Source organism: Acanthopagrus latus, chromosome 2 (assembly GCF_904848185.1).
Source record: "Acanthopagrus latus isolate v.2019 chromosome 2, fAcaLat1.1, whole genome shotgun sequence".
In the NCBI taxonomy this organism is placed as follows: Eukaryota; Metazoa; Chordata; class Actinopteri; order Spariformes; family Sparidae; genus Acanthopagrus; species Acanthopagrus latus.
In genome coordinates, this window is record NC_051040.1 from 27,821,159 (window position 1) to 27,893,247 (window position 72,089).

Here is a 72,089-nt window from a genome sequence, read left to right on the forward strand (position 1 = left end):
AATCATTTTCTCTCCTGTGTTCATGACATGCAAGCTGGTGGAAAAAAATGGTGTTGAAGTTGTCACCATTCTAAAAGTGTATGTACCTTTTGCATGTGTGTAGTGAGCAAGGCATTGTGTGTATACTACAGCCTTAAAGCTGGCCTGTTAATCTTAAATGAAACCATTTAATTTGCTGTTGTTTCAGCCTTTTTTGAGACTCGACATGAGGAAACAATCTGATATCCACGTAACATCTCGTCTGTTACTCTCGACCACCTCACCATAAATATTCAGCCGATCTGTGCAGCCCTGTTTCTGCCCTGAACATATTCGGGCGCTGTGCTTCTGCCTCAGCCACACAGGCACTGATGATGCCGTCTGTGTTTACAGAGACACCGACTGTGGTTTTTATTATAACTGAAAGAAAAACACAGTAGTTGGCTGTGGCGGCAGATGTCATCAAATCAGACAAAGAAAGAACTCAAATTACATCAACAAAAATGCAGGGGAAGAAGAAACAGATGAACGGCTCGGAGGCTGCTCGCCGCGACGGCACATGATGAGCGCTGAAAATATGTGGTGCTGTCTGAGCCTTTGTTTGTCTGAAGAGACAACAGTGCCATTTAACACAGTGCCATCGCTGGGAGCTGTGGACTGCCGAGATTTTCATGCCTTATTGTGCAAAGTTCTGAAGTATGAGCTACTTTTAGGTTTCAAAGGTAATGAGGTGATATCAACTGACAGGAGCCATGAAAAAAAACAGCAGCTGCATCTCTGAAACGGAGCCGTGCTGAAAAGTGTCCACCGTTGGAGAGCGCGCGAATGTGGAAAAATGACAAACTCCTGACTCCTAACCATTACCAGATACAGACGTAGCCGTCGGCACACTAGAAGATTGACCGGGGCCAAATGAAAGCACGACGTGACAACAACTGTGTGTGGAAACTCGTTCTTGACCTTTTTGCATCGGCAGGCAAACTAATGTGAGCTCGAGCCTTCAGTCAGAGAGTGGATGGAAGCTCACACAGAGGACTGAGAGGACAAATCACAATCATGTCGCCTCAGTGGGCTGCTGAGTGCGCTAAAGAGAAGGCTTGCCTCGTTTCAGGTCAGCTGCTGTGCCGCTGTCATGCTAATCATGCCCACCTGAGAGCTGCTGCCTGTCTCTGTCATTTAGCTCAGTGTAATGACTGGGTGTGGCTGTTTCAACTAGGATCGTCTCGCTTTGTTTTGACTTCTTCCTTTCCAGACACCACACACAAGAACATTCAAATGCAAACTGGAACTTTACTTGTTTTTTCAAGTCAGACTGTCCTGATTTCTGGATTAATTGTGATTGGACAGGTCACTGCAGTGGTGGCACCTGTCAGAAAGGTATCCGTCATGTCACCCGGTGCGAGTTATTCTGCTCATACGTATAGCTAGTGTCTTACATTAGGAGGTATCAGTGTTGACCTGAGCTTTTCACCACAACGCTGCATCCAGCCCAGCATTAGTGCAGTTCAGGCCGCTCATCATGTGTCGAGGGCTTAATAGAAAGGGCCCTCTGAGCCAAAACTAGAGTGAACGCAGTGTTGGCCCTTCAAGATAACAAACACTCCAAGATGAGGCATTATGAGGAGGAGCAATGCAGATGTGACTCTTTCCTAAACTGTGTGCACTCTGAGTGACTTTATTTCTCTGCACGCATCGCAGAACTTAAAACACTGAAGATGTTTTGACCACTTGTGGTTGCAGGAGATAGAACACATCCTCAGAACATCTGTGAGAATACTGCTGGATCAACGCCTCCGCAGAAAGTGGTCAAGTTTAAGGACTGTTGTGGTGGCCGAGGCGTTTAAGACAGAAACCATGTCACAATGTTGCTAGTTTATATCCAGCTAGGATCTTTGTCCTCAGACATAACCTCCCTCTCCCCTCGAATCACATCTCACAGTGTCCTCTATCTGATGAAGGCAGAAACAGCCCCACAACTCGTTTTGAGTTTAGTTGCAACTAGGATTACCATCGAATCCTTTATAAATCCTTAAGATTTAATGTTGCATTCAATGTCTGATGTCAACAAGAAAAATCTGCATATCACCACTGAAACTAATGTAGCCAGGACCCCAATTAATTGATAGATAGATATACAAAATATTTTTTTTTGAAAAGCACACATTTTAAATGAAAAACATATATGAACAGAAAAACATGTAATATACCCAAATGCACAAAAAATGGATAAATTATCTTTACAAAAAAACATGGGTCAAATATAGAAAAGTCATCATGTTCACCATCTTGTCAGCTGAAGCTGTTCACTTTACAGGGAACGGTTGTAACACCTTGAATTCCTCCAATCAGAAACAACCTAGAGTGATGACACTCACTGTGCTCATGCTCAGTTAGTTTCCCTCCATTCTTGCTAAAAAGGGAGCCACATTTGAAACTTCCTTGTCAGCATTATCTACAAAAGGTTGTTTTTGAGGTTAAAAAAAAAAACCAAAAAAAACCTTTTCTTTCTGATGTACTTTTTGGATACTGGTATAAGATCAAATGTATATGAACTCAAACAAGTATTATTAGAATCACTGTTCTCTGAGCTAAAAAGCTAGAAATGACTAACAAGTGTGAAACTAGCAGTCAAGCTAGCTCACATGAGATGAAAACATGGTTGGTGATACTGGGATGGTTACAACCATCCCAGTATCACCAACAAAGTTTCATTTATATTTTAAGAACTAGCTAAGGTTAGGGAGTTGCAGATTAATTAAAGGGAAACTCTGCAGTTTTGGCAATTTCCTTGCTGTTTTCTCGCTGGCCCAAAGTTGCATGGCTGGTTTTCCCACTCACAGACACTAGAAGGAAGAATGACGGCCACCATTCACCCCAGAAAAAGTCATATAACCATTCGAATGACTCGGAAGCTGTTAAGTTACGGTAAAATAAGCTAAAAAACTGCATAGTTTCCCTTTAATGTGCAAATTAAAAGTAAAATGTGCACTGTGCATTGCAAATTAAATGTAAAATGTCATCAAATCACATTTTTTGGTAATTATCATTTTTTATATGAAGATAGTCAGTGGAAACATGGACAAACAATTTCCCCCTGGGGATTAATTAAGTATTCTGAATCTGAATTCTGAATCTGAATCTGAATTGCTTACAGCATGCCAAATATCAGAGAGAGGAAGATGGACGGGGGAGTTCCATTTCCTGCGCTGGAAAGGGCTTCTGATGAAATCAGACAGGGAAAGACGGTGAGGCAGGAGCTCCTCTTAAGAGACTACCTCATGCAGGCAGCTGATTTTATTATGGGTTGAGCCCAAAGGAGGTAGATGTGTTTTAAGCTAGAGTAGGCTATACTGTGTACATTTCTTGTGTATTAAGCTAATTAACAGTTAAGACCTACAGTTGCAGGTACCTTCAAACCTGGGCAGAGAACAGGATGGCACCCCACTCTCTCCATAAGAGACAGTGGGGTGCCTTGTAGCCATAGAGGTTAGAGGCTTGTGGCCCTCAGCCTCCTGTGAAAAAACAACTGGAGGCTGAGAAAAGCAGGTCTGCAGCTAAAAGAAAAATGAATTTCAGCAACAACGGCAAAAAAAAAAAAAAATCCAGAAAATTAAGGACTCATCTGATGATGAAAATGAATTCTGCACTGTGGCCAAGGGAGGTCAGACTCCACTGCTGGTCCTGTAAAGGCTGGGCACACAAGGACTGTACAGATGGAAGGGATTTTTACACTTGCCACAACTGTGACTCGGACTAGGCCTACTGAGCCCCCCACTCTGTTGTTGAGAATGTTTAAGTTCATGTTTAAACTTTTTTGAGGTGTTTCTATTCATTAAATCATTTTTTTTCTTGCATTATAATTTGACTGTTTAACCATTTTTTGTCATGTAGTATGACAAAAAAGGTAATCATTACTTAAAAACATGAAATTAATAGTCATAATAACATGATTGATAAATAATATTTTCCATTTTGACTATATGATGGATTCGTTATGTATATTTTTAGACATGTCACAACCGTCCCTGTACACTGGGACAGTTGTAACAGTGAAGAGACTGTATTAAAATCTATTTTGCAACCTGTACGTATTTCATAAACCACTTAAATGTGTTATTTCAGCATTTGACAGACTGAAGTTTCTAATATAAAAAAATGTTTTTTCCAGTATAAATGGTTTTTGATGTGTTGCTAAAAATTGCAAAAAAGTGTTACAACTGTCCCTGGTCTCCCCTAGATTGTCGGGGCACAGTTTACTTTTCTTTTTCTGTCTTGCTCCAAACCATTAGTCAACCCCAAATGTTTAAATACAATTATTTTCTCCGTTGTCTTGTCAGGTCGGGCTGTTCTGATCATGCCGTGACATTTTCTCGTTGTTCAGCTGGCTCTAGAAGCAGTATTTTCTAACCATGTCAGTTATTCTTATGTGTTTTAGAAGAAAGTCTCTTGCCAGGTCATGCAAGGGGTAGACCACAGAATGTATTATACTTATCAAACGAAAATAGGAACTCCAGTATGTCTTTCTTCGCATTTATTTTGTCCCGTTGTTGGCTTCAGCTAAGAAATAGTTCGCCCCACACGTCCTAAATTCTTTGAACACATCAGATAACCTTCTGCAACGATTGAAGGCTCTTTGGTGGAGCTCTACTTTGAATCAAGTTCCATTGTTACAAATGAATGGATTACTTGCGGAGTGACATGAAGACATGCACAAAAAACATTGACGGTGGTGAGCGGTCATTATTGTTACCAATCCGCCCCCCCCAAAAAGCCTCAAAGCCTCATTTCCGGATTCATCTGGAAGAATCACACCCCTGGTATTTAAGCACACTGTCACTTTGTGGGTGGTGTGTCTTGAGAAGGTCTGTTGTGACTGAACCCTCAACATTTTTTAAATAAATCAATCAATGCAGAGGCGACTGTGATTGCAGGTGTTGGGGAGTAGTACTGCACATGTGAACAAAAACGTAAGAAGCTTTTTGTGGCTCCAGAGGAAGCTGAGTGAACTCAATAAACAACCTCGAGTGATGTCATTGGAGTCGGTGTCGGTTGAGTCTGAAGTCTACAAAATCTGAAAATGAGACAAATCTGGGGCTGAGGAGTTCGACACACGTGAGCTTACCAGATCTCTGCCGCCCGCTCCTCATCTCAGCTTCAGGCTAGAAGCTCGAGGCTGCGTTAGCGTAACAAACTCCAAGTTTCTGGACAAACTTTGAGCAGTCAGGTTGTATTATGATGTGATGTGGGGCACCAGGTTTTGACAAAGAATTTGTGGAATTACAAATATTCATATCTCTGATTCAGCTGCATCAATTTTGATCCTTTTAAACTGTCCATCATGATTCCTTATAGAAGTGCAATGATAAGTCAATGAAGTACTTTTTTAACTGTTAAGATCACAGCCTTTGCTTTGTGATCTGGTATATTAGAGAGGTCATATATTACCAAGAAGAATTTGTGTTCCATGACCTTCAGGTCAACTCAGATATATTACAGTGATAAAAACAACTTCAGACATGTTTTAGTCTTAGTCTGACTTAGATTTTTTCTTTTTTTATTTACATTTCATACTTTTACAAAAACAACTCTTTTTTTAATAACAGGACTGCAAAGCCAGAACACTAGCAAAGATTCAGAACAACCATGAACTCTAAAATACAGAGTGGTCTTGTCAGTTTTTAACAGCCAACTGTGGAATATGATCCAGTTAAAACACTCAACACCACAAACGTCAGTTCTCCCTATACAATGTGCAGGTTGCATTACTATCTGGGATGTTTTTGTACAGTTTCTCCAAACTACAGTTTAAATACAGTATCAAAGACACAAAAAACAACATCTGTCTCAAAGCAGGTTGTAATCAAGTAGCCTACAGTATAAAGAATATGCAACATAGTATGAGTGTATATACTGTATATTTATATATATATACATACACACACACACACACTGCAGAGAGTCACAAAGTGAAGACTACCAAGGCCCCCCACACTCCCAAACTAAGCTGTTCTATTCACATTTAACAAGAATATCCAAAGATGCCATGAAACAGCAACCATAATACAAAAGTCACCAAAAATATATATGCCACTATGAAGAGCTACCAGGTTTTTTTCTTCGATTTTCCTAATTTTAAATAAAGGACTGGAAAACATATACAACATCAAGTGTACATTGAAAAGGCATGTCCTGTGTATAATCAAGATACTTTAAAACATTGCACAGAAAAGGGAAAATGTACAGAAAAGTAGAGGGCATGCTGAACAACAGATCAAAGCTATGTTGGATGAAGAGTCATCGACAAATAAGGCCTTGACAGAACGCATCGGCAACTGAAGACATGCTCTCCACTTCACAGAACGATATGAACATGCAACTTCAGAAACAAACAGAAAGGAGCTGAATAGAACCGGTCGTCTGAAATCAAAGCTTTGTTCTTTGTTTCACAGATCAAATGGGGTCCTTGCCTATTTGATTCACCTTCAGTCACATTTGAATAAAACAAAATTATACATTCTTCTTTTTTTTTTTTCAACAGAATTCACCATTCCAAAGACAAAATCCAAACTTTCAAAAACAACACCTGTCCATTTATTGCACACCATTGGTTCACAAAAATATTTTGGGCACTTTGCGTTTCAACAAACAGCAGCATTTCATTATAAAAAAGTCGTTTGAGTACAGACACTGAAGAAAAACAGATGAAAAGCGTGACATACAAATGGAAATAGAAAACTTTTAAAATTTTGATATTGTGCAACTAGAGTTAATAGGTCCATTTACTAAGGCTAGCCTCTTAAATGCACAACATCATACAGTGTTTTAAGGGGCAAAACAGCAGGACCCCTTTGCTAAATACCATGGACCACTTTGAATGATTATCTCTTTCTTTTATTATGTGCAATTACTGATTGCCATGGCAAATCCCAAATAAGATAGAGAACATTTGGTCCTGTAGGAAAAAGCATGATTTGTACCCAGATAAAAGGGCAAATGGCACAACTTTGAAAAAGTGACTGATAGGATGGCACGCGCTGACATTTTAAGACAGCTCTCAGTGAATTTCATAGATCAGGACAGGGTGATATTGATGCCCTCATCACAGCAATAGTCATCTTTACATTTACAATCAACTCTGCGTGTGAGGTCTTCCATCCTGCTGCGATCATCCTAAATGTCGGCTGTTTGTACTACTTTCAGGGGGCAACAGAAAATACATACAAAGATTTCACTGAACAAGTCACAGTCAGTAGCATTCAACTCATGGATCATCACCATGGGTATCATTATCTTCTCAAAATACAGGCACAACAATGTCCAAGGACACAATTACAACCATGTTGGCACAACACAGGTAACAGGAGCTGAAGGTTAGACCCAAAATCAGCATTCAAAAAGAAACAAGTAACATCAACTGCCAAACTGTGTTATCAGTTTAAGATGAAGGGTAAGCTCTCGCCTATATTTTGAAGTTATCATTTATAATGATTTCACTCACAGTATTTGCATTCACACATTAGCATGTTCATACTGCTTCTGAAGCAATACTACCATAACACCCAACAACAGCCTGGTTCTGACAGAGAACTGGCCATCACAGATAGCATCAGAATCTTTGCATTAACTACTTCCTGCGTTCCTGGTTGCAGACGTACAATATTTTCTTACATTTCAGTCAGGGAAGTCTTCACAATGTAGTTTTTCCCTTTATGACATTAGATAAAGAAAAATCAAACAAAGCTGGTGGTTAGTCCACGCTTTTGGGATAACATAATTCTCGGTTTGTCAACCATAAAGTCACACAAAGATTATAAAAGACAATCGTGTTGTACCGAAATGAAACATCACTTCAACAGTCATGCAACATCGTAGAACATCAGCAGTGTACCTGTTGGTAATTCAGGATGATTGAAACTTGAATCCCATGTCAGATATCAATATTTATGACACGGGTTAATGCTACATTACCATGTCGTAGAGTCTGTTTGGGAATATAACACTGCAGTCATGATAAAAATTTGAAGCCCAAATTTTTAATTTTTTTTTTTCTTTCTTTCTTTTTTTTTTTTTTTTTTAGTTTCCTTGTTTGTCTCACATAAATGTCAGTCTTATTTAGTCATTTATTTGGTTAGGTTTTTAAAACAAAAGATGCATCAGTGCTGATCCAAGTCTCCCTAAACTCTTAGAGTTTAGGTTTTTGGAGATGTGATGTTTGATTTAACAACAGTGTTCATAAAAAATAAAAAAATAAGTTCTAATAGGTCAGAAATCGTATATACTGCACAAACATCTTATGGGAATACTCTGTCAATATAATTTCAAGTTTTAAACATTTAAAAATGAAATGTTCTGAGTTTATAGAGTTAAAAACAAAAGCACATACACACCTGACATATCATACACAGCATTCAAATAGTAAAACTACAGTACAAGCTATTGCAATATAGATAATATTGACATTTAACAGTTTGCCTATAGCGACGGCACTGAAGGAATAACACAGTCTCAGCCCATACAAACTAGCATTATCACTACAAATGAAATACAATATGTTTTTATTTAGCTCAGTTTGCAAACACTTGATTTGTCACTGTTGGCAAAGTCAAGACCTCTTTTTCCTCTACACGCTGCTTTGTTAAAATGGGAACTCTCAGGCACTTTCCAAAAGTAGGGCAAGGCTTGTACGAAACAAACCTCAAATAGGCTAAGACAGAAATGACTTTAGCTTGTGCTGCATTCACGTCATATGGGAAAAAAACAACCTTCTTAAAGATTGCTGCCCTTTAATACTGTTCACTTGATATTACTTTGAAATTCAGGTGTGGTGGTAGGCCGAACACAGATTGTATGACCTACTGACATCTTATGTCAACAACAAGTGGGGCTTTTCCATTAGCAAGTGCTGGCTCAGCCTGACTCGCTTTGACTGGGCACATCAGCCCGGTGCGACAGGGTTTGCATTTCCATTACGACGAGGCTACCTGCATTCAGATGCGTCTTTAACTGATGATGAAAGTGGATTGAGTGGAAGTCAAAGAAGTGCCCGAAAACTCTCATCCCAGTTTAACAATTCTTCGCACTTTAAGTTCCCCATTAGTTAGTCCCTCCACCAGTTAATAAAATACTTTCATCATAAAGCAGCCAAACCAGGAAATGTTGTTTTTTCTCTAGCAGTAACTCAACTAAACTTGTCTACAGATGAAAACAAACATGATGAAACAGTGAAATACATCTGATATCTGAAAGTAAGGTCAGGGACACTGTAGAGAAACTGAAGAAACTCAGTTAAAAACATCTCTCTCTCAGGTTTCCTACGTAAACATGAGATGAGTCACAGGTTGGCCACAGTAACAAGCTGTCACTGCAGCTCGCTTTAGCCCCAACCTGAAGAAGGTTCATCTTGAACAAGGCTCAGCGGCACAACTCAGTGCAGTTAAACTGGCAATGGAAAAGCAAATCAGCGCAGCATGGATTGACTTGGCGCTGCAAAGCACCAGTGGAAAAGCCCCAACTGTAACTGCTCTGAGCTAACTGCTACTGAAGCAAGTTCAGGAAAATTGTACCACCACTGCTGAGAACACAAATAAAATTTACTTTGCTGGATTTGTTTGGTGTAAAACATGAACTCACATAAGTGCATCCGTGTTGCTTGTGGAAAAACATCATCAAGGCAACTGAAGTCTTCAGAAAACTTCAATCCCTGCGTCTTGATGGCTTCACATGATGAGGTTTCAACATGTGCCCATGTCCAAGTTGTCCCTTTTAGCCGCCAAGGCATTCCAACACATATTCCCATATGACATGACTGCAAAATAAGACATGATGAGCAAGTAGAAGGCTTGAATCACTCTATGGTAATAGAAGCCAGCTCCTTGCCCTGGGTATGCTGCTGCTGCTGCTGCTGCTGCTCTTCTTCGAGCACCTCTGGGGAACTGCCTCCTACACTGTTGTCCATCTTGGTCTCCTCTGTCACGGCCGCTGTCTCATCAGCATCCATCTTGAGGGAGGCTGAGGCTTCCAGGGGATCCAGGGGCTCGGGTGAAAGGAAGCCGGAGGAATTCTCGCAATTCTGGGTGGAGGAGGAGACCTGGGAGATGACGGGCATCTGGACTGAGGAGGTGGATGAGGCCGCAGTTGTGGTGGAGGTGGAGGTACTGCCCGGGTAGACAGGGTGATGTTGGGACTCCTCTAGCTCATACTGGACTCCCAGCGCCTCCTCCTCCTCCTGCACCTGGCTCAGGTAGTCGGGCACGAGGAAATCACTGCAAAGACCAAGAGAATGTCAAGAGTTCAACGATCCTTTATTTGCTACATGTCACAAACTTTTAAACTGTACATCCTGACAATTTAAAAAGATGTAAAATCAGCCATGTCACAAACATCCATGCTTCAGGTTAAGAACAATGTGTTGTATCCTGAGGTTTGAGAAGTAAGCTTTCATACATTAGAAGCACTGATTAACCTAATGAGCAGACAATACAAGAAATACTGAAAAGATACCGTCAAACTGTGATGTTCAGTGTTTTCAAGGAATAATTTCCTCAAAACCTGACATGAAGGCCATGACATTTTATAGACGGACAGGAACAAGTTGATTTAGCACTAGGTTTCTAAACATTCCTCATTTCTACCCAAACCTGTTCAAACTGAACTGAGACTTAATTCCAGATAAAATATGCTATATGTAGAGATAAATTTAATAACAATGTCAATAGTATTGATTGATTGATTGAAACATCAAACTGGACAACTGGAATTGATTATTTTATTCATTGCTAAATCAACCAACAGAAAACATACTGCAACCACTTTCATATTAACTGTTTTTGACATTTTGTAGCTTAAATGCCAAATGCTCTTCCAGCTTCTCAATTGTGACAATTCACTGCTCATCTTTGTCTTAAATAAGCAGCCCATTACTGAATATCTGTGTTTTGGACTGTTGGTCAGACGTAACAAGAACTTTAAAGGTTTTATTTTGGATATTTTATAGACCAAATGATAAATTGTGAACATAATCAGCGGCACTCCTAATAAGCAGTAAGCACTTGGAGTTTTGTGAATTACTGTTTAAACTTTTCATCCATAGCCTAATTTACTCAAAGGTAGGCATCGGGGGAAGCAAACAGCTTTCAAAGTCTGGTTCTTCAGAAGGGGATAATATATCTCACTGATCAAAACTGAAAAACAAAATGTGTCTTGTGGCAGCATTGTTTTCTGCTGTATAGAGGTCCTCCTGAATTTGTGTCTATGCATTGTCCTTGACAGATGTTTAGTTTGGTCACTGATCAATTTTGGTGGAAAAAAATGCTGCCATTCTCTCCTTATCTTCCTTCAGAAATCCATCAACTTTTTGATATGGCTCAAGTGTCATTAGTGTGTTGGGGTGGATATTTCCATTGTTAGTGACAGGCTGTGTCAATATAAAGGCTCCAAATAATGCCTAATTAGAAATATGTACACCAACATACAAAAACTACAACACCAAGATGAGAGTTTCCTAATACTATTTTATGAAATTTGATCGTACACCCTCATATTTCCAGTCTGGCTATTCCCACTTGGTCTTTATGTGAGAATATCCCACACAATAACATTTAGATTCCTATGACAGAGGCCCTGTAAAATGTGTGAGTGCACAGTGTAACCTTGATTGAGAACTAGATTAAGAGTACCCAATCCTGCAGCTTAACACATACACACTATCAAACAGTGGGAATTTAGAGCTCAGTATCCAGAATAAATAGTTAAGGTGGAATGTAGCAGACCTCTGTGGCACAGACGACAGTTGAATCTGACAAACCTGTCTGCAAAATCAGTAACTTAGAAAAAAAATATAGGGTAGTTAACATATCTTTTTATATGAAGACTGAGGATGAGAGTTAAGAGTCTGACTGAATTGCCAAAGAATTTTCCACACTGTTATGATCTCAGACGTAGACCTTCTACTATAAAATCTTCAAGGAGTCAATGGCCCGTTTGAGTCCTGCCGACCTGTGAGGGCTTGAGTTGATTAAGAAGTGGAAAAGTCTAGGAAATAAAAACACTCCTCGACTTTACAAAGACACTGTGTTCTGACTTTCATGAGGCTTTGTGGGCTGAGCTGCTGATAAAAACAAACAACCCATTCTGTTTGGTTAAGGACAATCCATTCAAATAGAAACAAACAGATGACACAATGATTTAAATTGAGATTTGCAGCTATTATATGAGCATATTTACTGAAGTTTCCAAGGTGCGATTGTTTCTCTCATGTGCAATGTGAAGAGTATAAACAGAGTGACTGAAAGAAAATTAAAGTTATCAAAGGGGTTTATAACACTGTACAGCTGGGCTCTAATGTTGTCAGGAAACTTGACTCATTTTGTGATAACCCATCTCATCCTCACCTCTCATGGAACTGTGTCAGTCATTTATTCATTTATTTATTTTGGGAAATACGCTCTCTTCCCAAGAGTGCGATGAGAAGATTGCTACAACTCAGTCAAAAAGCTGTATTTGAGCACACCAAAGACTGCAGCTGACTAGCTCTTCCATGACTGCATCTGCAAGAGAGGAAATATGTCTCCATACCACTAGGTGGCAGAATTCTGCATTCCTCATTAAAAAACAAAACAGGAAGACTCAAGACTGTAAATATGTAAACCGTTGTGATGATAAAGTGCATCATATTCACTCCACTCCACTGCTAATATAGCCACCTCCAATCAAGAACACGTCCGATATAAAGCTGCAAATGGCACTAATAAAGAGACAGAGGTGGAAAGTAAAGGCGAAACAGCACTAAATGGGTGAAATCATGGATACTACGCGACAGGCACAAGATTCTTACCAATTTTTGTTTTTTGCTGTGCACTGATTCCCCTAGCTGAATAGCCAATCAGAGTAATTTTTCCCTTGCCCAAGGGCTCTACCACTGATTGTGCTCAGTCAGCCGAAACGCCGCTGACAAGGGCTGACTAATGCCAACAGTGTGGGACAAACTGAAAGAACTGGGGCCAAGGACATTCAACAATAGCCTGACATAGCCTGCCAACCGATAGTCAGACTAGTGTGTCAGGATCCTAAGGGAAATATGAAGCTACAGTAGTTCATCAGTCAGTTAGCTTAGCTTATCTTGAGCTCAGCTCAAATATAGTCCAAGCCCCCATAAAAAAGCAAATTAATGTTTTTACACTGCCATTCTGTACATATTCAACTAAACCAACATAACTTCAGAGGTGCAGGTAGGAAGATTTTGTGCCCTTTGGACAAAGCCTGGCTAGCTTTTTCTCTATTACCAGTCTTAATGCTAGAATGAACTAACCAGCAGCAGACTCCATCTACATATTCACAAGATAGACTTAATGGTCTTAATCTTCTCATTTAACTCCTGGGAAGAAAGTAAATGAGCATGTTTCCCAAAATTGTCAAACTATTCTTTAAGTAAGTGAAATTGAAACTCCCCAATAAATACAGTCAAATACTTCAGGTACACTTGATCTGGGGATTAAAATAAATTGCAATCATCTTAAAAACAATTCTACACAACTAAAGTCACAAAAGGTAAAAACGATCAAATGAACCTCAGGTATTAGAATCTAAACTGAAGTTATTTTCTGATCCAGGTGAGATCTGAGTAAATGATGGGGTCAGTGCCCCCGAACTCCTCACCTGCTCTGGAAGTAGTTTGCTAGTTCGGATGCCTCATGGTTCAGACTCCTCAGGTGTACAATTAAATTGCCAGAGTTGGTGAACATGGCCCCGCACGTTTTGCACTCGTAAATCCGCGGCTTGCGGATTATGTGTCGGGAGACCCTCATGTGGTGCTTATATTCACCGAAGGACGTGAATGTGGCGCTACAAATCTGGCACCGGAAACAGCGTTTACCTTCGTGCTTCAGCCGATGCATCTTTAGGGAGTAGGCCCGTGTGAACTTTTTCCCACAGCGGTCACACTGGAAAGGCTTAATGCCTGGGGGAGAAGAAAAGGACAGTTCAGCTTAGCATCACATTAGGATAACACAAGTGAGGTGAGGTGAGGTGAGGTGACGTGAGATGAGATGAGATGAGATGAGGTGAGGTGAGAAGGAGGGTAAGTGACTACATCTTACCACAACATCACCCTTCCCTGCCTTCCAAATCAGTTTCCCAGAATCCCCAGGAACAATAAACAACTCCTTATGTACAGTTCTGTTGGATTCTAGTTCATCTTTGAATCCAGTACCAAAGTATAAACTTAAAGTCAAATGAGTAGACCAGTATGACCAGTAACAAGACACGTATTGTAGGTGGTCATTTAGCTAAATATGAGTAAGTCTAAATCTGCCTGGTAATATTTTAGTTTTTTTTAATATACCTACCTGCAAACACAAATTTAATGAGGGATTCACCCAAGCTTTTACATTAAAATAGTTTATTTAGACAGACATAACACATGTTATGTATGCTCTCAATTAGTGGTGTAATGGTGCATGTATTCACCCTGAACAGGTTCAGGTCATTTGTTCTGGTTTGTGACTCCCTTTGTTCGGTACACCGTGTGAACCAAACAGCCAAAAAAAGTTTGAGCGGTGCAGATACACAACATATTTCATATTTCATAACATATTTACATATTTCAAAATAACTGACTGCAGTTATTTTTTCTACATACTACTCTAAACTGAGGCACATACCAAAAATGTTAATTTTGTGTTCAGTTTCTGTTATATCCCTAACTATAATGATGCATTAGTTAATCACAGTCATGTTAAGTCAATCACACTGACTCATGCTTTACTTTGTTGATACATCTAAACCTGCAAAGTTTCTCTCAAGTTCAACAGTCTGAACTCATCAAATCATCAAACACAGGAGAGATAAAATGTTCTATTCTCTTTGTTTATAGAACATTTTCACACACATTTAAAGGGAATATGCATATTACAAAAGGTGTAGGCTCAGTTAATGTATCTAGACCGTTCTTGTGTAGTTACTGAGTCTACTAGGCAAACAGCCAAATCTAAGAAAAATAGTGGTTGCAGATTCTATACCAGGTTACAGGTTGTTTGATTTATTTAATCAATTTGTAGAAAAGCTAAATTAAGTTCACTCAGTCAATGATTTGAAAATGTCAAAAGGGTGAAAAAAATCTTGACAGGAGTGAAAACCATTTAGAGGCTGTGTATATTATACATTAGGAAATTCAGAGGAAAGTTTGAAAGCGAGCCTGTTATAAGATGTTTCGGATGTTCCATTCTCGCTTATTTTTAGATCATGTGGAAATTGTGCCATTACCATGTTGGCATTCTTCATGCATATTACAACATTGTTGGATTTAGTCTTGCATTTTAATGTTTAGTGACATCAGAAGTTAAGTGAGGCTGTAAAACAATCCCATAAGTAGTTCTGAAGCCTGGCAAACAACCTGGGTTAGAAAGAATATAAATTTAAAGCCTTTTACACATTACTTCTAAACTCTGTACCTTGCCCAAATGTTCCATTTTATTCATTGTCGGTATATTGTTGTTCTTGTGTTCTGAAATGTCTTTTAACACGTGAAAATACTTGGAATTCAGTAACGATTCAGTTTTACAGAAGAAATATTTTGTCTTAAACATCAACTTAAACATCTTGAATTTCCTCCGGGATCAATAAAGTATCTATCTATCTATCTATCTATCTATCTATCTATCTATCTATCTATCTATCTATCTATCTATCTATCTATCTATCTATCTATCTATCAGTTTGTTGTCACTTCTAAGTCTTTCTTCACTCAGTACTTCATAGTGCCTAGTGGCATCTATTGTAGAAGTGTCAGATATTTCTCTATGTAGTAGTATTAACTGACCATGATACATGTTGGCCTTCAGTCATCAAGCTTTGAGTCCAGAATTTACAGAGAAAATTATGAAGACACATTAGAACAAAACACAGAGTGTTGTTAAAGCAGAAGCAGCTCTGTGTGTGGAATCAGATGGGATCCATCCTTTAGATGTAAAGGAAAGTTCATTTCTCTGTAACTTCTTTTCTAGACTTTAAAGGAAAAAGAGCGTGTGGAATCAATTCAGACTCTTTGTTCCAAACAAGTCTGAAAATGCTAAAGTAGTGCTCTTTTGAGCATCCGTTTCTTAGCCAGTTGCTTTCAGAGCTTGTGTTATACCTGTCTGACACACCAATCCAATTGGATACATTTCTATTAATGAAAAATAAGCTTTATTACAATGACTATCATAAAATGTTATATGTAATATAATAAAATATGATAAAGTCCTAGTGGGAGTTGAATAAATACTTTTTTCTGTTTGAAGTTATGAAAGATTACATTAATTTCCAGATCACAGATCAATAATGCTCAGTTTCATTTAGAAGTTTTCATTTACCCATTTTACGTACCTGAGTGTATGAGCATATGCTGCTTCAGGTTTTGAATGCGCGTGAATCTGACTCCACAGGTCGGACATTGGAAGGGTCTGTCGGGGCCATTGGTGCCAGGCCTGGCTGAGGGGCTGATATAAAGGTGGTAAGGATACTGAATACCTTCTAACCTGAAACATAAAAAAGAAAACATCAACGTCAAAATCAAGCCTGAATGTGCTACTACTTACATTGAAAAATTAAGGTGTCACACATATATATATATATATATATATATATATATATATATATATATATATATATATATATATATATATATATATATATATATATATATATATATATATATATATATATATATATATATATATATATGTATTCAAACAACGCTGAAGGATGTTTCAGAACATGACTAGTCAGTGAAGATAGTGATATGCGTCAGATTGATTGGCGCTTGACGTTCATAGATTTCCAGTAAGATGCTATGTTAGTCTGCACGTAAAATGTGTCACACATTTGTGCCTCGAGGCTTCTACAACCCTTGATATAACAGCACATCTTGTATTTGACATTTCAACACAGCATCTACATTTATTATCTTTACAGGTGTGGCTCAGATACCAAGTTGTGAGTTTTATGTCTATATATTCTTTACTGCTCATGACTTGCCTCGCTGCGAGTTGTAACAAATCATACCTTTCATCATCTTCAGCATGTCCTCCAGTGTTGGAGGTGCTCTGCATTGATGGCAAACCCTCAGACACTCCCTCATCCATCGACCCTGGAAAAGAAGAATACGAAGAATTACTCATTAGGTAACTGTCTCCTGAACTTCTGACTCCATAATAAAGTCCAGAAAATGCCATCTTTGATGGGTTAAACTAATGCAATGTAGGTCTTTCCAGGCTAATCCCATGTTTATGTACTGATGCTGCTGGATTCCAATTCACTGTTTAATTCCAACGTTTTGGAAAAAATGACGAGTCTTTCCATTTTCTTTTTGTTTATGGCAGGGCAGAAAATCCTTTCAAACAGCATTCAGGCCATCAGACAATAAAACTTTCCACTGAGACCGATACAAACAAAAATTTTGTAGGTGGGGCAGCAGCTCTGAAGGTTGAATGAGGCAGGTTTGATTGCACATTTTACAGAAAACAGTATTAACTGGGTCAGGACATAGACTCTAGCATAACAATACAACACTAACACATTGACGTGATTTAACTGTGTCTTTAAAACAATGTATCCAAATCCTTCAATACCTAATGGTCAAGTATATAAACTTTGACACAACAAATAACACAAGTAGAACAAATTGACCGGGACACTTTATGGCTCGCACAACATATTCAGTTTCCAATAACAGAGGGAGATATAACATTACCATAAAACCTTACAAAAAGTCTGCATCCTTCTGATTTAAAAAAGATGTTTGCAGTTTATTTATTTTTAAGTAAGCTATAGGGTCTCAAATATTGCTTGATGGCTACATAAAGGTCTTACATATTACGTATCATTGTAATGAATGATCGTTGGGACAGGATCTGGGACCTCCCAGATTGGGACCAGCACCTATTTGATAGGGACATCTCCTTTGTCACTTTCAAATACATTTTGTACTAAATCTGATTTTACAAAGAGATAGAGGGAGCGGTCATGTCATGCAGTGAAGTCAGACATGAATTTAATCTGGTAAGTGTACTCCGCTTTCCCTCATGATCCAAATATTTAAGGTAAGATCTGGAGCAGTGGGCACGGGTTAACCCTCATCGTATTATTCATAAAAATGTAATCATGTACATCATTCTAAAATACAGCTTGGATACTAAAGAAATTATCTTAATAAACATACTTTGAAAAGTAACACAGTATTTACATTGATAATGTATGTATTTCTATATGCAGTTTTCATCACTTGAGGATGAGGAATAACCAATAAGTTTAGCAAACACAACACTATCCATGCAATGAGTGTACACTTATCCAAACCAAGTAAAAAGCAGGACAAATAAGTTACTGTTATTCTACACTCAGACAGCGAAGCTCCCGCACAGAGGATGTCAATAATCCACAGGTATTTTTCTATTGTAACCTCCAAATGAATGAGGGAGTTAGCCAATAGCATGCCCCTTTCCTTTGGTTGGTTGTTACTGTAGGTAGTAGGGCTGTAAGAATGAGTCGGGGTGTGTTGACATAGGATGACAAAGCAATATATATATATATATATATATATATATATATATATATATATATATATATATATATATAGGAGTATTAATCACAACTGATATACAACCACAGTCAGGTCAGTTCTAAAACTGTGGAGCAGTTAGGTTTAGGAGAATAGCACCACCTATAGAGGAGGACTGTGGACTGATGAGGAGCTCTTCTTGGACCTGTTCACTTCCTGGCACCGTCTGCTGGTCACTCAGTGAGCTCTGAGAGGCACTGACCGGCTGAGAGGACGCCTCTTGGACCTCCTCATCACTAAGACGCTCCACCTTCACTCTCACATCTTCCTCTTCTGCCGCCACTGGTGATGACACCACCTTGGAGCTCTCACATGTTAGGAAGTCGCTGAGCCGCCGACCAACAACCACCTCTGAGGTCCCTGGGGTGCCCTGCTCTAAACAACGAGGACTCTCCGGAAGCTTTGATTTGTCTGAGTGGAACCTCCGGTCGATACCAAACGGGAAAGTCCATGGGAAGGCCAAGGAGGATTCCACAGGCTGGGCTGTGCTGTCAGAGAATGAAGGGGATGGGTTGGGGATCTGAGGGGAGGTGGTAACCATCTGTGTAGTGCATTTAAGTGGACTCTCAGGTGATGCCATTGTTACAAAGCTTTTGCGCTTCCGTCGTGATTCACGGCATATAGGAACGTTTCTCTCCATCACACTGCAGTCAGATGAAACAGGTGACACACTGCCATCCAATGGCGTCAGGGCACAGTTTGATGAGGCGCTCTCTGGTGCTGATTCATGGGGTTTATCTGCCGTAAGGTTGTTGTTGTTGTTGTTGTTACCTGGGCTCCACAGAATACTGGACTTCATGAACTCTGAACATGTGCTAGCCACAGCAAACATCTGCATGTAACTTGCAGCTGCCAGGACGTCAATGATATTCTCTGTGCTAATGGACAGCGTAGATGTGTAAGCATATTCCAACAGAGGAGCGAATCCACTAACGGTCACGTGATGAAGATCCAACACGAATTTGTCCTCCTCCTCTGGCCGGCCCACCAGTTTGGAGCGGAAGAACTCACTGCAGCAGGCCAAGACCACTTTGTGGGCCAGGAAGAGCTTGTCTTGGACCCGAATGGTGACATCACATAAGTGTCCCTCGTTGCGCAAAGCGTTCAGCTTCTCCAACATCTCCTGGCTGTGGGATGTGGAGCTGTGAGTAAAGGTTTTGACCCCCATGTTGGAGTCACTGTCTGACTGTGTACAGGAAGTGCGTCCTGCAGAGAGATGGAAAAAACAAAACACTTCATTTTAGTTAACCACAGAAATGCTATCTCAGGAGTCCATCTCTGGTAGGAAAAGAAAAATAGAATATCAATGTTATCAAAAATATTTTTGCTACACTTTGTAATTCTATTTGTTGTTCACACCGTTATTGATAGTATCTAGGAATAACAGTGTCACTAATGATTACATAACTGAACACAATCCAGCCACAGTAAAGAATCAAGTGATAAATAAAAGATGTCACAATGTATTGTCACTGAACCACTATTGGAAATCAATAACTTCAAAGATAAAATGAGATATCAAATGTTACTCTGTAAAACACCAGTCCAATGCTAAAGACTGGATGATAGAGGACAACCACCTAATGGAAGCCAGTGGGTGTAGGTAGAGAGAAATACTTAGGTGCTCTGTGAGGGGAAGGCAAGGTAGGGGGGCGGGGGTTGAAAGCAGGGTAAGGAGCACGGAGGACAAAATGCCAAGTTATGTAACAACAATCAAAGCAGATGCGCAGCGATGCGAGCCAGACCCATGTGGAGGCCAGTGCACTACAGGATGCTCAGCAGCTGTCTGCAAGACATGTGGATTCTCTGAGGCATGAGATTTTCCATCAAACAAAATCTCAAGTAAAGGGGCTCTCGCAGGGAGAGCGTGCTCCCCTTTTACACATACACACACCAAAGGAAAATACTATTGGGCTATGTTGGCCCAGTAAGGCAAAGTGAATTATAGACCTGGGCTGTGGAGGTGCAACAGGAGAGTGCCTAGTCTGCACCAGCAAACAGGGCTACAAGAAATAACTTTAATTCCATCTTCAGGTTTCCTCAAGGATTAAATATCACCTGCAGAAGAATTATTCAAGTACATGATCTCTATTAAAGTTGTTCCTGACAAAAAAGATATATTCATGTCGAGTATATAAATGGTATATGGTCTGATATTTAGTTAACAATTCTAGATAATGGTGTGGCGTAAATCATAGCTTTAAGACATAATATATCTATATATCATTATTCTGTAATGATATTATATTGTACAAAAATGTCAAACATTAGTGTGAAAAAGTAACTTTTCCTCCAAATTTGTGTCTAATGTTGTGGTAAATCATCCTTGATCAGGGAGTACCTTAAACGCCATGTCGTGGTTCAAATAAATAACTGGTTCAATTTCTCTCCCACTTGCCTCACTATAAAGGTACAGCAGTGGTTCTGAAAATCATGCAATCATCATGTTTATGACATGTGCAACTGTTGATTTTCTTCTGTTTAACTTCATGGCGGACCACACTTGTTTAGTCTTCTCCTTTGGGTAGCCATCTGAAGACATCACGGGGCCACATATTACTTATAAACATTGTTAGATCCTTATAGATCAACTGAATAGTTAAAGTCATGCAACCATGAGTCTGCAATAACAATAAAATAAACTTAAATAATAAAACTAAATTCACCAACAATATTTACGATGGCGATGGGGCAGAGGAGGCGTAGCCTTCAATCTGCTACTTTTACGGTGTTTACATCACGTCCGAGACCGCAAGCCCTGAGCTGACACACACTGCAGAGGGCTGAGAAACGGAGTGCTCACAGGACACAGAGGCTGTCTGTGAGGACTGAGGGTCTGGTGGATCAGATGCTGTACTGAACGTGTTTACAACAATCACAATTTAGCAAACACAAGCTAACAGTGTCAAGCTGATACAACACGCCAACTACGAGATAACAAGTACATCCGATTTACTTTCGAAATAAAAGAGTGCCAACAATACCATAAGTTTAACCTCGTCGTTTTATTTCAACGTCCTGTTCAGAAATGTTCGTTTACGATCACATAATTGCATTTTCATTTCCACTTTACTGATTCACCAATTAACACGAGAGAAACCTTTTGGAGCAAGCATCAAATATTATGAGCCATTCGATTTACCAAGTTTATTTTGAAGCCGAATTAGCCACATTTCCGGTCTGACCGTGGATAACCCGGGATAATCAACGCAGCTGCTGTACATTAGCTTACTGTTGTAGCTACCAAGCTAGCGCTAGCCGACAAAACACAGTCACGTTAGCATTGGTTGTTTCCTTATCACTGCGCAGACAACAAAGTAGCCGACTTATAGCGTACACAGCGGGGTTACCGTAACGAGACAGACTGTGTGGAGGGAGTTTACCTTGTGGGACGAGGCCCGTGATAACGGCTGGGCCTCGGGATGCAAACAGCTCGGCTGACAAAAAACAGCGATAGTCGGAGACAGCGGTGCGCCCTGCCGCTTCCCTCCGAACACTCACATTCCCTGCGCCTCTCAGGCAGTTGTCAGCCTGCCAGCCGCCAAAGCTCACAGTCTAATTAGCGCCCACATGAATTCACAGCACAACAGGCTGAAGTTAAAAGTTTTCGAGTTGCTGTTTTCATTCCTTTGTGCTCCCCGCTGTCCTTTCTGCGCTGTATTTGTATCCCCACAATGCAACGCGCATCTCTCACGGTACAGTACAGTAAGAAGCAGGAAGTCTCACATTAGGCAACATGTACAACTCAAGCACACTCTGCACAGGAATCCACTCTGTTCATCTTCCTGACATCCAACTTATGAGGCCTTCTGTAGAACTGTTCATCTCATTATCATATCCCCGAATATGTTTTTGAGCTGTGATGGTGGAGGCTACTCATTTTGTCTAAATGTGTTATTTACACCCATCTCAGTTTTCTTGGACACAGCACAATGTGTTCACATTGCCTCACCACTTTTCTAGTTTAATCTGTGACACATTTTTTTAAGTACTTTCTGCAAAATGTGCAGCCTACATCAACAAGTAACCTCTCAACACCACAGCTGGGGCTTAATAGGGAAATGTTTTCCTGTTTTCCAAATGACTGTATGTCCTGTTGTCCTTTATCATGTGTAATACGACTATTTCCTATTGCCAGTAAAATATATATATTATTTATGCTTACAGTCATATATTCTCCCTTTTCTTATGATTCAATATTTTTACCTATAATGCAAATGGTATCTGCTGGATAGTATTCCCTAACTGAATGTTATTATTATTTTTCTGAAAGGTGCAATCTAAGAACTGACTGCCTGTGTGATTTATACTCCAAGCAAGCAGCAGCAGATCACCGGGCAGTTAACTGCTGTGGCCTCTGTTAGCTAGTTAGTTCAGTTAAAAGCTGATTTGAGTTTACACATAGGCTCTACTGGCTGTCCTGACTTTCTCCTTTAAACACACCGACTCATTGTTAAATTAAATAATTGTATTAAAGTATTTCTGACTCTGATTCAGCTCGCAGTGGTGTGTCTGGGCTATGCAGTGTGGTAAGGCAGACTGTCTGCAGGGAGGGCTGCCCCTCCATATACTCTGAGCTTAAACATCTTGGTTTCTGTAGGCCGGCACCCCGTAGTGATGTGTCGGTTGCGGACAAATCGGTTTGAAGGAACGACTGTTTTGCGAACAAACTGAACTGATTCCATATTTCACTTCTCTCTCGTTCGTTCTGACATTCTCACAGACTAGTCGCTGTGGTGTTCACTGTGTAGTTATCAGAGTGGTGAAGAGGACTGAGAGCCAGCCAATCGTATGCTGAGTCTAGGACACTATCGTCGAATTTTAGCCAATGAGAAACAGGAAAGCATAGCAATCATTTCTGATTCCTCTTTTGGCACTCTCGTTCAGTCAGTCACTCGTTCTTGGCTTGCAGGCTTTAGCTGATAACTGTTGTGTAGTTTAAAAGTACACATAATCATGAAGTTGCAGCTATGCATTTGCCTTGAACTACAGTGTTATGTTGACCGTGAGCACGATCGTTTGAGAACAAGAAGCTGAGAACTGCGCATTACATGATTCACCGCTAAACATTGTTGTACCGGAAACGCGACTGAACGAACGAACGAACAGTATGAGTGATTCCTCCTGCCGAACTGACCGACGGGAACTGAATCTCGACATTGAACGTTGAAATCCACCTCTAGCATGTTCAGGAGGGACTGGAACAGTTGATGAGTGCAGTGTGTTTACTGGGGACACTGAAAGTCACAATCCCGATTTGCAAAGCTGCAAAGCACCAGAGGAGAAGCCACAAAATGCAAAGCTTCCAATCACAGTCACTGCAGTCCAGGTTGATGCAACGTGCAGATGCATAAATCAAGCTGTAGTTCGTGGTCCACACTCGAAGCACAGAGAGGGGCTATATAATAAGACGTTACAGGCTGGGACTAGCTGGTTAGCATGCTAAATATCTCTGCAACACAGATCATAGACATCTTTGACTTCATGCCAAAAGTCTTATTTCCTCACATTCTGATAAAAATTTAGTTAATTTTTGAATGTTTTAAACTATAATTCTTACATACTGCACCTTTACAACTATTGGTATTTTCACATCTTCTTTGCTCATTCAGCCGTCAGTCTTACATTAAAAATAGGATACTTTCAAATAGAGGTTCTTCCCTCACCACAGATACTGGGCATGTTTTTACATGGATGTGTTTATTTCAGAAGTCTGAGCAGAGATGTTATTCTAGTGCGGGAGGAGTTCACTGAATATCTTAAGGGTTTTAAAATTCCATCAGTCTGAATTTCACTGGTTGGTTTCACTGGGCCACAATAGTTTTAAAGGAGTGCTCTGGAAATCATGGAAAACTTCAAATATTTTGACATCGGCACACTTGTTGATATGTGCCCACAAATCTGGACACAAGAATCCTCAAGAAATCAAGCTTGCGCAATAGAGAAAATGAAATGATTTTGTATGCAGACATTTGGAGAAATGTTGCGCAAAGTTTCCTTTTGGTTGTTGTGAAGCTACAGTAAAAGACATTCACATATTGACATAAATGTGTTTATTTGACCATTTTTATAGACAAAAATCTCAAAGACAGCAGCATCTGCCATGTTAATTACATGTCCAAAGTAAAAACTTTACAAAAATAAATAGCTTAAAAAGGAAGCTGTAATAATAAAATAGTATGGTCCTTCACTGAAGGGATATAGGCCTAATGCGCCACCTCTTTTGTTTTGTAACATACTGTAAATTAACAACAGGAATGAAGAAATCAAATATACATACAAAAGTCTGAAAACAACGGTGAGTGTTTGCATATAATGCATTAACAAATTGAAAGTCTGGAAATGAATAAAATTAATGTTATTTTTCATGTACACGATAGATAGTATGCTTATCACTTAACTTAGTAAGAACAATTCTAAAGAAACATTTGTTGCATTGCAGATTTTTGTACCACGTTTTCTTTTTTTCTGCATCATAACGCACCTGGGAAAATGATCCGGCTAAACTACAGGGCAGAGGGAAATTCTCTGTCATGGACTTTACACAACGTGTAAACTCAAACTCTATCAGTTTCTATAAATTCAGCGAGGCTGGTTTGGCACTGAGACAATCTTTTCTGATTGCAGGCTCATACTCGTCCAAAGTTTTGTCAGATTGAGTGTCACTGAATGGTTTTCCCATAGTTCAGTAATGTTATATTTAGGGAGAAAGACAAGACGTCTTTATCACAATCATTCAACACAAATCACATTTTGGTATGTGTGTAGAAAAAAGAAGCGATCAAACAGGAGCACATTTCCCCAAGGCTTAAAATCCCAATGTGTCAATCTTATGTACCTACCTAACCTTAATAACTGGTAAATGGCTCGATCAAAGCTTTATCGGGGGGGTAAGTTCTGTGGAGGACAACTGGAGGTATATTTACATTGTGCTGGTGTTTGACAGCAGGTTTCATGCTATTGTTCTAGCCCCACTTTAATTGACAGCTAACTTAAAAAGACATGCTGTAAATTATATCAGACTTCATCCACTAAATTAGTGTCTGTTTTAAGTGGGACTAGAAAACTTCTGTTTCTGGAGATAACATACACACAGCACCTTCATCTAGCATCTATACATGGCACCACATGTACATCCTGAGGTAGATTTCTATTGTTTCGATTCTCAATAGTGGTTGCAATGTGTCAACAAAAGATGACAAAACAATATTCAGACAAAAGCCCTTGACGTGACTTGACGTGACCAGTTGGTGGCATGGACGGGTTACTAGGAAATAGGCTCCTGGGCACAGACATGTAAAAGACCCCCCACCCCTCCTATATAGAAGCCAGACCCCAGACTGAAAGAGACACAAAATGATGTGATGCATATTAACCTCATTTTGCAGCTGAACTCTTTCAATCTCTCATTTTATGTCTCTTTTTTGTCACTTTGTGTCTCTTTGGGCTCACTTAGTTGTACTCTCTCTGTGTGCCTTTATGGTAATTTTGTGTACCTGACACGTGACCCCCTGAGCCTCTGGGCCTGTGCCTGGAGTGCCCTTTCTGTAACCCTGGTGAGTGCAGTCAGACCATAAAGGGAAAGTTCACTGTACTCATATTCCTCATAAGCACTCTTGGTTGTGACATTCTCCAGAGACGGGCTCTGGGATTTTTTTCGGATCACACTTCTCTGGCTCCACAGTCTTCCCAGTGTAGTCTATGCAAAAGACGCTGCGACGGCGTTCCCCCTGACCACAAGTTCGTGAGCAGGAGGACCAAGGTCCCATCTGCCATATGGGGCATGGCAGATCTCCACAAGGCCTGATGTCTGAGGGCTTCAGGTCGTAGTCGCACTGGCTGGAGAGGAAGCCTGCGCTGTCTCTGCATTCAACGCTCCTCCTAGACCATCCGGAGCCGCAGCTCTTGGAGCACTCAGACCATTCCCCCATTACCCAGTCAGGCACCCCAAATGGATGGATCACATGCAAAGATGGCAATGAGCCCTTCCTCTCTTTGGACTTGTTAAAGGTCACATCTCTGGGGATGAAGAAGGTATATTTGACCTTGGGAAGGTTATCTTCACCTGCGGTGGCCAGGAGTTGAATAGTGATGGCCTCCTTCAGCTGCCTGAAGCTCTGGATCCTCTCCAGCGTCGTGGAGGAGCCACTGTACTTTAGCACTGCACCCAACACAGGAATGTCCTGCTCCACCGTGGACACAGAGAAATTACCATTGAGGATGTAACCGCCATTCTCTCTCTTTATGGCCAGATAGTTTCCATCGTGTTTGATTCCTCTGAGGCTCCGCTGTTTGATGTCAATATTAGTAGCACCAACAGGAATTGTGACAATGTCACTGTATCCATAGCTGTTAGAGGAAACAAAGAATTGGAATTAGATAACATACCTGCTACGTTTTCTTCATTTAAAGAAATGGTTCAGCAGTTTGGTTAATGTACTTATTTGTTTTCTTCCCAAAAGACAGAAGAGAATTTAAGTAAGTGTTAAGCACAGGGTCAGTGCAGAAAGGCAGTTAGCTTAGTTTACTATACAAAACTCTTAAAGGTTAAAACACCTGCCCACCTCCAAAGCTCCTTCTCATCTATCCACATTCTGAAAGACACCCTTTTTTCAGTGTTTGTGCTAACAGACTGCTGGCTTTTGGCTAACATCTGAAGGACAGCTGCCAAAGCTGTATATATCTTCTCATCTGACTTAAGCATATCCCCTAACATTTCAAACAATTCCTGTCACACGTTACGTTTTGCATGTCTAATCTGTACACAAGCAGAAATGTGAAAAAAAGAAAAGATCATTCGTCTTTCAGTTATGTAACTTTTTCTTGGCAAACAGCAGATGAGGGCAGTGACTTCACAGGGAGGTTAGCAGGCGACCTGTGGTGTCGCTGTAAATGCTCTGCACAGAGGGGCTGGCTGGATTTATGAGCCGTTGCTAGTCCAGATATTGTACACACATATGTAACTCAACAGTGCTACGCTAGGTTAAATGGATCTCCACTCCAGCTACATACTGGGTGCACAGATGCTTTGGTTTCTATCTATCCTGCTCCTCTGTCAAGAGAGCAATATTTGTCTTATATAAGCCATTTGCTGGCAGTGCAGGACTTTACTTCCTGGAAACCCAAACCAGTACCCAATATGAAGTGCATATGAAGATGCTGTCATGATATTGTAAACTAGCAGTGCTGGAAATGAGGTGTTGAAAGGTTTTTTTCTTAATGTGTTTATCATTAACAATAATAGAAAGAGAAACTATTGACTCTGTCACAAATAAAGAGGAGCAAACTGTCAAAATGATGAAGGCAACACAAAGCGTGCAGCAAGTTAAATGTCACTGATCGAAGGGAAACTCTCGTCACTGCAGAAGTATTTTCCACGCTACGATCTCCCAACAGATTAGGGACAACTGAATTAAGTTGTGCTATAGATAATGGTGCACTGTAAGTGAAACCCACTTATATGTTTCAGTGAATTTAAACATCACTTCACACACAAAAAACACTGGGTTAAGAATAGTTTAAGGTGATTTATCAATTGCCAAATTGCTGGGTTAACTTGATGCAGTACCAATCGGATGTTTGGACCCAGTTTAAGTGTTCTTTTTACCTTACTGTTGGGTTATGGAATCAGAATCTCTCTGTTGAATGTTTTCTACCCATCGTTTCTGTGTAAAATTAACCCTGTATTGTGTCGGTACTACATTTAACCCAGTTCTTTCTGTGTGTGTGCGGTGTGTGTGCGGTGTGTGTGCGTGTGTGTATCATTTTCATTTGTAAGGGAAGCTTTTACAGTACTTACATTGCTTTGTTATAGGATCCAGTGATCTTTCTACAGGTGAGCCCACTCCCTCCACACACTCCACACTTATCCAGTCTCTTGTTGGATCCAATCAACTGGTCACAGCCTGCCTTCACACACTGGCCTTGGACACACACCGATGTGGTGTCAGGGCCACAGGTTGTGCCGTCGATCACCTGCAGGGACACAACAAATAGATGTTCTTACTTCTTCTTTTATCACAAGTGTAACACCTGCAGTGTGACCTGCATCTCGCAGATTTTGTGATGTTTGTTCTGTTCTTAGCTCATATTCTATATTAAGATGCAGCAAAGAAGGTTAACTAAAGGTCCATATTTTAAATATTTTAAACCAATCTCTTTGACTTCATCAGAGGATAGCAGTCACAGGTTTAGAATCCTCCTGCTTGTCTAAGACCTAATCGTTACCTCCAGCCGCTGTGCAGACTGTGGCTCCGTCCCTTTCCCCAATTTTAGCCCTACCCCTCAATTCTGAGTGCTACCCATGAGTTCCCCCTTAGAACAGTGTTAGAAGGGTTGGTGGTTGAAATCTCCCCATGTGAAATGGAACAAAGTACAACAGTGACTCATATTGTCATCTTGTCATCAGTTGTCGTCGATGGCATTTATGTGTACAGACATGACCGTACTTATACTTCCCTTGGCAACCAGTTGAGCTGCCCCCTGCTGGCTCTGCTGTCCACATTTTACCCCCACATCAACCTTTACACATGCCACATATTTAGCATTCCTTCATCAGGGTGCCCTTGTGTTCTGAATATCCCAAAATAGAGCAACATTCTTTTTCAGACCTAAGTGTAAACGTAACACACTGGCAAAGTGGCTGTGCATCAAGACTGATTCTGAGTGGGTAAACTTTACCTTAGATTCAAACACCTTGAATTCGCTGCTGCCTCTGGCCCTGCAGAACAGCTTACATCTGTCTCTGGGAGAAACACCAGCGTACTTTGGTATCCACTGTTTCATATTCCCGTTGTAGTCCAGGTAGTTGGGACTGTTGTACTTCTCACACTGCTCCTCTCTGAAACTCTTTCCTAAAGGTAAAAGATGATGTTAAGATGCGTTTACAATACGCTGAAGTTACAGAACCTGCTCACAAGAGCTGCTTCAAAATGCAATTAAAAAAGACAAAGTAAATTGAGTTCTACAGGGAAATATGCTTAATACCACAATATCTATATTTTTATATCAGTCACAATTAGGAGCGCACAGTTTGATTGACTATCTGCACTACACTGCAGGTCAAGTTGATAACAGCCAAGTCTAGAGCTGAATAATCGATGATGAATAGACTTGATTAGCCAATTGACTGTAGGCCAGCACAACCCTATGGCAAAAAAAAAAAAAAAAATTATACTGCAATTATATTGACATTTTCAAATTGTTCATATCTGTGATTTTTTTTTTAAGTAAACATATTTAAAAATGTGCCACTCTGATGAAACATCCTTTCACACAATGTCCCGCCCACAACACTGATTGGTTAACACAGAAATTGGAACTACTCAAGTAAAGTGCAATGGATATGAGATCCTCAACAGGAATGCACAATGATGACTGATGATGTTATAATTGTACAATCTTATCACCATTCCAGGTTTTCAAGGATTCAAAAGCTGTCAACACTGTAGTAACCATCATTAATAAAAAAAATTAAAAAAAAGTGCCTTTAAAGTTAATTCAACTTGAGTTAATCATTATTTCATGGTAATGGTAAATGTTTATAAACATCAGGTCTTCATAATGGCCATCCAAATAATGTTTAAACTACTCAGGATTTATTAACCATTTACTAAGTATTATCAACATCAGTTGAACCTAACAATAAGCAATAATTACAAAAACAAAGTGGTTTATACATTATTTCATTTTTCATTAATTATAAATGAACCAACTGACCATTTATCTATGATTGTTGTTGGAGCGACATTGAATATTGATATTCAGCTTGATAAAATGGCATCACAATGGCCAAGTAATAAAACATATATAATTTTTGTCTGCAGGGCTGAGTTTTGGTTTTTGAAACCTGCTTAGTGCCGCTTCTCACCTTCGTTGTTGTCACAGGGCTGCGTGTTGCAGGACTGGTACTGAACCCTCTGTCCCTCGCAGTACTTCCCTCCATTCTGAGGCACGGGGTCAGTGCACTCCCTATAGGAGAACTCCACCCCGCCTCCGCATGTCCTGGAGCACTGCTGCCACGGTCCCCACAAGCTCCAGCCACCATCCACAACCACCTGCGGTCAAACACAGCGAGAAGCGAGTGAAAAAAGAGTAGTCAGAGTAGTTGGTTAGAGCTGAGTGCCAAAGGCAATCTCAGCTGTGTAGCCTAAACCACAGTCTGGGCTTCTGGGTTTGAGGCCGCACAGTGTGTTGGCGTGCCGAGACTTCAGGCTAAATCTGTGTTGAAGTTCGGCACGCGCCTGCTGTCTGCCTCTACCCACATTCCTACCACATGTGTCACTCACCACTCGTGGAACCTGCCATGCTGCAGCTTCGTATGGCAAAATTCATAGTGTGTGTGTGTGTGTGTGTGTATGTGTGTCTATGTGCTTGCTAACGTGGGTGTCCTTTCCAGAAGTTTTATGAGTTTGGACCAGCTAACATCCTAACTGCCAGCACGTCTGGGTTCATAAACAGATGTGTGATCATAACACAAGCAGAAGATATCAAGGCAACCAAACTAAAATGAAACACTGAGATGTTCTTTAAGGAAATATAAAAAAGAACGCAGCAGCTGGATTTAAACTCACCAAAGTTCAGTGATGTTGTAATCCGTACTTCCAGCCTGTGCTCCATTCATATATTCCTACTCAAAACTGCGAACAGCTGCAATAATGAAAAGTGTCATATCTCCACTAACTGAGAGAAGGTATTTACTATAGGTCTGATTGATTCCTTTTTTTCACAGGCTGACCTGCAGATTTTTTTCCTAAATCACTGGATTTCCACTGGAAATCAAACACATCTTACGGTAACTGATCTGGAGCATTCAACTGAATTACACAGTCTCTGATCTTTTTTTAAAACAGCTTTTGTCCATATTGGTTGAACTTACAAAAAGACAACTGTACTTTCATGTCCATGTGGGAGCTGTTATAGAGCTTTAGATTGAGCCACACAAACCTCTTTAACAACAGTTTCCTCGGTCAAGGATGAACTTTGACCTCTCAAAATCTTACGATATTGTTACTCAAAAGAGCGTTTCAAATCAGGCAAATCAACAAAGGTGGAAAGATGACGTCAGTTTTGTTGCAGAACGAACTGTGAAACTCTCAGACTTACATTAATCACAGACGCATTGTCTACATGTATTGAAAACATCTGTCATCAGTGTGCTCAGGGGGATAGTCTCGAAGTTGCTGACTTGTGAGTTTTACGACTACAAACTTAATCACTCTGCTCTTCTAAATAAATGGGCAGTGTGCTTCAAAGGAAATGACTCATTGAAACCTACGGGCAGTTCTCAGCAGCAAACAAGTGCAAGCAAATAAATGTTGGAAACCTGCAGTGAGAAGTATACTGGGAAAGACTGCACCGCTAACTGATGTCATTTTACAACCTTTCAAGGTGTTTTTTTTTTTTTTTTACCCATGTCCCTTTTACGGACTCCATGGCATTATTTTGGAGGCGTGTGGTGTCTTTTTTTTATCCAGTTCTGTTATGTTTTCACCAACTCGTGAGCAAAAATATCTGGCTCATGAGCTGCTGAATGCTCCACCGTGTTTACTTTGTCTGTCTGTTGTTTGGTAATGGTCAGGTAATGAACCACAGGTTTATAAGAGAAACCAAAACAATACGCTCAAAGACGCTATGAAACGCTCATTAGTGCTGTGGGGAACAGGTAAAGGATGGAAATTTAATTTGAAGTAAAACTTCCACACACAGTCAGCCCAAATGTTGATTAGCGCAAGTATACAAGTAGGACTGTCACTTTAGCAGCGACCACTGTAAATGTAACCAAGCCACTGTAAGCTAGCAGACCAATGAATTCTCATTTGCATTTTCAATTTTTACCCCTGCCCCTCTCTGAACAGAGTCACATGGGGTTGAGAGGAAGGAAGTGTTGTATTGCTTATGAATTAAATGTTTCAGTTGTTGGAAGATCAACATGTTATTTCCTCTTTAAAAGTTACTGCTTTGATGACATGATCCAATCCCTTCAGGTAAAGAAGCAGTCTTACCAGTGGCTGCATCACTTCCTGAGTTGGCATGCACGCCCCGTGGAGGCAGGTCCCGTTGGCACTACAAGGACTGCCGTCAGCCCAGGGCAAGCTGCCGTTCCTAGAGGAGCACTTCGACGTCCCGTCCTCCTGACACCACAGCTGGCTGCAAATATCACTGTCGGAGGTGTTGGGGCAGTGGACAAACTCCTCTCCAAAAATCTGCTGGCACTGCTGGTCCAGGCTGTACTTGGTGCCTGGCAGCTCTCTGGGTAACGGCATGGTACTCTCTGGGACATCCAGCAGGCAGTCCCCTGTGGTTACAGTACAAAGTAACACTGTATGAGACTGATTACATTGTGGTTTATGGAGATTTTGGTCTCTTTGGTGCTGTGATCATTGTAAATGTGTTGCTCTTTGTGTGTGGCATGACCACACTGGGGAAATATTCAGGGCAAGTTGTGTCCTGACTATAAAAATGAATAATTTAGATGTAGCTAATGAAGTGCAGTTTTATAGACAGCCGTGTGTGCTGAATCTGGATGCGTGACAGCTATTCTGAATCTGACTTTATTCATTGTTCCTCTAACAATTCTTTATTACACTCAATAAGCTTTTTGTGTGGAGTTGTCGATGACGTCCACAGTTCGGAATGAACATTCTCAGCCACATGAGTTTTTGTTGGAGATATTTTCCAACTGATAAAGAACATATTTTGCTGACACCAGCTGTTGCTTTTGGCTGAGGAGGTGAAGAACAGGAAGAAGTCCATTGTATGACTCAGTGGAAAAGAGGGTTCACTGACAGGTCTAGCAAGGATACAAACAACACAAGATGCACAACATGGGATGGGAAGAGGGAGCAACGGAGGCCAGAGAGAGAAAGAGAAAAAAAGGGTGAGGAAAGAGGGATGTGGAAAGAGAAGATGTGGAACTCAAGGGCAGGATAAACTATTCCTACAACCCCATAGTTAAAGGGGAGCGACATGTTTAAGCAGGAAGGACACAGTTAGAATGCGAGAGGAATAACAGTATGTTTTATTCATCTCTGAATCAGCCCTAATAACAGCTACAGTGTGGTGACAGATGTCCACGCTGGCAGAAGGTCCCAACAGGGCTTCTCAGTTTCCCATTTACTCAGAGTGTAATTTTAACCCACTGGGCGACAACCTGAAATATTTCCTACCGTGGCCGTTGTCAAAGAACTCTGTGATATAGAGAGCGCTGCAGGGAGACCAAGGCGCAGTCTTGTTGAGGCTGACGAACAGAGGAGCCATCAGGTAATGTCCTCCCAGATCTCCAAACAGCCTCTCACAGGTCTTGGAGTCGTCATGCGGCATGCTCAGAACATGACCTGCAGCAGGAGAAGAGGCAATGATAAGCACGTGACACCCAGGTTCACAGATACGCAAAAGTGTTGTTATGGGTGACTGAAAACGACGTAGTTTGCCTATAACACAGTTTCTCCCATAAATCCTCCGCCCAACACCAGCCCAACCAAAAGACAATAAATATTAGCTAACCGAGCTCATGTGCAGCTGTGAACGCAGCTTGCAGCCCGTTGTCCTCGATAACCGAGCAGCTTCTCTTTGGATCGCACATCGTCCCAACATCGGCCACGCCCAGCGTGTCACAGCTCCTCTGTCCACAGATGTCCTGCAACAAATACAGTAAACACTGAGACTGAATCTTTTCTGGGCTACTGTAGAAACATGGTGGTAAAACATGGTGGAAGAGTCCATCTGTAGATATGAAGGCTCAGTCTCATAACGTAAACACAACAATTCTTAGCTTCAGGTGATTATACGCTAATGAAGACATGATTATGAATATTATATTCAATTTCTGCCCCCAGAAAAAAAAAACCTGGACACTTTACCCTTTAAATGGGACAATTTCATTGTCATGCAAGACAATTGTTTTAATCATTGGCATTGGTGTTCACCGAATCTAAAACAGGGTGACAAAGGAGTGGCAGATTGTATGCCATCCTTGTTTTAGTGGCATATGCCTGTTTTTGAACATCACTGCTGACTATGATGCCACTGGTGTGGTGAGCCTGGAATCACATCAAATCAGGCGGTGTGGCGAACATACAAGTGTTTCCCAATTAAATAAATGAAGGCAGTCCATTCTGGCTGCGGCAGTGCTATCTCCTAAAAAATATGTATCCGACTGCTGTAAAAAGTTAAAGCCGACTCAGTTTTTTCGGAGAAACACGGAGTAAAACATCACGTTGCGCTGGCCAATCACATAAGCTTTCAATCAGACTGGCAGCATGATTAACTGAAGCCATAGTGTAACATCATGTGTCATGTGTATTCACTCAGTTTGACTTTATGCACTAGTTTAAAACACACAGTAATGCTCTGCCTCTTATCGTGGTTGTTAACAGTTATTTTTAATCCATCAGTGAACAAACTAGTAGGACTACTGTGCTAGAAGCATAACAACACATCAGCTTCTCATTTCAGCAAACGGATCAACGGGGGTTCACAACACGTCACACATAAGAACCACGGAGTGACACCCCCACACATCACGTACAGCCAGGTGGATGGAGGCATTAGGAAAGACAGACACAGGACTGCTGAAGTAACATACAAAGTAGCTTTGGTGCCTAAACCCAACTGAATAATTGTGTTACCTATACCTAACCAAAAAGCATGTATGTAGCTATATTAGCCCTGTACATGTAGTACAGTGAGCATAGCCTTGGGCAACATTTAACCAATAGTGCTAGCTACAAGACAATGGGTATTTGATCAGTGTTCTTTTTTTTAAATCAATTTAGTGTAAGTACTAATCATTTAATATTAGTGTATTATTGTATCTAGTGTATATAAAGCATACTGTTACCAAAGGAGTGACATATGAACCATTACGCCACTTGGGGATGGTATGTGCTATTCTAATGGCAGCGGCATTCTACAAGTCAAAGTGGAATATGTACGACTACTGCTCATAACAAATCACACATATAGCAACACATGATAATCAGCAGTAGTGTATGCAGTATGCAACAATCATTATGCACCAGTGGCCAGTGGTATGTGGCCATGACACATGAGTGACATCATGAGTGTCACAGGCCAGTGGAACCACAGCAGCATATCAAGAACCACCAGGCACATACCACTCAGAAACGACATATGCCACTAGAACAAAAGCTGCATATCCTGAATCACTTCTTGACCCCGTCACTGCTGTCAAACAGCTTTAGTGTCATACTGAAACTAAAGAATGCATACTTTTTAATATCTAATTATTCCACAATTAACCCGTGGCCAAAACACAGTGGACAACAGACTTTTTTCCACATTTTATACATAACCATCTTGGCGTTGTTGTACAATAAGAAGAAATAAGGTATTTTCCCCTGTTCCCTTGATATAGCTGGCAGAGTGGACTATCAAAGACATTATTCTGTCAAGTAGTAAATCTAGTTAGTATATGGGCACGCCTGAGTTACTGTTGAATAAATCACATAAGATGGCAAACATTCACCATCTGTTTATGTCCAGTTATTTTTAAGCCATATTTTAAGAAACAAATCAAAAACATGTTGCTCAGAATTTCCATCATGAAACAAAGTCAATAAATATCCTCAGCTTGCAGCTGTCCACAGCTGTGATGTGGGAACATTAACAGTGTGGTGTATCAGAAATCTTTCCCTGCTAGAGAAGACGCCTGGCTGTGTGGGACGGAGATGGACACGTCCATGGCTTCGCCTCAGCCCAAAAAAAAAAAAAAAACCACAAGGCAGAACCCTCAGTGATGTAAAACACATCTGGACTTGGAGCATGCCGTTTGAACACAGCTCAGCGTGTGTTTGTACACCTTGTTCCACAGTAGCATCCATCACTCATGTATGCAGACGCACGCAAAGCAAGATGTATGGGTCGGGGCAAAAGCCACAGTATTGCATTTGCAGATCGTGCAGACAGACGTGCAGTACGAGCACACATATACAGTGTGAGACCACATAAGTGCACGAGAAATTTTTTTTTCCACTACATGCAACAGAGAGTAAGTTTTGAGTTTCACAACAGTGGCAGCAGGCTTCTCTCCTGACCGCCGGGCACATAGCATACATTTTCAACCCTGACCCAGCCACACACTCAAGACCTGACCGTTTCAAGTCTTCATCGTGACAGGGCTGATTTGTGGCGGCACTAAAGTTAGCTCATCCGCTAGGAACCTTCCGTCGTCTACATTTCAAAGCATTTCTCAGCAGAAATGGAAAAACAAACACAAAGCAGGTTTTAATGAGTGATGGTTTCCACGATTGAAAGTCGCTTACACGAATCCAGCGCAGGACTGCAAAAGCCCATATGTTCCATTCATCATTTCCCTGGTCTGATGTCAGATTTACGTCATTCAGTAGGCGATAAATGCCAAGTCTGTCATCAAATCATGCTGCAACCGGGGCACTAAGCTATAAAAATGTAATAACAGAGAAGTTACTCGCCTAATGTATTGTCTGCTAACACCTTGTCAGCATGCACATACCAGAAGGAAGATGCCAGGCAAATGCAGCAGGACAAGCCAATCACCATCTAAACCCTGAGGACTTGTAAACTTATTTCCTGTCGATTCATCTATAAAGCAGTTTGTTTGCTCTGTGTTGACAGTACTCCTGCTGGGAAAAGATTGCAACTACTTTGTCCCAACGTTACCTTTTCAGCATCCTGAATTTACCCAGAGAACTACAGAGGCTCTCCTTAAAGCCTCAAAAATGAAAATCTTTAGTCATTATCAACTCCCCATGTGCTGATAGAGAAAAAAATCAGCATTGACAGAAGATGGAGACTTCCTCCAAAAATGTTTTGTGGACTACACAACTTCACCTAACTTCGGCATGGAGGCGACGAAGATGAGTTTTCATTTTTGGGTGAAGTTTTCATTGAAACAAAATTGTCCCTGAATGCAACCGTGTTACTCTGCGGCGTATTCAGGCGTACTGGTTTCAGGTCATTGTTGCGTGGTCGGGTCTGCGGCCTCAGAAACCTTATAATGTACCGCAGCTGCACTGAATTCCATCAGGGTCTAGTTTGTGACTCATCCTTAATGGGTTATTGTCTTCTGCATGGAGAACATACTGTACCACACCATCATGTCTATTCTTAGAATAGACAGTCCAATCATTTATCAGGACACTGCTATTTGAAATTCACTTAAACATCCTACAATAACTCAGAGCTCACGGTCCACCTCTTGGCTTTTTCTGGCGATTTCAACCACAATTCGCTGTCTTCCTCAGTGGATCAACTTGGCTCAGTTGTTATCAACTGGATGACGATGGATTTTTGATCGTATGACAATGTGATTATACACCCACGGCAACCCCCTGTCTCTGCTCAAAGACGTACTTTGGTGTCAGATGGAAATGGCCTTTTAGATGTTTCTCGACCCTCCATTCACTTCTGGTCAATGAAATTTGGCCTCGTCTCAGTTGATGCTGTGACTTCAGTGTGTTCCAGACAGCTGAAGTGTGTTTCCTGTGTTCATTCAGTCTCTTGTCTCAGGTCCTTGTTATTTTATTGACATAATTTGTTAGTGGTAGATGAAAGCTCTCAAAAACTAGTTGGGAAGTAGACCTTGAGTTAGAGCGTGTTTTAATTCAAAGGCCAGGACGATGGTTCCGTTTCGCTCCAGTTCCAAGACTGGCCGCTAGATGGCAGTACAAGGCCATCCTTTGGCTCGAACAGACAGAACACAGAAAGAGGACGAGGTGACAGCCCAAAACAATCTACTGTTCTTTACAAACTAAAAAGGTTTTCAGTCGACAGGCTCTCTCCAGCAACAAAGCCGCTGCACGTCAGTTTAGGCCACATGTGTCCCAGGCGTAATTGGGTGGAAAACGTCAGGAATTGCTCCCTCTTTTAAATTTGAGCGATTTCACCGGAGCTGAATGAAATTTCAGGTGAGCGGAGAGCGGTCTTTGAGCGGAGCTGTCTGGTATAACTTTGAGCGATGGAGCGGAGCAGTGAACACCTACATAAGCGGGGAGCGGAAATTCTCGCCGCTCATGCTCTGGTTAAGATCTGCCTTTATCTTAACAGTGCTTCCAAGTTCAGCGATCGTCTTTCTCGTCTCATATCATACGCGGATGATGGTATGTCTTATTGCAAAGACCTCAACACTCTGTCTGCAGTAGTATACAGAAGCTAAACCAGGTTATTTACACGCACTCACCTCTCTGGTGAAGAGCATGGCGGTGTCATAGTGCTGTGGATCCCTCTGGCTTGGTGGGTTGAAAGGCTGCTGCCAGGAGCAGAAGTTCCTCAGAGCCACACCGCCGTTGCTGGAGATCTCGGGGCCAACCTCCGCGTCCTCCACCACCACCATCTTCACCAGCACCATGTTTACTGAGTTCTTTATGCTGGGGTGCTTGTAAAGCTGGGCAGCCATCGACATCAGGGTCAGAAGGTAGTGCTGGTGAGGATTACAGAAAGGACATTTAGACACTTCAACTTCCTCGCTCGAGACTTTTACAAAGCTTGGCCCGCTCAAACACACAGTGAAGAGGGATAGAGGGAGCAGTCAAATGTGGGACAGCCCAGTCAACATTGTGTTTTTTGTGATATTGACAGTGATACTTGAGTGGCAGAAGCTGATGTTAACTTGTCTGTAACAGATCGACGTAACATAACCTAGCTATGTTTTTTAAAGATTCCTTAAAATTTGTTATCTGAGAATTGTGATCGTGATACGTACTGAGCGGAAAACCCTATGGTAAAAAAACAAAACAAAACCGAAAGATGCTTATCAGTGCCCTCTGTTGGACAAACTATATAATGGCAACATGCGTAAATGACTTCCAAATCATTGCTAACATATCTGCAATTTCATGTTTCTTATTGTCCGATACAACATATCAGCTATTGGCTAAAATCAGTTACAATGCTTCATTTGTTGGTTGGAGTGTAGAATTCTGTCCACTCTAGCATACAAAACATTTTTTCACGGCTTTAACTGGAGATCTCTTCAAAATCTCCCAAGAAATATTTTTATGTGTGTGAAGGTTTTTTGAATTTTTTTTTACACCATTCCATTTGTTTTGTTTTTTAATTTTATTTTATCTTTTTTAGTTTCTTCAATGTAGTACAAGTTGCTATTATATCACCAGACAGATAAGACAAAATGTGATGTCTTTGGCCTGAATCCTGCATATTGCTATTCTGGGTGATGCCTATCCATATCTGTGTTGCTGTCTGCAGTATTTGTGCCTCTCTGGACAGGAACAGCTCTCTCCTCCAAGACGTTGGCCTGGAGTTTCCTCCCGGGCCAATAAACTGTCTGCTGCCATTAAAGGGGGATGAGGGGAGCAGATGTGATCGGTCATTATGGAAGTCTGGACGTCTACGGTTTCCTCCCACTAATAATGTACAGTCAAACTAAACTAATGTACAAAACAAACTCTGTTGTACACGCTCGTATCTATTTGACACTAGAGTTAAAGAACCTTTGACACCTCACTGTCTTATTCTAAGTGAAGAACTGAGTAAAACTTCTTCCCACTGGGCTTCAATACCTCCGCAGCGTTGTCTCTAAATAGTTTTGGTTTGGTATCCACGATTGTGTCATGGGAGGTAGAGACGAGCAGAGTTTTCCACAGCGCTGTCATGGAGTTGTGTTTGAGTGGGGAGCTGGTAAATCACGATGAATGTGGGGGATTGTGTCATGGTGCGCACTGAGAAGTCTTCCATCAGTTTTATTTTTTTCTTCTTTTCTTTCCTTTTTTTCGAGGGTGGGATAATATTCTCGCATAAAGGCTTTTTTTTTTTTTTTTTTTTCCACATGTGCTGCACACACACCCACAGAGCCACATGTTGATTTTCGCCCGGGACTCAAAATAACCAACACCGCCCCTGATCGTGGAATGCAGGGTAACCGAGGGTGAAACCTGGAATAACTGATCATGCGTAGTGAAAAACTGATATAAATCAGAATACTGGTCTAACGTGACCCTGGTGCCTGGTTGCCTGTTTACTTAACTTACTTAGTGTGGCATGAGGCAGAGGGTTTGGCAGCTGAGGAGCTTAAATACAAACAGACAAGGACTTGGCAGCTCCAGGCCGTAGCAGGACCAGGGATTGTCCTACTTTTGTTTTAACAGTTCTTTGGTTTAGCTTCGGATTAAAGCAGGACTGGTGTTAGGTGTGGGTGATGATTTCAGAAGGTTTTGTCACACAGTACTATATCACCGTTCACACTATACCCTGCACTTTCAATGTTGGAAATGATGTGTGGAGGACATGCTCAATTTAATGTATTTATACTGCTGAGTACAAACAGTTACAGAAGAGATATTGTGGGCCTCCCGAGTCTTCCCTGGATGATGCTCAGCCTCTGCTGCCAAATCGTGACCAAGTCCTGAAGAATGTGGTTCAGCATTGCTCGCGTTTCTGCTGCCTGACCTCTTCCTCAGCCTGTGGAAAACAGGGAGCCCACCGACTTCCTCCCAAGCTGCCTCAATGCCAAAACATGTTTTATGAAGCAGCTCGGAAAAAAAACAAACCTGCCACTGTGGTTGAAGCCTATGACTCCTTACAAACAGGGCGGAGAAAACACGGGGAAAATCTGACGTTTGTTTATCTAATCTGCTGAAACAACCAGGGTTTGTTTAGGTCCCTATCAACAGTGTGTGCAGGAAAGAGTGAGTTCATCTGTCTGACCTTTATTTCATCTCCATAGAAGTGGGTCATGGTTGAGTCTGCCACCACCAGGGTCTCTATGAACCGTGGCGCGGAAACAAAGCGTCTCCGGCGAGGTTCCCTGTGTGCGTCACCGTCGCCGTGCGTAAAGCTTTCCCCACTGTGCCTCTCCGCTCGGCTTTCCGCCGCCGCGTGATCAAACAGGAGGGGAACACCGTGGCTTTTGGTGAATGTCCTCCTCTTGATGACATGCAGCTGCTCTGCAATGTCTGGCCCCACGCCGCCACGAAGTTTGGGCTCAATTAGATACTCGTTCCCCTCCGTTATGAAAGAGCCAAAGATACCAGAGCACAAACTGACAGATACAACCGAGAGCTGGTCGTCACCTACGCTCCCCGAGTAAAAGCAGCTCCTCAGCTGCCCTTCATTCTCCGTCGTCTGGTTCATGAAATTCCGGAGATCGGCGGCAGGTTGGACACCTGAAGCGCTGCGTAAAGCGGCAACGTCTCTGGCTCTGATGCGCTGTATGGTGAAGGAAGGCGAGAGGAAGCTGGTGTCTGGTATGAGATTCAGGGTCAAGTCCTTGCCAAAGGCGCTGAGGACAAATCTCGGATGCTCCTCGCTTCTCTTCCAAAAACGGCCGCCGACTCTTCCGTTTATCCGAACAGGTACAATATCCTCAGACTCAAGCGGAGTGGGGAGTGCCGCGTTCATTACGCACAGGAGTGAAAAGATCAGACACACAGTGGAACACATCTTCTGCAATGGAAACTGCACCCAAGTGGGGTAAAAAAAAAAAAAAAAAAAATCAAATCAAATAAAAATAAAACAGAGTTTATTACAATTTGTGTCCTTTATTTCTGGTCAGTGGCGCGTCTTCTCCAGCCGACGGGGTTTCTCCTCAAATCAGCTCTTTTCAAATTAAAAGTGGTTTCCAGTGCTGTAAAGCCAGTCTTGGTCAAACTATGTGGCATTTAATTTCAGTCAATCTGAGTCGTCGTTTCTAATTTCCAAACCAAGCTGAGTCTCGTTGTACCACTCACCAGCACCGCTGCCGTCTGGACACATCGGGGGTATTTATACTTTCTGCTCTTCCCTGGACATGAGGGGGGTTATTTTTGATATCCTCCGCTGCTGGAAATTCTCCTCCCACTCGCACTTCGTGAGATACTCGCGGATAAAACGGATCCAATGAGAATAGGCCGACACTCCCCCCTTCTGCAAGAGCCTGACAACCGTGCTCCTATTATTAACCCAGCGTGCTATATGGCAGGCAGGACATCTATACTACGCATAGCTGGAAGTCCGCTGCTCGAGTTATTTTGGAGCCGTCTGTGAGTGGCAGGCCCCCACACAGAGTCCGGAGCCCCCACAAGGCCCGGCTGCTTTATCCCCGCACAACAGATCACCGCTGGACAGAGAGAGGCGCTGGCCGCCACCTCCGACTCTGGGGAGGTTTCATCACATCAGTGCAGCAACAGCAGGAAAACTATTATCCAGTCATGTGGTGTTGGACCACAACTGTTCTACAGAGAAACTATTTTGAATATAAAGATTTAGTAAATAAGTTTTATCAGAAAAAAAACGCACGTTGTCCCACAGAGGTGTTTACCTCAAGAACGATGTTTAATACATTTACTGTGTATATTATGAATCAGTGATTCAAAGAAACATCTTTCATTTTATTCAAATGTTAAAACAAGGACCCTAGTGTTCAAATAAAAAAAAAATAGCATTTACTTGGTATCCTTGAGTCTCTTCCCCCCGCCTTGTTGCGCTGAGCAGCATCTCATTCACGATGCTTTGTCTTCTGCTGTGATAAGACACATGTTCGGTCAGGCACCGTGTCAATCACCAGAGTGAGACTGTTTGCCAGGAGAACGCCAGCGTCTTCAAACGCTCCCCGGGGTGCCGTTTGTCACTCTGGCCGCAGGATGGCGCCACAGTACAGTACAGCTGCTCAGGCCGTGCGGCGCGCTGACGCTGCACCGGAGCTCACGGACAGACAGGTGTCGCGCTCTGCCCGCATCTCACCTCGCGTTCGTCTTCACGCTTCCTCTGGAGCATGAGGACAGGTCATGTATTTACTCTAACACACATCGGTGTTACCCCTCTGATGGCGTTTAGTGTTTGCTTTATTCATTCGACTTATTAATGTGTGTATTTAAACATAAAAAAAAGACAGAAAGCACATTTTAAGAAAAAAAAAAAGAAAATTAAATTACTTGAGATCTTTGGTTATATTGTGGTGAATCTCAAATGAACTTTCTAGTAAATATAATACAATAATATAAATAAATAAATAAATAAATAAATAAATAAATAAATAAATAAATAAATACATACATACATACATACATACATACATACATACATACATACATACATAAGATGTTACATCGTCAGGTTATCAGCTTGGAGTGCATGTGCACAAGTTTTTCGTGTGTCTCCTTTTGTCCCTCGTGTTTTTTGCACCCTGCTCGCCGGTGGGAGGGGGTGATGCTCCTGCTCCTGTCACACATGCTGTACAGCAACAATAATATTTGGAGAGTTACAAGTGGCTGCGGTCTGCAGCACAAACCGAGACGCATGACCAATGAGCTCTCTCTCTCTCTTGCGCACATACCCAGATCTCACTTGAAAGCGATCGTCGGTGTGTACGCGTGACTTTAAAAGCTCAGCAGCTCGGAGAAGTTGGTGACCAGAGCGGAGAAGGTGCAAGATGGGAATGAGGCTGGAGGAGGACGGTGCGGGTGCTTAGTTTTCCGAGGACGCACAGGCGGCGCATCGTGCCATTGCGCACAACTTCTCTACTGCCTGCAAACGCTCGGCAGCTGAATCACTGAGTGGACTTTTCAGAGCCGGAGCAGAGATGGCGATACTCATTAGTTCTTTGATTATCTTTACAAAATTCATGCTTTATTCCAAACTGACACACTGCATGGAGGTAGACTTCTGCGTACCTGTTCGCGTGGATCAGCAAAAGCAAGAAAAGCATGTGCACCGGCGTGCAGAGCACATGAATGAAAGACTGGTGGTTTTTAGACTAAGTGCGTTCAAGCAGGAGTTTTACCTCCACCTCACGCCGGACTCTAGTTTCCTCGCACCGGGCAGCTTGCCGCCTGAGAGCGGCTCCTCAGCATCCAACGGCTCCGCCACCGCTGACCTCAGGGACTGCTTCTACTCCGGGGATGTCAACGCGGATCCGGACTCCTTCGCTGCGCTCAGCCTGTGTAAAGGTCTCCACGGAGGCTTCTCCTTTAATGGCATGGAGTATTTTATCAGACAAAGCAGGACAGAAGACGCAGCAGCCGCGTCTGGATACGTTCAGTCTTCCGACAGCACGCATGTCATCCGCCGCCGGAGACGCGCTGCGCACTCGGGCGGCAACTTCACCAGCAGGTGTGGAGTCACACCTGACACCAACTTCAGCATTTCCCTGGAGAAATACAAGCACATGGGCGAGCTGGAGATCGACGGCTTGACTGAAACTGTGTTGAGGACCCTGGGGAGGTCCAAGAGGTTTGCGTCCATCCCCAGGTTTGTGGAGGTGCTGGTGGTGGCAGATGAATCTATGGCTAAATTTCACGGGGATGACCTGAAGCATTACCTCCTGACCCTCATGTCAGTAGCAGCCAGGCTTTACAAGCACCCCAGCATTCTCAACTCCATTAACATAGTGGTGGTGGGCTTCACGGTGATAAATGAAGCTGACAAGGGACCGAAGGTTTCCAGTAATGCAGCCCTGACTCTGCGCAACTTCTGCTCCTGGCAGAAGAAGTTGAATAAGCACAACGACAAGCACCCAGAATACTGGGACACTGCCGTCCTGTTCACCAAACAGGTAAGCAGGGCATGAGTGAGCCGCATCAGGTCCAGTTGTAATCCATCACACTGGTTGCACAAACAATAAAATGGAACTGGTAAAATGCACTGGTACAGTACTTGTGCACAAGTAGATCATGCGTCACTGGGCCCTTGGCCTTGTGCATGGACATGTACAAGCCCCCTGACCCTTCTTCAAATAAGCAAGACAAGCAGACATACAGAGTTATATATAATTACTCCTCTTTCAGTAAACCTCTCCAAATCACACGTTTGTCATCACTTCACAGTATCTTTGTGTTTGTTCCAATCTCTCCAGTTGTAGTCATTTTACCACTTTGTAGTCTTTTTTTTTTTTTTTCTTTTGTCCCTCCTCGTCTCTTTGTAGCTGCGCTGTGTGTCTTTGTTGATACTTTGCATCTTTGGGTTTGTTTCGTGTGCCCTCGTAATCATCGCTGTCACTCCACACAGAGGCCTGTGCCCCGTGCGCCCACTCGGTAATCCTGTGTGAACATGTGTGTTGGTCCAGCCTGTCAGCTGCACACTTCTGTAAGTCTCCTTCGTTTAGTTCAGTGAGTCAGTGGAAAAGAGCCTCTGAGACAGTTGTTTCCATGGAAGACCTCGCCTCCGTCTGCTTCTGCAGAACTGGGTCACTATCTGACACCTTCGTCACAATCAGAAAACTTTATAAGAATCCGACCAGAGTCCAGATTCCTTCTTCATTCATTCAAACCGATAACTGTACATCGGCAATATCGGGAGCAGTCAGCCTGATCACAGCTGTCAGATGATCCCATGTGGCCAGCAGAGCCGTTACCACGAACTAGTGAATCCTTTTCCACAGTCACTAACTTCCCTCTGTCTCTCCCTCTCTGATGTCTTGTCATTAGCGCCGGTCTGCTTTCCATTAGGTACTGTTTGGCTCGGGCTGGTCCATTTGAAACACAGCTTCTCTCCTTTACTGCATAGCAACATACAAAAACACTTCCAGATCTAAACAAGTGAGAAATCACCCCAGTGCCGGGAAAGATCTCTTATTTACACTGAGGGCCATCATATGTCAGGAGGTCCAGGTCCGGTCTTGTTGTCCTTGTAGGGCACAATATATGCAGCTGCTGAGGAGGAGGGAAAAATCTTGTAATAGGTTATAGAGAGCAAGCGGTGTGGTGTTCACATGGCTGGCAGAGGGTGCTTCTGGCATTGCTGTAAGACAAGGTTAACAAGTTCATCATCTACTATGTGTTCATACTTAGTTTGAACCCTACAAAAGCACAGGGAAGTCATGTTGTCATAATATTGCTGAGTCAGCCATTTCCAATAATAATGAATAGTCCCTGAGTGAGGTGCTAATGCCAGCATGCTAACATGCTCAACATGACATGTAAACATGTGATGCTGATGTTAAGCAGGTCAGACAATTACCATGTTTTTTAGCTCAACTTTGCATGTTAGCATGCTAACATTTGCTAAACCACAGTTGAGGTTGATGGGACATTATTTGGACAAATGAAAATGTTTACCCGATGGTGATGCTAGACTATGAGTTATGAAATCACCGCAGAACTCGAAACATTGTGACTTGGACTCAAGTTGATTCCAGTCACTTAGGATTTGACACAACCTGTGCTTGGACTCGACTTGCCCAAGAAAAAAAAAACTTGCGTCTCATGTCCAATTTATCCCAAACACCAGTGTCTGCACTAAATGTCATGGCAGTCCAACCAACAGTTGTCAGGACATTTAACCCAAAATTCAAACTATCAACCTCATGGTGGCACTAGAGGAAGGGTCAGGTGAGTTGAGCTCAACATTAGGAACTCTTTATATGAGTTTTCAGCATTTTGAAACGGAACCAGTGTTTCCCATGGTAACAGGACACAAATCCTCTTTTTTAGAGCGATTGGTGACATTGGTTCATTCAGTCATGATGATCTGGGTTAGCAAATTTATAAAGTGATAACACTACGTATTGCTTAGTCCACTTAGCTAACGCTTCTCAAGCCTTGACAGTGCCACTTGCACATCACTTTGCTAATAACACTGGTTCTGACGAGCGTTGGAACGAAGTATCACCCACAATCGTTTTTCCCCAGTAACCTCAACAGGAAACCTACAGGCAAGGATTGGAGTGAATTAATGGGAACTTTACGTCATTTGTGTTTATGCTCCGCTGCCAGCATGATTCAAAAGATAATCCTACAGACGTGATACGAAACTGACAAAGATGTTTATTTGACGTAAATATGTTTTTTTTTTTTCTGATCCTGCCAGTCAACCCCACAGAGATATGAAGAGACAGCTAGAAAGTTAGTGGTAAACATGTCACGGCTGTGGGTGGTTTTACTTTACCCTGGGCTGTGGGCCACAGGTGGGACTCATCTAGTCCTCCTGAACTCTCTTCTTACATCTCTAACTAAACAGCACGAGGAAATCTGTGGTGGCCCATCTCCCCTGACCCTCTGCTTCAAAATGTTTTAAGAACAGAGCAGTAATAAGCAAACCATAGTCCCATGTGCTTTGCATTAGCGCTCTTCACGGTCTGTTCGTTCTATAGCTCGCGGCAGAGCCACACAAAACATGTTTGGAACATGGCCGAAGTCTTATCAGATCTTTCAAGCTTCCCATGAGAATAAAGAGAAAGACCTCGCAGATAACACTCGTGTCTCTGTGTCACAGGATCTCTGCGGGGCTACAACCTGTGATACACTGGGGATGGCTGACGTTGGGACCATGTGCGACCCGAAGAGGAGCTGCTCTGTCATTGAAGACGACGGCCTGCCCTCGGCTTTCACAACTGCCCACGAACTCGGTGAGAAAGCTGTCTTGTTGTTTGTGAAAATTGGGAGCAACATGTTCATCGGCAGGGACTGAACACTTACATTATGCGTTCTAGATTCATTCTAAGGCATATATGGTCCTTGGAGTGAGTGTGTGTTCAGGGCAATAGCTGCATATAACCTGAGCTTAAAATATCAAAGGAATGCTGCAGGAAAGCTTTGACAGATGTATGCAAGCATAATCAGGGTGGAAACTGGCCTGGCCGGAGGGCTTTGCAACTTTCCTGATGATCTAGATGGCTGTGGTTTTCAGCCCGTGGTCCCAGAGCACTGCTTGGGGTTCAGTCCCAACAGCTCTTTCAGGGCATTCACCTGATGTTCTGTTAGCAAATCAGCCCCTCATTAGAGGGCTCAATCAAAACCAGCAGGTCTCTGGGCAGAGAGGGAGAATCATGTTCAACATTACAGCTGCACAACGCTGGCTGCTGCGAATGGCAAGTGAGATATAACAAACTGAAAAGTCAGAAGTTCAGTTGCCATGAATTATCTCACAATAACATTATACTACAATCCAGCTATGATGCAAGCTAGCAATTTGCATCTGTTTAAGATTTTAATCTAAGTGAATTAAGGCTAACAAGCATCATTAGCTGAACTCCTCTTACACATAAATTAAATCTCCTTACTGCTGCCTAAAATGACCTGTTTTGATCTATAGAAGGTAAAAATGGAAAAGGATCTGGAATTGAGAACTGCTTATCCTTCATTGAGTGGCATTACACTGCATATATTGCAGTTTGACACACTCTTAAATCTCTCTAGTTAATAAGGCTAATCCTAGCAACAAGACAAGTGGCAGTTGTTTTTTCTCACATTTGTAATAATCAGTCATGCCAGAGACCAGATGCAATACAAACTCATGCGCCCCAATAGAAGAACTGGTGTACACTGTGCTCATATATGTGAAGTAATCAATTCTCATGATTTAATGTGCTGAAACACAGTTTATGTTCTTTTTTTTCTATTGGAAAGTACCACACGTTCATATTTGGGGAATGAAATGATGTCCACGGGAAGCAGAATCCCCTGTTGGCCTGATTCAGAACCAGGATATATGCTACGCTGAATATTCCCATGCATGACTGCATTCCTGTCTGCTGTGACATCATGTTCGGATCAGTCCAAGTCGAGTTCTCTTTGCCTTATACATACATGCGCTGGTGTCTGGCAAAAAAAAGTTTCCCTTTGTGTTAGCATTTCCATATTTGTCTGTCATCGCCACGGAAACTTTGCCATATTACTAACTGCTTATCGTGCTTTAAATCGTGGGACACTGGAAACAGAATAACTTGACTCTAACAAAGACCTGACCCTCTGCCTTTCTTCCCGCCCGCCCCTCCATCCCTCAGGCCACGTCTTCAACATGCCCCACGACAATGTGAAAGCATGTGAGGAGGTATTTGGGAAACTAAAGGACAACCACATGATGTCTCCCACACTGATACAGATCGACAGGAGCAGGCCCTGGTCTGTGTGCAGCGCGGCCATCATTACTGAGTTCCTGGACAGAGGTCATGGTTAGTAAACACTTCCTGTCTGTGTCTCCGGACTTACGAATTACGTCCAGGCTTCAAGCCCTCAGCTGGTTCAAACCTAATTGGACCCACAAGAAGCAGACCAGGGCTATATTTTGTCATAGTTAAATTTGTCATTCCAATTTCAGCTTCAACTTAGAAGTCATAAAACCTTAACACACCATATGTTGCAGTATTATTACAATGCAAGGTTTTGGTTCAATGTATGGTTCATCCTGGAAGATGTAAGATGAAAAAAAAACATTATTTATTTAAATACACATTTTAAGTGTTTATTCTTGAGTGTCTTTCTTACAAATTGGGGTGACGGACTATAAAAGCCATAGTGTGGTGATATCTGAAGTCAACAAATAAAACAGTGAAAGCCAACAGCAGGAGGATAAAACCATATACCAGCAAAATATCCAAAAGGCTGATATCATAACAAGAAAGGAGGAGTTAAATCTGCGCTCATTTGTATTGTATATGCACCGTGGGTCAAGTCCCTGTGTGTAATGTGAAATGGATCACTCGTAGTAATGAAAAGACAGAAAATAATCACCTGACTCTGCAGTTTCCCTCGGCTCTCCAGTTCTGATAAACCCACCGTACACTACCTGTTCAGCAGCAAACAGACAGTCAGTGACCAGCTACTGAACATATTGGAGCATTCAGCAGCTAAAGAGAAAGCTTTTACTCTTGGCTGATGATGATGAAAACAGAAAGTGAGTGATACTTATAATTAACAGGTGGTCAAAAACATCATTTCAGGTAAATGCTAATGTTGCTGTGTGCAGCAGTTGCCATCTCACAGTAAACATGTTGAAAAAAAAGCCCATACCTGTATTTTGGTTCGTAGACAATTAAAATGTTGAAATGTGAAAAAATTCCAAAGCATTTAAATTCTGCTAAATGAACATAATCTGTTGCTCAGACTGTTTGTTACACAGAACTTGAAGCTGCACTAGAAATTGTTTGGAAAAGAAACTTTCAAGAAATACTTGGCAGGTGATTGGAAGAGAAAAATCTGAGGATCTATTATTTCCTTCTTGTGATTCATATATGCTGATATGCACTATCAACTTCTACATTCAATGTAACATTCACAAGTGTATTAATATATCATGCAGCTTTTTCTCCTCAGCAGCTCCTTTATGCCAAGTCTTTTTCTGTCTCTGTTTAAGTTCCAGTAAGTGACTGTAAGTGGATTCTGTGTAATAGACAGAATTAAACACCAATTTATTACCTCCCCCCGACCAGTCCACTTACCACAACAAGCAAATGGGACTTGACTAAGTTTAACGCTCTGAAGCTATCACCACTGTCTTTTCTGCGTGAGTCATTTGCTTAATCTAAACATGATCCGGCATCTGCACTGTCTCACAGAGCTACGTCTGCTGTTGTCCAGACTGAAGTCGAAGTGACAGAACAAACAGTACCAGCAGTTTTAATATCATGCATAATTCAATGTTCAAATAATATCCATCTTTGATGATACTGTGCAAACATGTTCTGCAAATACGACATTTTTCCTCTTGTCTTTTCAACATTTCTTTATGGCTGTAATGCATAGTTTACAAGCTGGTACATCCTTCTGTCATGATTTTACATGAACTTACCTGAGCACCCTTGCTATGCATAGAAGTTTTAACACTTGTATTTTGTGTTGCATATTTTGCATCATGTCTCCTGAACCCAACATGATAACACAGTAATGATGATGTCTACCCCGATGTTTGATGGTCAGGGATTACAATTATATGCAACATCATATCCGTCTCAGGTGAACACTTAATGCTGAATTCAGTGACATCATGAGAAGGAAATGACAGTATCTGAGAACCTGAGTGAGACTTCATATCATGTCAGCTGCATGCATGTTGTGTCTTATTCCTTTTATTCATTAACCCTGTTAACACACTGACTGTAAGGAGTAGAACAATATTCAATACATATGTGTGTGTGTATACATATGTATATTCAATTTTAATTTATTTCTGGCAGTTTCACAGAGAGCTATCTCTTTTTTTTGGGACCACCTTGGCTACATTCACACAGTTAACCATTCATGCCTGAAAGTGTCACCATACAACTACAGTCTGATCTGCCAGCCACTGTAGCAGTTGGGTTTAAGGGCATTGCTCAAGGGCACCCTGGTAGTGGTAATGGGGAAAGGGCAAGTGCTGTTGGATTCAGCTACCACTGCCCCAATATGACCCTAGCAACTTGCATGTGGAAGGTGTGTTGTTTAGATAAAAAATGAGGTAAGGTAAAACTGGAGACCGTCTTACAATGGTATCACACCTGCTGTGATGTGAATGGTGCAGTGGAGTGAGTTTGGTGAAACAAGTGAACTTTACCATGTTTAATGTTGTACACTCCTTGTTCTGGTGCAGGATGGTTGTTTGCGAAAAGGTTGAAAGGATTCTAAACTGACCCTGAATCAGCCCTCTTCCTTCTCAACAAGTATGTGATCAGGAATGTTGATTACTTCAGCTTTTTCAACAAAATTATTGTTATTGAGCAACCCAATCTGTTACTGCAGCTGTAAGCTTACAAGTAACAAATAGGAACAGTAAATTACGTACAATTTGTTTTACTATTATGATACAACACCATTGATTGGCGGAGTGTTGGGGTCGTACTAGGGGCGTTGTTGAGCCCCCAAAGATGTTATGGACCTCAATCAATGAGACACTGAGGGAGGAGATGCGTATTTAAAAACCCTGCTGTCATATCATCTGGATTATCTAGTTTCATTATTACAACGTACCTGAATTCACCATTTACTGTTAATCTAAACAATTAATGATGTAGGATATGATATCATTGTAATCCTTGTCCATAGGGTAGACATCACCTTTTCTGCAAGTGTTTATTCAGGAGATATGATGCAAAATACATAATCCACTTATGGCAGAAAATAAAATGGCCGCCACATTGTGGTGTTGTTTTTGCGATGGCTCCATCTCTGAAAATGTTCAGGGCCCCAAACTCTACGAGTGTACCATGTTTCATGCTTTTATGAAAAAGTGATATTGTGTATCTTCCGAACTACTATAGAAAAGAAAAGTGATCATCAACCTAAAGTGTGTTGTAAAACAGTTTGTCTGTAGAGAACGATATGCAAGACATGGCCAGAAATTTAGCAAGAAACACTGAAAAGATGAATTAATATTATCAACGGAGAATCAACAGATGTTCTGAGTTACAGAGATGTCTACTGAAGTTAGTATTCTAACCTGCTAGCTCGGCCAGTGCTGTTTACTAACACTGTTTTTTACCTCAAGACGCAGTAGTCCGTGGTTTCAGCTGGGAGATGTAAAAAACAGCCAATTCACTACTGAGTCTAAAAAGTCAACACAATACACTCACAAAATGTCAAGAAAGTGACACCTATTTTCCTTGCTAAACAGAAAAATACAACCATGGACCATCTGAATCCCATTCTCTCATTTACTGAACTAAGAAAAGTTTACAGTGATAGCTGGGGTCATATGTCGGGTGATATGAGGTACTTATACCTAGTCACTGTGGTACCTGACCAAGACCATCAACTCTCCCCCTGTTTGGAGAAGCAGCACGTAACACCATCAGGCACTTTACATTGCCGTCACAGCCGCTGAAAGGCCGACCCAACCAACTGATCAGTGATACAGTGCACAGCTGGCACAGCTGTCTTGTGTGTAGGAATACGGATGATGTATGGTTCAGAGAATGTAGTGCCAAAGGAAAGGGCAGTGTGATGGCAACATAAGCGCCAAACATTTTCAAACTATAGCATAGACTTAAACAGATGTCTATTTTTTCGGTGTGCCTTCTGTTAGTTGGCTAGAATATATCTTGCTGTCAGTACTGTTTAGCAGTACAATGATCTGCTTCCCTGTTGCCGCAACATGCTGCTTCTCCACACAGGGGGTAAGTCTGTCTGTCTTTAAATTGACCTCAGTGTAACTCTGTCTAGTCACAGTCTAGTGTGCAGCATTGTTTTGTAAAGGTGGCTGAGCCCAGTTTAGCAGAGCCCCGATGGCTGCCGTTGTTCCCCCTGAGTTTCGATGTTCTGACTGGTATCTGGTCATTACATCCAAAGAAAGCGGCAGCAAACAGTGGGTCTGCAGTTGTTAGCAATTATTACGTCTTTATAGTTTTGGAGAAACCTTTGAATTCTGTCCATTTCTTACAAATGACACCTTTCAAAGCTGTATTATAATTTTTTGGGCGACTTTTTTTTCCAAAGCAACAAGTTGCATATAAAACACTGACATGTTACAAACCTTATTAAGTTGAGAGGATGTTAAATGTGTTAGTTATCTATACATCCAGCAGACATACAACAATAGTTTTTCATTTATAGTTGTGTTCTGTCTGCCTAATACAGATTAGTTCAACCTTCAGCTTTACTAAGGATAAGGTTTTGTTCTCCACCCACTCCTGAGGCAATTATTTTGGTCTTTAGCTTCTACATGTTCACCAGGTAGTTACCAGTGTTGTCTATCTGCTGTTTGGTACTGGGCAGGTAGCATAACGTGGTCTTATATGCATTTGCCCTGGTACAGCTGCCTGCTGCTGCTGTAAATGAGGTTGATGAATGTCATGAAACCAAATAAGGAGCTGAAAGATGCCAAAACGCTCCTGTTTGGATTGATGGCTTCGTCAAACAACACCCTCCATTGCAAAGTTTAAATCCAAAAATATAAATACATGCAGCTTGATGTTTTCAGTGTACAAAAGGCTGATCAGCTGCTGAAGACAACAGAAAACTAGTCAAATGAAAGAATATCTGAACACTTGCATGCCTCTAGTCATATAGTCACCTTGATTATAATATCCATATGAGTGAATGCGGCATCAGTCTGACTGTCTGCGGTGCTGTTGGTGTATTTCTGTAGGAGACTGTCTGCTGGACCAGCCTCAAAGGCAGCTGTCTCTCTCAGACAGCCTGCCTGGTTCAAGCTACAGTCTTCATCGCCAGTGTGAGCTCGCCTTTGGCCCCAGCTCCAAGCCCTGCCCATACATGCAGCCCTGCTCCAAGCTGTGGTGCACCGGGAAGGCCCGTGGCCAACCGGTCTGCCAAACTCGACACTTCCCTTGGGCGGACGGTACCAGCTGCAGCAATGGCAAGGTTTGCTACCGAGGAGCCTGCATTGAAAAGAACAGCACCATGGACATCAAGGTGAGAGAAAGAAAGCACTGTCATGTCCTGCCTTTTTTTGTGTGTATTTTTAATACAAATTGATATACCAATGCCCGTTTTTCATTTGTCCCAGGTGGATGGGCGGTGGGGGAAGTGGGGTGCTTATGGAGACTGTTCCCGAAGTTGTGGTGGAGGAGTTCAGCTGGCCAAGAGAGAGTGCGACAACCCTGTCCCTGAGAATGGAGGCAAATACTGCTACGGCCTTCGTATCAAATATCGCTCCTGTAACCTCAACCCTTGTCCTGAAACAGGTACACACTGTTTGAGAACGTTCACCCAGGAAGACAAATGTTAAAAGCTGTCAAGGACCATTCCCTGAACCTTTCTCCCAACTTTTGCAATTGCCCAGCAGTACTTTAGCACCCACAGTAGGCAGAGAAAACACAGCCTTTAAGCTTTGGCTGCATCAGCACATTGAAGAAGCGCACACAGAGTTGTAGTAAGAGCAATATTTGATTCATGTATGTATTGAGTATGGAGGGTAGTTTCTTAATCATATGCCCATATCACATCAGCTGCCTCCTTGGATATGAAGGATAGGGGCACTACTCTGAGCTCTCTCCAGAGTCCAGCCACCCAAAAATCCATTTTGCCACTTATATCTGTGATCTAATTCTTTTGGTCTACCTGAAATCAATGTCCCCTTATTTAAAAGAATACCATTATCATTGTAAATGAAAATGAAAAGAACAGAGAGCCGATGGGTCTAGCTACAAAGACAAAGAGTGCCGAGACTTACTGAGCGGTCAATTACGAGCTCGCCAGTGTTGGAGCGCAGTAGTTGCCAATCTATTCTAAGGGCTGCTTTTTCATCCCCAGGTAAGAGTTTCCGTGAGGAGCAGTGTGAGGCATTCAATGGCTTAAACCTAAACACCAACAGACTGGGTTCCTCTGTCGTGTGGGTTCCCAAGTACTCGGGCATCTCTCCCAAAGACAAATGCAAGCTAATCTGCCGCGCCAATGGGACTGGATACTTCTATGTCCTCGCTCCAAAGGTATGTAACCTCATTTGCTGTGTGCACTCGACCATTCCTCACTGCAAACCTACCATCTGATTGTATCTGTTTAATCAACTGCTCACTTTCTCTTATAACTGAAAAAAAAGTCATTAGTTAGACACCACAAATTATATTTATGAGACAGCCCTGTGGGTACGCTGTGTTAATAAAGTTCCAATGAGTTCTGAAAAGTTTGGGCCAAATGACATATCGACTGCCTTCACATTACCAGCAAATGATAATTACCCAACCATCTGGAGGCTGATGTGAGCCTGATAATTGCTAGATGTGGTGCAGCCTGTTGACGGTGCGTAGAGCAATGCTGTCAGCTTTTATTATGCTGCTTGAGTAAAAACCAGCCACACTTAGTTCGGCCTGAAAAGCTAAGACATGACATTGGGAATTTTGTTAATCTTCTGAGCTAAATGGTTATCAACTATTAGAGTTGTTAATGCAGTCTGAATGTCATGACATTGAACACCCCATCATGAGTCAAAAGCTCATGGGAGGTTTAATTAAAACATTTAGGTAGGATTATTGAGCAGCTCTTTGCTCTCAATGGTTGTGAATTTATCCACAGTGCAAGATGTGACAGTCATTTCCATCAGCATTAGAGCAGTGAGAGTGGATGTGTTAGTGGCACTGGCAAGAGCAGCTTCAGGATAGATGGAGTGGTGAGGAAGTGAAACATGGAGGGAAAGTGTCACCTAACAGCTGTGGCCTGTCAGCAACTATTTATGCAACCAGCAAGGAAATAAGTGTGTAGCTGCAATCCAAGCCAACATCTCGTTTACACTAAAGGACACCGTACACTGGTGCTGCTTTTGTCTTTCTATTTATGGATCTCTTTGGTTCACGTTCGTTAACTCAGAAGGATGAATTATGCTTTTATCCTTTGTTCCTGCTGACGTATGATCCATCTAAAGATCGCATGATGTGATGTCTGAAACCCTGCAGGTCGTGGATGGGACGCCCTGCTCCCCTGACACCTCGGCTGTATGTGTTCAAGGAAAATGCATTAAGGCAGGCTGCGATGGCAAGCTGGACTCCAACAGGAAGTTTGACAAGTGCGGTGTGTGTGGTGGGGACAACCAGGGCTGCAAGAAGGTCTCTGGAATGTTCACCAAACCTATGTGAGTAGCACAAATATACCGCCCTACAATGTTACATCCAAAGCCAACTTGAATTCACAATGAGTTCCCAAAGTTGTATACCTAGTCTACACACAAAACCATTTAATATGACACTGTAAAGTGTTGAGAAGGTGTTTAATATCTCCCCCAAATGTGACAACTCTTCAAGACCCTCTTACATCATCAGTTGTCTTCGATGGTGTTTGTGCATTAGACGTTACATTCCGGTGTTATCACAACGCCATTTGACTTTCATCTAATGGAAGTAGAAAAGCATGGACACTCACAATTAATTGACTAATTCACACCATCAATCAACTAATCAAATAACAAAGTAGACTCCTTAATTACCTGGACGGATATAGGCTATCATCACACAGGCTAGAATCCAGAGCTCCTACCTTGCCAGTCTAAACTTTAACTAGTGAGTTAAATTTTGGGCATCCTATGCCATCAAAGGGGTGAAGGAAAGATTGAAATAGGTCAAAATGTATTACTGTCATACACAAATCATGAATAGCAATACGTTTGCTGTTTGAGTGAGAGACATTAGCAAACTATTGGCAACTCCTATATTGTTGTGATAAAGAAAAATACCAAAATACTAGCTAAGTTAAAACATGTACAAATAAATAAAATGGACTATGCATTTTCTCTCTCTACAACAAACAAATATATTAGATTGATATTCTCATTTGAGATTTGAGTATTTTCAATGCGAGCCATTATCATGCAGAATATCTTAGCTAACCTCTAACCAACAGCTACTCAGCACTGTTAATGTTCTTCATCTCCACACTTCCTTTTCAGTCATGGCTACAACTTTGTGGTGACACTGCCCATTGGAGCTTCCAATGTTGACGTTCGTCAGCGAGGCTATCGAGGAATGGTCAGCGATGAAAACTACTTGGCGGTGAAGAATCGCCACGGCAAGTACCTGCTGAACGGCAACTATGTGGTGTCCGCTGTGGAGCGCGACCTGCTGGTGAAGGGCAGCTTACTGCGCTATAGCGGCACCTCCACATCAGTGGAGATCCTTCAGGCCACCAGACCCTTGCAGGAGCCTCTGACTGTGGAGGTGCTCTCTGTGGGGAAGATGACTCCTCCCAGGGTGCGATACTCCTTCTACATCACCAAGGAGACCAAGGAGGAGAAGACGCTGCGGAAGGAGGAGAGAAGCCACACAGCGCACAACAGCGTCTTGGCGGACAGTAACAGGGTCGAAGCTAAGAAGCAGATGATGGGTAAGAGGCCAGTCAGTCACTGGGTGACTGTAAGCTGGGATTCATGCACAGTGACCTGTGGGAATGGACTGCAGAAGAGGCTGGTGCAGTGCCAGAGCATGGAGGGGCGTCCCGCAGTGGACTGTGACAATGCTGACAGGCCTGTAGCAGTGAGAGCATGTGGGGATCCATGTCCCATGTGGGATGTAGGGACTTGGTCTCACTGCTCCAAGTCCTGCGGAAGGGGCTTTAAAAGGCGGCCAGTGCGCTGCATGACTGAGAATGGTCTGAACCTACCCAGAGACCACTGCTCTGGAAGGAGGAAGCCTCAGGAACTGGACCTCTGCAACCTGAAGCCATGTTAGAGCAGAACAGACACAGACCAAGGACTCATTTTTGTCAGTCAAAGTGACAATTTGACAGGAAACTTAACCCAGATCAGTGTAATGATTCCATGGCTGTGTTGGGTGGAAAGATTTTCAAATGCAGCCTGGCTGTGTCTCAAGGACATCTGCTGCTCCGAAGGAGGTCTATGGAGATGGAGAAGGTCTCCCTCCATTATTTGAAAAGAGAGACATCCATTTAGAGAAGATAAAATAAGAGGAGCTGTCTTCTTGCTAACTGTCAAACCATCTGACTCGTGGTTAGTCTACCTCTACTATGAAAGATGACACAATGCCAGAGGAGAAAAGATGCAGACAGCGTTCACACACGTCTGCATACAAACATAGTTTGTTGGCATCGTTACATATAAAGCGTTGTGAGGTAAAACCTCAACACTCACACTGTGCAGTTGTCAACAGCAGATATCTCATCTGTGAACTGACATTTTTCTCCTTTCACTGAAGAATTCATCAAAATGTGAAACACAGTACTGTATCATTCATGCAGGTCCACACAGTTTCAACATATTTTTTGTTGTCATTTTTCTTGATTCAGTGTTGTTGGCTGTTGTGTGATGGTTATTACACTTCCATTCAGAGTCCGGTTATCTTGACTAATGTCTTTTCAAGCTTTATAACCTTCCCAAAATGAAAACCAGTCAACCTTCGCACTTGATACAATCTTTAAGATTTCAATTCATATCACAGGGTTCCTCAGTTTTACTTACTGACCAAAAATTAAAAAAAATAAAAATAAAAAAAAATTGCAAACGAAATTTTGATAGAGCTAAAATGTTAGCACATTCTATTTAGCAGATCTGTGTCCGTTCTGTGTAAACCAAACCGACCGATGCTCAGCTATTTGTTCAATGTTGCCAAAGAGTTACAACCATCGTGAAAGCCTTAGTTCTGTGAGATGCGCCTCGCTGCTAGAAACTCTAAAGAAGCATGGCTGGCTCAAAGTAGCTTCACTTTACATTTCTGTCATCAGCTTAGAGTTCATCTGAAATGTAATGGTATTGTTTTGTCTTCTGCACACATATCTCTGAAAATCACTTGCCTTGTGTTCTCCTTTGAGAACAAATCAGAAACCAAATGGGAGAAATGATATTTGATAGTTTCTGTTTCATGGTGGTGCCCTCAAGGTTTCTTTAAATGTTGTACTGCCAGTCATCGGTCTGTATAGATGGAGAAGGCTGAGATGAAAAAAAACAAACAATTGTGATGATTCTCATCAGACCTTTTTTTTTTTTTTCTTTCATTATAATAATAAAAACAACACACTGACATTATTATTATTATTTGGGTTTTTTTTTTTTACCACAAAAAGAGATGACTGAATAGGATTTCAGTAGGACTTTAAAGCAACTTTTAGTAAAAATTAGTTTATCTTCACTTATCAGAATAATCGTAATAATAGTCTAATGTCTATTCACAGAGTACTTTTCTAGTTTAAAAAAGACAAAGACAGGACATGAGCAGCATTAAGGAACAGGTGCATGATAAAAAATCAACAAACATACATAGCAGTATTAGAAAATATAAAAAGAGGTAAACTCATAGTGTAAGAACTAAAACATACCCATATATGGAAATTAGCTGTGTAAATTACCATGATAAAAGACGGAAAGTACATTAGCTGCTTCATCACCTCCAGACCTTAATGACAAGACATAATGTATATGTTGTGTATGTTTTACATTTTACTGTCCCAACCATCAAAATGTATATGGATTGGTTATTTCTCTGTGGTGTTACTCGGTCAAACTTATTCTCTTCAGTCAGCCGCTGAGTTAGGCCTGCCAAATACACAAACAGATGAAGGCTCATCATCTCCATCATCCTTGGCGACATTAAAGAGAAATCCACCACCACACACACCTATTGGTCTACTTTCCGTTCAGTTTTGTTGTTTTGAAGGGAATATTATTTTGCTGTTTGCATTTTGAATTATGTGTAGCTATGTAGCAAATGGATTAGCGGTCTGAAAAATATTTGGTAAGAGTCCAGTTTTGGTGTCACACCCAAGATTTGAAGTACAAGGGTGTCTCTCTGGACCATTTACATGTTTCTGAGACTAAAATTTTCCTTGCTTCCAATTTCAAGATTCATCATAAAATAACAACAAGAGACCATTATCACACAATCATAGATAATTATGAGTATTTGAGGGTGGAATTGTCCTTTAAACTGACTGAACACAATGCCAACAAGTCCTTCAACAGAAGGTTTGTGTCACTCTTCATCTTCAGTCTGTTGTGTATTGTATAGTTAGTTTTTTCTTTCTTTCACATCATGTACAGATAATGTTATTTTTTATTGTTGTCTTTTGTATTGTATACTATGTATACATCCATCTAACTGTATAAAATAAAGTATATATATATATATATATATATATATAAGAATATAACAATATGCTGAATCCTGATTGATGATCCGTCTGAAACTTTGCGTTTTCAGGTATTATCCAGATAATTTACAGTAAGACATTAAGGAATTATTACTGTAAGTCTATCCCATATCATCTGATGACAGGCTGGATATCAATAGAGACATCTATTGTCTCTTGAACATCTCTCTTTGCTCCAGCAGTATCTGTTACGGCAGATTTCTGCTGTGCCATGCAGTCTTCTAACACATGAGATGAGACAGTCTTGATACCTCAGCTCTTCTCCAACTGAAGCATGGCCGCAGATGAAAACACATTCATTCATCCACTTTGGTATTCTGCTGATTTAAGCTCCGTTGTCCGGGCTGTACTGTAATAACACACCCAGTTTGTCCAGCGCCCGGCCAGTAAGCCCAATCTATTGTTGGACAGACGTCTCTCAGACTTGGACACCCTCACCCCAAGGATTTGACCTATATAATATACTTTAAAGGGTCCATATTATGTAATGTCAATATGTTTTGATGAGAGAGGTGGATGGTTAATATTAACGTCCGAGCAGGTGTAGCAGGAGCATAAAGGACTCTCCTTGGATTTGAAGGGTTGGTTTGAAGCCATAAAGTTTAGTTGGGGCGTATGAATCATGATATCATGAAATGTCACTGAATAACACACCACCAGCAAAACTATGTTCCTATGTTACAGCACGGAACACCTAGTGCCACCCCTCTCTTGCGCTGTGCTTTGCCTTTTTTCATGTTATTTTAATATACAAACAAATATTCTCTATAAAATATTCTCAGTTTTTCAAGGAAACACCCTTTTTTCCCATATATCTACATTTGGTTAGACAACAATTTTGTTGCCCATTGAGATATGACAGATGTTTTTCAAGCAGCCCTGCCTGTAGTGACGAGTCAGGGCCTTGCACCATGCTATAGGTCCAGACTGTGGGATATGAGGCTGGATGTAAAATACCCTTTTCGCATAACACCATAATTGAAATACTTTGTAATTTGTTGTTTTTGTCTGGTGGATGGATTGGGCCAGAAACCCAAGTGGGTTGGAAATAGTGACAGCTCTTTAAATTTAAGAGGGTCAAAGGGCAACTCACACATGGAGATAATCTACTCCTGAGCCATGAACCTTGTGCTGACAGTAACAATGATGCTGGCCTTGGTATGATGAACTGCTGTTTGGTCAGGTGGAAGTATTGTTGTAGAGATTCAAAGTGCATCTAGTCCATGCGCCGTTGCAGAACATCAAATACTGACAACATCTCTTTACATCTGTATGCCTGTCATGTAGGTGCACATGCTTCCCTAATCTGTATGAGACTGCAGGAAAATCTAAAGGGCCTATCTGTTAAAAAAGTTGTCCTTTGAGTTTCATTCCCAACTCTTCAAATATTGATGCTAAGTGGTGGTGACCATCCTGACCTTCTATTCCAAAGCACCAGGATTTCATCTCTCTTGCCATCTGACTATGTTGGACAAAAGCAGTGTTTGACTTATTGTAACTTATGTAAGTTAACAGTCCTATTTGTGCTCAAATATCCACTTCTTTTACAAATGGGACATTTGAAGGAGCACTCTGTAGTTTTGTGGTTGAGATCTCACCTGAAGAATCCAATGTATATGAACTGAGATGCCACAGATTTGTACAAATGAAGTTGTGGTGTTAGAGTGCCTGCGTCTCCACCTGCAGGAGTGAAGTTTTTCATTTAAACTCATGATTAAACATCTCCTAAACAACAGTCACTATGTGTGCATGATGTAGAAAAAGCCGGACTATGGTGTTTCTCCCAGATAATGCAGTTGGATAGGGTTAGGGTATACATGAATGAGTCGAGTTACTCCTTGATGTATAGTTAGTTGGACCTAAATGGCCTTGGTGTTCTGCGTATGCACCACAGTTCCTGTACCGAGTATTGACCCGGAAGTCATCAATAACGTAAATCCTTAACAGAACGCCAGGAAAAGCAAAGAAAGAAGACGACTACAAAGACATCAACATTGCGAGGGCTCAAGCAAGAAATTTACATTTTTAGACTGACAAGGAGATATAGTTTATATTGTCTCATTTGAAGGAATTCGACATTTTTAATTACATAGATGGAAGGAAAACGCAAAATGGTGACCTTTTCAAAATACTAACAGCCGTGGTGTAGTCAGACATACTTTCGTCAATATGGATTCTCCCCTGGTGCTTGTAAACTGGGACAATGGCAGTAATCCAATTAAATGACCTAATCAAGCTATGACCGTAGCTCCACATAAGTGTGCATGGAAACATACTGAGTGACTCATTAGTGTTGGATCTTTCTCTTGAAGTGTCCCTTTGGTGTCTCTGGTATAAAACAGTGCTGAAAAGCTGGGTTGGTTAATATGACCACAACTGTATGCAATTTAATGAAGTCACTTCTACTAATTCCTGGCAGTCCAATAAAAGGATGGACCTGGTGTGATGGGTTAAATGATTTGTTGGAGGATCTCTGGAGCATGTTGGTGAGATGAGGCTACATTATGGCATGCTGGGTGAATTGGTCGAGCCAGCAGGGAGGGGATGGATGGAGATCAGTGAGCCCGAGCTGGGAGGGACACAGATGGGTGTGTAGTCTCTCTTATTAACATCTTCCTGCCTTACTGAAAAATGTATTTACTTTATATGATGATGTCTGAGGGTTTCCAGTGCAGTTTGGATCTCAAATATTGACATTGTGTAGCCATCTTTATTTATCACAGTTCAATAGATACAGATGACTATCTCTTTATGTTGTAACATTAGTTAATTTAGTTTAAAACAGAATGTGTGACAACACATATTTAATCATGTTATTTGGCTGTATACATGTATAATGTGTATACAATTGTACTTTTATAAACCCAGTAGATGAAAAGCAACATTAAGTTATTCTGAATCCAGTAAACATTTCCAGTAACACATAAAACATGTTTTGAGCTTTTCACCAAATCCTGAAGGAAATAGCTGCTGCTTTAGCTGCAAAAAGTGCTATTATGTTCACCAGCTACTCTCTTTTATGGGGCAGCTGTGGTTCAGGGGTAGAGCCAGTGTCTTGTTATAAGAAGGTTGCTGGGTCGATTCCCCTGGTCTGCGTATAGAAGTATCTCTGGGCAAGACACCGAACCCCAACTGCTCCTTATGTGCTGGACGGCACCTTGCATGCAGCCACCACCATCAGTGTATGAATTACTGTCGCTTTGGGCAAAAGTGTCTGCTAAATACCCTAAATGTAAATGTATTATTTCTGTCTGGTGTCTCTTAACATTTGTCTTGTGTAATTTTTATCATGTAAACTGTGGGAGCAAAAGTAGTGTCGGCTCCAAATATCGGCTCAAGGAAATCGGCAGTCCGTATCGGTCATTGGCTAAGGCTGTTGAAAAAAAAAATCGGTATCAGCATCGGCCCTAAAAAATCCATATCGGTCGATCCCTAGTACAGAGGCTTTATCTGAGCTTTTTCTCTGGACACATTAAAGCTCCAAAACTAAAACAATGAGCTGAAAAACACTAAAATTCCACACAGTCATTGGATACAGTGTTAATAGTGTACAACGACACAATTTAAAAGTCTGAAAAAAAAATGAGACAGGCCTATTGTTGGCCTGTCTCTCAGGCTGGAGTTAAATACAATGTATTAATGATACAAGTGATTGAGTTATTTCCCTCAGCCCTATCATTCTACTTTGGTTTCCCCTTTAATTGCTTCACAGACACAAAAACATGGTTTTAAGCCAACAATCAAATATTTCATCCAATTTCAAGCTGTGAAATGGGCTGAGTGAAATATTCAAGATCAACACAAGATGTTAAATGGTGCATTACATAACATGGAAAACAGGACATTTTGTTATATGCACAGTATTTAATCAGCTGCAGACATAAGTAGCGTGGGATTACGGGAACGGTTGGAAACAGTGTTGGAAACATTTGGGGAAATGTAAGTACGTAACTCAACAACATATACAACACAGATCTAGTCACGTTTGAATATTGTAATGCAGAAAAGTTTCATATTATATCTTTAAACAACTCTGCAAACTCAGTTATGAGCCTGACACACTAATATTGCACATGCACTGCAATCTCCACTAGACTTGTTAAGACTGCTCCGAGAGTTTTGACAAAGTTTGGCAAAGTAACATGTTTATAATGAAGGGTGCGGCAGGATGGACCGGGCCATGATTCATGCAGTGACCAAGTACACTGAGGTACTGAATTAATTGTAAAAACAATTAGATTCTGAGACTTTGTGTGATCCGAGCAATGACTCCTTGTATGACGCTGCATCAGTAAAATTATTTGATTTGCATGTGTCTGGAAATTAGATCAGCTGGCTTAAGTCAGCCATTACTATTCTGTTCCACTGGCCTACACAGCAGCTCCACCCATGTCATCCCCTCACACCATCTTTTATACAGTATAGAAGCACAGGCTGGCAGTGTCTTCCTGTGTCACTACTACTGTTTGAGTCTTGGGCTTGTTAAATGGACCTGAGCTTTGCCTGTAGCATCCTGAATGGATCAGAGCTCTATTGAGTGTGAGCTTTGGTCCAGTGTATCTAGAAAATCACCCTCTTGGAGTTCATCTTAAAGAGTTTTACCTCACAGTGGGCCGCTGCTGCAGAGAGGTGTGAAAAGAACTCTTGTCCGGAAATCACATTATCTGCTTTACACAACAACACAGCAGTTGACACTGGCCTCTGCCAAGAGCTGAGTGGATTCTGATTTACTTTTCCCCCCTCTGCTCCAGCCAGAGGCCTGTCCACCTATTCAGACCCAGCTCACGTGGCTAATGAGCATGAAGGGTTAATGTTTCCCCAGTCCATGGGAACCACTGAGGCTTTAAGTTGGCCTTTCTTTACATTGACTGAAGCGCAAAGTCAAAATGACCAGCGTTGCAGAATTAAATGCATGTGGAGGGCTGTAAACAACTGGCTGTGAAGTTCATTTACTTTGCCAAGGCGCCGGGAACTAGCTAGAACTGAAATGAACCACCATTCACCGGAGTGTCTGCAGTGTAAAATACAACAGGACATGAAAGGATCTGTGCCACCTGACTTGTGATTCAGATTCCACTTTCGAACCAAACTCCATTCAGACTGTTACCATATTTCCTCGCCTCGTGCTGCTTGTAATGCCCCGTCTTGCTTTTAAAGTAAGGCATTAGGGAAAGATATTTGTTCACCTCGGCCTGTAACAGAACAGAGAGCTTGTTAATATAAACTGTTTTCCCACTCCGTCACGTCTCACCCTTTAAAGCTAAGTAATGTTCAGTGGTCTCTTTGGATTCTGAGGTTGACCTTGTTGAACACCATTTTAGGCTGCTGAGGTCTTTCAAAGGGTCCGTGAGGTGACAAACGATTCTGTGCTTTTTTCCAGAAGACCTATAGCTCCTGTTCGCAGGACCCCTTGCCTTGACGTTATTCCATTACAGGCATTGGGAGACAGATTTTTCCACGCTAGGAATGGGAATTGTTTGACGTTTGGTGTTTTCAGAGGGTCAGTCCTTTCATTACAATGTCTTATTCTGAGAAATAGAAGTGTGTTGGGCAGTGAGCATGTAAACTTAAACAGACTGTCCTATACTGTACTGCTATGTATCAGGTTCAGTGGCAGCTACATATGTCCCATTGATGTGTTTAGTAAAGTAAATAATGTCAGTGTAAAAGCTATATGTTTAGCTGTGGCGTGAGCGATGCATTAGGCATAGAAGAAAAAAAAGGTAACAGACAGATGAGCAGTGAAAGGACGCAGCATAGACCATTTTACTCAAAACTACAAAATAGGCAGCATTAGAAAACACACTCAGTAAAGTACCATAAAGGAAATATATCTTTTATGATAGAAGAGTGAATGCAAATACAAGTTAAAATCAGTATAGAATTTCATGCACTGTATTTAGACACAGCATTCAGTCAGTGTATAAATCTGAAGTTAGCCATCTCTGTTTTTCCAGACTGTACAGCAGGTGAGTGTACACCTCACTCCTGACGTAAGAATGGTGAGAAGGCACATCAAGCTGTTGGGCATCGGTTAAAAAACAAAACAAACTGATGCCATATTCACACTGTGTCACTAGTGTCACCAGTTTTGGGCTTATTATCACCAGCTTCTTTAGAAAGGCAAAGTCTCACCCCTCCTGGTGTGTGTCTGATGTGGACAGCAGTCAATGGTGAAACTCATTTTTGATCTTGTTTGAATTGTGCCATGAATCACATATATGATGTTTTTCAATTCAAAAGATAAATTTCCAAGTCAAGAAAATCACAGTTTGTCTCAAGATAGTAAGAAACAACATTTAATTTGGTGTAAAGGCAGAGTGTTAAAAAGGATTTTGAAAGTCTGGCTGTTTTGACAGCTGCAGTTATGCTAAAGGAGAGTTATTCAGAGCTGCTGATATACAGAACCAGCTTTACACATTTTGTGGTTACACATGTTGGTGAGTGTTAAACAAGATTCTGTAGCCTTGCAGTCTGTTGCTTTGTACTCTACACCCACCATTTAGCAGCCACGCTAGCAGGTATAGCTTGGTTTCTCGCTGAATACTTTATCAGTAGGCTATGCTAACATAGTCACAATAAAAATGCTAACACGCTAATGCATATTATATTCACCACTGACTTTAGCATGCTAGGATTTGCTAACAAACACAAAGTAAAGCTAAAGCTGAAGCTAATATAAACATCTTTAGTTGTGCTGGTATTTGGTCATAATCCAAAGTTTTGGTCCAATTAAAGGCTGACCTGACGATAGCATTGGAGTCTGGAGGATTCATTCTATAGGGAGAGTAAGTGGCGATCTGAGAGCTCCTGCATTCCTTCTGATGGCTGTTGAAATTGGTTTAACAACCAAAAGAGTTATATTGCCGTCTCTATCAAGCCATAACCATAAACAGGGAAAAATTTAGCTTTAGCACCCTAGCTAACAACTAGCTAATAACCAGTGATGCCAGTAATGCGTTACTTAGTACTTAGTACTTAGTACTTACTTAGTACTTGCTTAGTAACGCATTACTCTAAATTGACCACTTCTTTCAGTAACGAGTAATCTAACATGTTAATATTTTCAGACCAGTAATCAGATTAAAGTGATTTATTCAAGTCACTGTGCTGTACTACTATTATTTTCATCATTTTCCTTAATAAAAATCTATATTTTTGCTGTACTCTTGTGTCTCGGGGAGTGATGTTGTGTAGCACAAGGACAACTCACGTGTGACACCACGCAGCGACACAAACAACAGTGGAGGGAGGAGAGAGATGTGCTTTTTTTTAGCTGGAAATACAGTCATTATTTTGAATTCATGTCCGCTAAAGATGAGAATATTGAGGTTCGTTGTACACTCTGTCCTCGTTTCCTGCCATAATAAACAAGATCCCTCTGCTATCAATGCTGTGCTGCCTCACGGAACATCTTTTTCTTCCTACCTGGAGAAGGAGTACACAGAGATGGAGAGAAATCTGAAGGCCATGCTGAATGTTTATGTTGAGGCGGGATGTTCAACACCTGCTGAATGTAACTAATAAAGTAACTTGTAATCTAATTTAGTTACTTTTAAAAACAGGTAATCAGTAAAGTAACTAAGTTACTTTTTAAAGGAGTAATCAGTCATTTTTATTTTTTTTTTAAGGTAACTGTGGCAACACTGCTAATAATTATCCACTAACTAGCCACAACCTAACACTAACACACTAATGGATTATGAACATTATGCTGGAGGCTTCTGACATGGTGTCCAGAAGAATCTCTGAAATGGCAAATTTTTGTGTATTTGGTTTCCATGTGATGCGTCAGGAGGTACGTGTGTCGGCTCCACTGACACCTGCAGTTAGCCATAACACCCTTTGATGCGCAGAGAAGTCTGTGTATCTTCACAGTGGCAAATGTGAATGGGGTCAGAGGTCTCACAGCTAATGGTGGCTGGCATTAGGGCTCAGTCTGTCTGTGGTCGGATAGCTTCAGTAGAATAAATGACTTGGATCCTCCGCCTGACGCCATGCTCGAATGTGATTTGTGATTGATTTCTTTGTTTATTAGAACCTTACATGATACAGCAGGGCTCGCAGATGGGGCTTCAAAGTCAACACAAACCACTTAAGGTCATTGCACTGGCATCTGTGTCGTCATATCTAAATCTTGGATCAGGTCAGACAGGACTCTTTCCTCTGGAGGAAGAGAGACTGTGGTTTAAACCAATAATTCTCGAGGCTCAGGGTTGAGAGCTCAGGGGTTAACAGTCAAGTCAACTTAATCCGCAAGAATTTATTGTTGGTGTCGTTTCCCCGTACCAATCTTGTTTTAAAGTGAAGGATTGATGGTCTTAAACTGGAGATGAGATACTGTAATATACAGTCAGACCACAGCCACATGTGCAATTTCAGCAGTGTGTGGATTTAATTAGGTCTTATTACAGGATGCCATCAGGAGCACATCAGAATGATCTGAAATCTTCAAAAGCGATGATATTGTGAAGCTCTGAACATTGTACAGTTCACCACGAGACCAGGAACACATGAAAGGTACTGATAAAAACTGAGTGCTGCAGTTTTACTTGTACTTAAGGATATTTTCAGATCCTGACAACTTCTCATACCATGAAGATTGTATGTGACACCGACTGCGCGGGGCCTCAAAGCTAGGGTGTCATTTTAGCAGAATTTTCTGGTAGAAAATTTCTTAACATCCCTCCAGCAATCAGTGAGAAGAAGAAAAAAAATCTGATTCTTCCACAGAGGAGCAGATATTGTGCTAAAGCTATTGGTGAGCTAGTTGCACAACTTGGAGTTTAATATCTTACCCTAAAGAGGCATGGATCCAAACACCTGCCCTCCTGCTCTACCTAGAGCCACAGCCATGTGTCATCAAATCATCCACACGCTTGTATAGGCAATTTTCCCGTCATTGTACATTTCTCACACATTTCTCCCCCTTAGTGTTGCAGCTGGTTATTGTAATTATTCTATATACTGTAGGGTAGCTTGTGCATTTCTCTACAGGAATCAATTAAGTCATCAAAATCTAAATCTGAGAGCTAACTAAATGAATATCTCTCAGAAATGTAATGGTGAAGTAGTATAAAGCAGCAGAAACACTCATGTAAAGTACAGGGTGCTCAAAATTGTAAGTGTATTTAATTACTTTCTACCACACACACACACACACACACACACACACACACACACACACATACACACACACGATATAAACATTTAACCGAACCGTACAGAAACTATGCTGTCAGAACATCTCAGTGTTCCTCCTGTCGGCTCTGATCTGCCTTCATGACAGGCTAAAGACACATCAGCCCCTCTGTATCCTTTTCCTCTCCCTTCTCTCTCCTCTTTGCTCCCCACAATGTAAAAAAAAACCTAATGAGGATTAAATTGGGGTTTTTCCAGCACCTACATAGATTTAAGTTGCCATGGAGACTTTACAAAATAAGGGCCGGGCTTAGTTAACTGCTCTCCTAATGTTTCAGCAATCATCTTGGCTATAATGAAAAGCAGCATGCTAGAAAAAAAAAACAGCTCTTTACAGTCAGGTCTTGCTAGTTTTTATAGCTTTAATGCCTGCAACAACATTTTTACAAATGTGCTTAGACTCTTAAAATGCTGTGATTTATATGTGTATAGCATGAGGATAAAATTTGTTTTGAACATTTAACAGGCACTTGCAAAATAGAGAGTTTTCTGCTGTACGTTTGTGACAAAGCTGTATTATGAGATGCTACTCTTAATCCCAGTTGGTAAGCGAAGGTCAAGTAGCTGAAAAAGTGAGGGCAGCACCTTTGGGATCCCGCCTGCCGTCCTGCTGAAGACGCCAACAATGAGCGCTTCACTTGCCCCACAGAGACTTTGCACATTTTAAACGCTTCCTTGCTCTCACACAACAAAACCGCCTTTTGTTATCTGAAGGAGATGGAACCGGCGGATGGCAGGAATCCGCCGAAGATGCCAATAGGCTTTGATCCCACAGAGTGGCCTCTGCTCGGCTCTGGCCAACAGCCACAGCATGCTCAAACTGTGAATTGGACTTCGCTTAACCGGAGCGAGGAGGGAGAAGTGGGATGGGAGGAAAGTAGGAAAAGTTAGGAGGAGAAAAGGAAGGAGGAGGCAGAGCGAGAGCTATTCCTCAGCTGTAACAACGCTGACTGTTATCATTGTGTGAAGGCGAGGACTGAGACAGCGTGGTTTTCATCACAACACGCTGTGTTTGCTTAACAAGTTTATACTAGAGCGGCTCGCCCCGGCCTGCGCTGATGAGCCTCTCTGAAGGGAGGCCACGTTTCAGAGGACGGCCTCCCGAGTCGGTCAGGCGAAAGAGAAGCAATCTGGAGGACATCTTACACACACACACACACACACACACACACACACAGGAACATGACTGGCAGAAATAAAGTAATGAAATGTTTCCTCCTCCCGTCTATCGAGCATACTTGCGTGTCTGGCAGCACGTTGTCTAAGTCCTGAATTTCATGCAGGCTGGACACACTGGATGTGTGTGTGTGTGTGTGTGTGTGTGTGTGTGTGTGTGTGTGTGTGTGTGTGTGTGTGTGTGTGTGTGTGTGTGTGTGTGTGTGTGTAGCGCTGCTGTGTGGTGCTGCCTCTCGCTTTTCATTTCAGCGTCCATGTTAACAGGTTAGACAGTTCACACTGGATGCATAAGACAAGCCTCTCAAGCTCATCTAGAGAATCGAAGCCTTGTCTATTTCTACCACAACATGCAGCTCTCTGCAAATATTAACCTGAAAACGAGCTGTAGACAGTCACATGGACATCATGCCCGCATTTCAGTAGAGCTTTTATGCCTGCTTATGTAGAATATGTCACAGACATGAAGAGGATACATATAACTGGTGAGGGGCAGTTAGTTTTCCTGTGCACTCTTTTTCTTTATCTCCTTCCCTCCCTTGTTCCTCTCCGGCTTCCTCGTTCTTTCAGCGGGGTTAAGGAAAATTACGTCACTTATATTTATCAATGTAAACAGACAAGGCAGGCAGCAGCTCAGCATCCACGCAGAACACAGTTATCCAGTGTGTCCAGCCTGTTCCCGGCATCCTCTTCTCACACATCACATACACAGGTAGCGATGGTAATGCTGCCAGAAATTCTTCATTTCAGACAGATATCGACAGAAGTTTCCACATTTTAACCAGCAACCATCATTTCCACTGGCTTAAATGACAACTTTCAGTTGCCGCTTTTATCAGCTGTAGCTAGCGAGCTAATAAGGTGTGCTTTACAGTTAGCTGTAAAAGGCTTTTTATAATACATAAAACTAATATAGCTACTTATAGCTGCTGTAATCGTTTTTTAGCTGAGTTCCTGCCAGTTTTTTTCAGTTAGCAATCCCC

General features: G+C 41.6%; 3 protein-coding genes across 4 annotated transcripts; 1 reads left to right on the forward strand and 2 right to left on the reverse strand.

Annotated features, from left to right (window-relative positions):
* Positions 1-5,498: 5,498 nt before the first annotated feature.
* Positions 5,499-22,124, reverse strand: zbtb44 (zinc finger and BTB domain containing 44). Of its 2 annotated transcripts, none has more exons than XM_037074527.1 (6): positions 21,955-22,124; positions 18,674-19,777; positions 17,017-17,101; positions 16,339-16,490; positions 13,633-13,933; positions 5,499-10,241 (listed from the first exon to the last, which is right to left on the reverse strand). In XM_037074527.1, the coding sequence occupies exons 2-6, from the start codon at positions 19,737-19,739 to the stop codon at positions 9,824-9,826; spliced, it is 2,022 nt and encodes a 673-aa protein (XP_036930422.1). In that variant the 5' UTR covers positions 19,740-19,777; positions 21,955-22,124; the 3' UTR covers positions 5,499-9,823. The 2 variants fall into 2 exon arrangements, with proteins under 2 accessions (XP_036930422.1, XP_036930431.1); XM_037074536.1 differs by having other exon boundaries at positions 10,066-10,241; positions 13,850-13,933; positions 21,955-22,086.
* Positions 22,125-24,613: 2,489 nt separating this feature from the next.
* Positions 24,614-42,292, reverse strand: LOC119011921 (A disintegrin and metalloproteinase with thrombospondin motifs 8-like). Its single transcript, XM_037085395.1, has 9 exons — positions 41,234-42,292; positions 38,751-38,990; positions 34,076-34,208; positions 33,739-33,906; positions 32,575-32,867; positions 30,441-30,627; positions 29,252-29,424; positions 28,371-28,546; positions 24,614-26,920 (listed from the first exon to the last, which is right to left on the reverse strand). Exons 1-9 carry the CDS (start codon positions 41,966-41,968, stop codon positions 26,176-26,178), a joined length of 2,850 nt encoding a protein of 949 aa, XP_036941290.1. The 5' UTR covers positions 41,969-42,292; the 3' UTR covers positions 24,614-26,175.
* A 1,634-nt stretch (positions 42,293-43,926) lies between these two features.
* Positions 43,927-59,067, forward strand: LOC119006428 (A disintegrin and metalloproteinase with thrombospondin motifs 15). The gene is made up of 8 exons (XM_037075141.1): positions 43,927-45,056; positions 47,714-47,846; positions 49,224-49,391; positions 54,278-54,561; positions 54,656-54,833; positions 55,402-55,577; positions 56,538-56,713; positions 57,524-59,067. The coding sequence occupies exons 1-8, from the start codon at positions 44,085-44,087 to the stop codon at positions 58,299-58,301; spliced, it is 2,865 nt and encodes a 954-aa protein (XP_036931036.1). The 5' UTR covers positions 43,927-44,084; the 3' UTR covers positions 58,302-59,067.
* Positions 59,068-72,089: the final 13,022 nt, after the last annotated feature.

What these genes read in the sequence shown, in the direction of transcription:
- zbtb44 (XM_037074527.1), bottom strand. Translation starts at nt 19,739, where the DNA reads ATGGGGGTCAAAACCTTTACTCACAGCTCCACATCCCACAGCCAGGAG. An exon ending in CATGCTGAAGATGATGAAAG is followed by an intron (nt 16,491 to 17,016) that starts GTATGATTTGTT and finishes TTTATGTTTCAG; the next exon opens with GTTAGAAGGTATTCAGTATC. An exon ending in GCAAACTACTTCCAGAGCAG is followed by an intron (nt 10,242 to 13,632) that starts GTGAGGAGTTCG and finishes TGGTCTTTGCAG; the next exon opens with TGATTTCCTCGTGCCCGACT.
- LOC119011921 (XM_037085395.1), bottom strand. Translation starts at nt 41,968, where the DNA reads ATGTGTTCCACTGTGTGTCTGATCTTTTCACTCCTGTGCGTAATGAAC. An exon ending in TCTATGGAGATGAAATAAAG is followed by an intron (nt 38,991 to 41,233) that starts GTCAGACAGATG and finishes AATCCTCACCAG; the next exon opens with CACTACCTTCTGACCCTGAT. An exon ending in GCCCTGTGACAACAACGAAG is followed by an intron (nt 29,425 to 30,440) that starts GTGAGAAGCGGC and finishes TTTTACCTTTAG; the next exon opens with GAAAGAGTTTCAGAGAGGAG.
- LOC119006428 (XM_037075141.1), top strand. Translation starts at nt 44,085, where the DNA reads ATGGCGATACTCATTAGTTCTTTGATTATCTTTACAAAATTCATGCTT. An exon ending in CCGTCCTGTTCACCAAACAG is followed by an intron (nt 45,057 to 47,713) that starts GTAAGCAGGGCA and finishes TCTGTGTCACAG; the next exon opens with GATCTCTGCGGGGCTACAAC. An exon ending in TCTATGTCCTCGCTCCAAAG is followed by an intron (nt 55,578 to 56,537) that starts GTATGTAACCTC and finishes GAAACCCTGCAG; the next exon opens with GTCGTGGATGGGACGCCCTG.